This window comes from Clupea harengus, unplaced genomic scaffold (genome assembly GCF_900700415.2).
Source record: "Clupea harengus unplaced genomic scaffold, Ch_v2.0.2, whole genome shotgun sequence".
Taxonomy (NCBI): Eukaryota; Metazoa; Chordata; class Actinopteri; order Clupeiformes; family Clupeidae; genus Clupea; species Clupea harengus.
Window position 1 is genome coordinate 29,476 of NW_024879581.1, and position 72,089 is coordinate 101,564.

General features: G+C 41.3%; 3 protein-coding genes across 5 annotated transcripts; 2 read left to right on the forward strand and 1 right to left on the reverse strand.

Moving 5' to 3' along the window:
- Positions 1–1,713: 1,713 nt before the first annotated feature.
- Positions 1,714–5,835, forward strand: LOC122129037 (T-box transcription factor TBX5-like). Its single transcript, XM_042704059.1, has 8 exons — positions 1,714–1,815; positions 2,251–2,345; positions 2,649–2,768; positions 3,269–3,425; positions 4,049–4,201; positions 4,486–4,577; positions 5,305–5,449; positions 5,533–5,835. The coding sequence occupies exons 1-8, from the start codon at positions 1,714–1,716 to the stop codon at positions 5,833–5,835; spliced, it is 1,167 nt and encodes a 388-aa protein (XP_042559993.1).
- Positions 5,836–10,610: 4,775 nt separating this feature from the next.
- LOC122128534 (dynein regulatory complex protein 10-like) lies at positions 10,611–13,889 on the reverse strand. Its single transcript, XM_042704060.1, has 5 exons — positions 13,655–13,889; positions 12,089–12,774; positions 11,511–11,744; positions 11,191–11,262; positions 10,611–10,892 (listed from the first exon to the last, which is right to left on the reverse strand). Exons 2-5 carry the CDS (start codon positions 12,743–12,745, stop codon positions 10,611–10,613), a joined length of 1,245 nt encoding a protein of 414 aa, XP_042559994.1. The 5' UTR covers positions 12,746–12,774; positions 13,655–13,889.
- A 114-nt stretch (positions 13,890–14,003) lies between these two features.
- On the forward strand, positions 14,004–30,890 carry LOC122129035 (two pore calcium channel protein 1-like). Of its 3 annotated transcripts, none has more exons than XM_042704054.1 (27): positions 14,004–14,813; positions 18,123–18,253; positions 19,468–19,644; positions 20,711–20,824; positions 21,738–21,868; positions 22,145–22,233; positions 22,329–22,363; positions 22,777–22,835; positions 22,982–23,081; positions 23,409–23,525; positions 23,855–24,036; positions 24,131–24,179; positions 24,645–24,708; positions 24,862–24,906; positions 25,011–25,067; positions 25,304–25,357; positions 25,525–25,597; positions 25,743–25,850; positions 26,285–26,356; positions 26,474–26,563; positions 26,676–26,791; positions 27,032–27,078; positions 27,405–27,473; positions 27,780–27,882; positions 28,185–28,321; positions 28,495–28,575; positions 28,886–30,878. In XM_042704054.1, the coding sequence occupies exons 1-27, from the start codon at positions 14,714–14,716 to the stop codon at positions 28,985–28,987; spliced, it is 2,502 nt and encodes an 833-aa protein (XP_042559988.1). In that variant the 5' UTR covers positions 14,004–14,713; the 3' UTR covers positions 28,988–30,878. The 3 variants fall into 3 exon arrangements, with proteins under 3 accessions (XP_042559988.1, XP_042559989.1, XP_042559990.1); XM_042704055.1 differs by having other exon boundaries at positions 14,009–14,813; positions 23,912–24,036; positions 28,886–30,876; XM_042704056.1 differs by lacking the exons at positions 14,004–14,813; positions 18,123–18,253 and having other exon boundaries at positions 19,584–19,660; positions 28,886–30,890.
- Positions 30,891–72,089: the final 41,199 nt, after the last annotated feature.

The following is a 72,089-nucleotide window of genomic DNA, read 5'->3' on the forward strand; positions in this document are numbered from 1 at the left end:
TCAGGTTATCCATTTTGCCATTGCTTGTGTGATTCAGACATCAAGCGCACCATATATGATAATAATATACAACATATACTAACATATATATATTACATGTAAACCATGCAGCCCTTGTCTGGAAGTCTGTTTTCTTTATGTTTGCGATGAGAAGAGAAGAAGCCTGATGCCTTAAAGTGGAGAAGAGGGTGGGAAGGGTCTCTCGTCTCCATCGGTAGAATGTATGGAGAGCAGCTACGAGTGTAAATAAATCATCTCAACGTTTGAAACTGCTTTAATTAAAGTTTGTTTACTTCTCTGAAAGTTAATTTTCCTATTATTGCAAGCAGTTATAAAAATACTAGCGAAACATTGCTAGATGATGACATCCATTTTTCTCTTGCATCATCTTGCGTCATGATTTTGTAGACCTGGTGAAGACCACAATCTGCAGGACCAAAGCCAGTTGTCCAAGTAGGGCATTGGAGGATATTGACTGTCAAGAATGGGCACATATGATGAATCTGCATGACCCAGCAGAGGAGTTCAATTGAGATTGTCAGGGAATCAGTGATATTTTGAGTTCAGTTTTCACAAAAAGATATCTTTTCATATCTTTGGAACTTCTGATTATGTTTTTATGTGCAAATATATATTTTTCCCTTGTTTGAAATTGTAAAAAAAAAAGACTAATATCTCACAATACCACAAATACCCATTTCTGTAGCATCAGGGAAATAATCTTTCTGTTATGGGAGCCCTTAAACAGCACCACATTTGTCTAAAGTCTCAATCCCTTTTTAACAATAATAGGACAAAGCACACATTTCTGAAGTTAAAAGGCGTAAAATAAGTCGTGGTATAAGATGAAATGCATTCGAATTACTGACAATTCGCCCCCATGCCCGAGGTTGCGAGTGCGGGTCCGATACAGGACAGTGTTTGTCTACAACACAACTAAGGTTACTCAGGCGGCAACCACAGTGGAGACAGTATGCTGTTGATCCTTTCTAGACCTTTGGAACACCATCAAAGTCTCCCTCTCTCTTTCATCCTTTTGTAAAAGTTCTCCTAGCAGCGTGTAGGTTTCTCAAAGAAACTCCTTCGGGGTGTTACAGTTGACCTACGGTTATTTAGGTAGACTCTTGGGGTTTGGCTAACGTTACTTCAGCTCAAATTGGACCAACAATCGTTTCTCTTGGGAAAGCGACAAAAGGAGTGTAAACGGATCATTGGGATGTCGCAAGAGCAAATCAAGTTGCAGTAAGGTACAGTAAAAATTGAGGAATTGGTTTAATAGATAATTTTTTTTGGTTTGAATGTGACGAGACAGTTGCTGCCACTAGTTCTTGTCCTAGTGGAAGAGTAGCTCAACTGTCGCTCAATAACCGTCCTCACGTTTCATCTGATGACAGGTGCGCGTCTGCTCGTTTGGAACGATAACCTGCAGCACACCGTCCCCTTGCGGAGAAGATTAGATCACTAACTAAATGACATAGGGATTATTGTAGCATGACCTACTTATTAGTTTAATGTGCGTTAAACAAATAGCATGCGTGCAATTATCTTTTTAAATAAAGTTTAGTAATGTGCCCACTGGAACAGCTTTACCTTGCGGTTTTTAATGTCAAAAACGAGGAAAAGGCTTTCTAGACTTGCACTGATGATGTAGTTCCATTCCATTAGACGCCTATAGATTTTGTATTGCAGTGACCACCCTGTAACATTGCAAACATGGCATGTGGAGAGGGTGAACTTTCCAGTCTGGCTAAAGGGAATGTTGAACACCTGCGAGGTCATTTAAGTGACGACCCTGTGTCACTTACATCACATCAGGTAGGTAAAATCATGGGGAATATTCCGTGTCCTTTTCAGTATATGAAGTGTCTTCTGGTACTAAATGCTTTGTATTTATAAATGCAACATATTCTTTACATTACATGACTGTTCTAACAAGACGTACTTGGGGTCAGGATTAGAAGTATGTTTAGGTTTAGGGTTAAAATGTAATGAAAAGTATTTATATGAAAATGCCATTATATTATTTTATTACTTGCCTTACTACACTGTAATGAGGACTTATTTTTGTTTCACATCTGAATGGAATCCAGGGGATAGTAAACCATTCCATACTCTGGTTTAGGATTTTTCAGTAGGTCTCCTCCATAGTCCACGGTGTATGTCTTTCCAATGGCAAAAAACTATGTTTGTTTTATTAGACATTTAGTATGTCAGTGCCTGCTCCACTCCACTCTTTTCCCATTTACTCAGGGCATTGAGGGGATTCAGGTGTTTTTGCATGAGAAAGATTTGTGGACCAAGTTCCACACCGTCACAACAGAAATGATCATCACTAAAGCAGGGCGGTAAGTAGGACTACATTACTAGAGGAGAACTTCTGCTATGCAGTCTAATGCTTTTTCAAATAAAGCTGAAAGCTGTAGGCGAACATAGTCTTTTTATGTATGTATTCATGAGTCAGTGTAATATTTTGCTTACAGTTGTTATGTAGTGGGGTTAAATGTGTTTCCATAAATTCCTCTCTTAAGTAAACAGATAATTGTACTTACATACATTTTTGTATCTCATTTCTGAGATGAGGCTTTGATATTAGACTTGGTCTCAGTTCTTTTTTTTTTTTTTTTATTGTTGTGGTGTTCCACCAACAGACGGATGTTTCCCAGCTATAAAATTAGAGTGACTGGCCTGAACCCGAAGGCGAAGTATATTCTTTTGATGGATATCGTACCAGTTGATACTCACCGCTACAAATTTGCTGACAATAAATGGTAAGAAATGTAATGTGAATGAGTGTGGTCATTTGTCCCTGATCTGATCAATACCGTTTCCCAAGATGTCAAATGATGATCTGATCTTACACGCCAAAATAGCATAATGTTTGAATAGTCCTGGAGATCAAGTTAGATTGTCAGGCAAATGGACACACAGAAAGAGAAGCTAGCTGAGAGGATGGTATTATTCTGTAGACGAGTAAAAAATATTGGAATTTGTTTTTAGAGGTGGATGATCTATGATGCTCATTTCAGAGTGGTAATAAATGGCAAATGGTAAATGGTAATTGGTCATTGGTAATTCTAATTAAAGTTTTATGTGTGTGTGATCTGTGGCTCAGGTCTGTGAGTGGTACTAAATGGTTTGAAGTTTGTGTTTTATTTTTTTGTCTGTTGTGCAAGTCCGTGAGTGGTACGGTTGAGTTTTCAGTTGTACGTGAGTGTGGTCTGTGAGTGGTGTTAAATGGTTTGAAGTTTTACATGTCTGTGCTCTGCAGGTCTGTGAGTGGGAAAGCAGAAGCAGCCATCTTAGGCAGACTGTACATCCACCCCGATTCTCCTGGCACAGGACTCCACTGGATGAGGCAGCTGGTGTCTTTCCACAAACTCAAGCTCACCAATAACCACCTGGACCCTTTTGGACATGTAACTCATGTGCTCCTGTTTCAGGAACTACTTCTGAAATATATATACATCTTAACATAGTTATGATAAAAAAATTGCCACGATAGGTCAAATATTAAGGAAACAGAAACGTTTTTAAAGTAACATTATGCGACAATTTGACACTTTTTGAGGTATGGTTTTATAGGCAACTAGTTTTGGTACCATCCTCAAATTCATTTTGATAGCATATGGTCATGATAAGGACAGATAAACACCTCTGTCTTCCCCACTAGCCATCCAAGATATGCCCTATGTAGTTCTGTGTAACGGGCTGGAAGAAAATCTTTCACACGCATGACATTGCCAGCTATACTGCCAAAAGACACCAGTTAGTGTGTTAGCAAGCTTCTATCAGTGTCAGCTGGGCTGTTGGTGGTGTTTGCAAGGTTTTTGCATGCCTTTTAGGTAGTTAGCTTACTAGTTTTGGAACAGAACTCCGTATTGCTGCTTTAAATGTTGATCATTTCTTCTTCTCATGACCATTTCACATGAGCGGTAAATTGATCAAAATCAAATTCTAGACAACTCTGATTTGTGGTTACAACAGATATGGGGACAAGATACACATGTGTTGCAAGACTAGTGCATATGTTTATTTTTTGTTTATACAGATCATCTTGAATTCCATGCATAAATATCAGCCTCGACTTCACATCATCAAAGCTGATGAAAAGAGTGGGTTTGGATCATCAAACACAGCCTTCTACACACACTCCTTCCCAGAGACAGTCTTCATTGCTGTGACATCTTACCAAAATCATGCAGTAAGAAATGACTAAATTGATTCAGTCTACACCAAATGAGTCGTCTCTTGTGATATGTATATCTAGCCACCGGCAATGTGTCAAATGAAACCATTTTTGAGGCTGCTGTAAGTTGCATTTGACACATTCTATTGTATTCTATTGTCTATTGTAAGGGACGCATCTGTTTGTCCCTGAACACTATGGGGATTGCATCTAATGGGGTACAATTGTAGCACTAACCTAGTAGTGTGTGTGTGTGTGTGTGTGTGTATCTTTCTGGATCTTTACCTTTAACTTTCCAGATCACCCAACTAAAAATCGAGAACAACCCGTTTGCAAAAGGCTTCCGTGGCAATGAGGACCTAGAAATGCATCGCATATCCCAGATGCCAAGGTTTCCATACATTTATTCTATATATTAATTTGTTTTTGCATTGTGCACACACACACACACACACACACACAATCAATTAATACAATCACGTCTAAGCTACCTAAGAGATAAAGCCCAGTGTTAAAGACCAGTATGTACATCTTTGAAGTGAATGTGTGTATGTATATAAGTGCATGTGTGTGCGTGTGTGTGCATGCGCTCGTGTGTGTGTGTGTGTGTGTGTGTGTGTGTGTGTGTGTGTGTGTTGATTTGTGAGTGACAAGGACATGACAGTGGGGAAGATATCAACCGAACGGGTAGAGGCAGTTGGATTGATCTTTTCTAACTGTGTTTTGCAAATTCGATTAACATAGATTAGAGGCTGTCCATACAAGCCTGCAAATGCTGATTCACTCAACAGAGATAATAATAAATCCTCAGCCCCTACCCAATCAGATAAGTGCAGACCTGCCTTGCTTTTAGGCTTTTAAAGGCATTCGGCGTAGGCTGCCTAGATGATGCGCATGGTTTGGGTTTGGCTCGGTAGCTCTGGTAAATCCCACCACTGAGATCAGAGCTTGGTAGCTCTGGTAAATCCCACCACTGAGATCAGAGACCAATTAATTAATCGCAAAATATTATTCGATCTGATGAATTGGCAATCACCTCACAGTATAAGAAACGTGACCTTCCCCGATATGCAAAATATGCCTTTACTCATACCCTTCATGGCTTCTTTCTCTACAAGTAAAGAGTATGTGCTGGTACCACAAAACACTACCAGGCCAAGGCTGGTCTCCAGTGTCCAGTTTCCAAATCGGCTTCCCCACTCTGCACCCTACATGGCTGTCAGAGCCTCCACAGAAAAAGGACAGGGTAAAGATCTTTTCTCTGTATTCTTCCTACTCACATTCTGAATATGGGTCTATTTTAGAGTCTAAGGGAGTGTGGGTGTGTTCATCTGTCACACCTTCAGGGGATCGCTGTACGCTGTTTCTGTTTGACAGACGCAGATCTGAGTGGTGCTAGCGTGTTTCTCCAGCAACAGCAGCATGACGGACTCCCTCACTTCCTCTGCCCGACTCTCACCTGTGAGCGGAACCAGCCCTATGGGGCAGAGCCAGCCTGTCTGCAGCCCTGCATGTTCTCCAGCTCACGCGGGGACACTGATGAGACTGACTGGTCTTTCTATCCAGAGTGTCTACCCCAACAGAGATTCTCCACTGGCCAGCAAGTTAGTGGGAGCCTCAGCTACAGACCTGACTCTTTAGACTTCTAACCTACACACATATCAACATATAAGTAGCAGCTATGCATGTGCAATTGTTAATATCAGTATTATCAGAAAACAGAATCAGAGAGAGAGAGAGAGAGAGAGTGAGGGTTAGGGTTAGGGTTAGTGAGTGTGTGTGTGTGTGTGTGTGTGTGTGTGTGTGTGTGTGTGTTGTGTGTGTGTGTGTGTGTGTGTGTGTGTGTGTGTTTGTTTAAGTATACACGTAGTCAAAGGTGAACGAGAGGTGAATATATGTACACATTTGTCATCTCAGATTTAGGACAGGTAGATAACTAAACTACGTTTGTATTACATTACATGTATTTACTGCTAACACAAAGCATGTTTCCTGCCTATTTTAGTATTAGTATTTCAGTGAATGAGGCATGAAATATACTCTAGAGGTTTATAGTAAATATTAAATAAACAACAATAACAGATCACAAAATAACTTACACCAGTGAACGGGGGAAAGAAAGACCAAAGGGAGTTTTTTACAATAGTGTGTCTTAATGATATGTATTATCACAGCTGATGTATGTTGTTACTGTTCTTCATATTGTCATATTGCATCATCTTGCTGAAGAAAGTGCTGTCGAAATAACCTGTGGACTGTGAATATGACTTAGGCATTGAAACATCTAGCATTAAGGAGGAGGTGCACTAAACACTTTAAGCAATACAGTTACCGTTCACAACATGAAGAGCCGTTAAAACAGCCCCACACTGGATCCTATCACTCAGTTTGAGTCAGTTGTTGGTAATGTTCCTTCAAGTTGTTTTGATATAATGTATGAATTGTCATTGTAAGAGTATGGTTTGGCCATGGTTTTAATACAATGTATGAATTGTCATTGTAAGAGTATGGTTTGGCCATGGTTTTAATATAATGTATGAATTATCTTTGTAAGAGTATGATTTGGCCATGGTTTTAATATCATTGTAAGAGTATGGTTTGGCCATGGTTTTAATATCATTGTAAGAGTATGGTTTGGCCATGGTTTTAATACAGTGTAAGAGTATGGTTTGGCCATGGTTTTTATGTTCTGTGCTGCTGATCTCCATCTCATGAGGTCCAATAGGCAAATATTGGTCAGTTTAATGTCATGACAAATGAGATTGAGGTCTCCAAATAGCTCCCCAAAAATATTCAATTGGGTTTTTACACTTAAGGACTGATTGAAAAAAAAAATGCCTTTAAACCTAATTCGTTTCAAAGCACCCTAACTGTTTGATGGTAAGCATTAAACCAATATGTATTTTGACCCTGGGCAAATGTTCCAATAAACCATAGGCCCTCAATTAGATGCAATTAAGTAAGCAAGGAGGCCTTCCTTGAAGTCCTAATAGCACCATTTAACTCCTGCAAGGCAGAGTGCTTCTCGTCCGAGCACTTTGGGTCTATGAGAGTCCTCTTTAAAAACCTTACCTCATGCATATCACTGTTTAATAGTATTATACTGACCATGGCTACAGCAGTCATTTACCCAAAATTCAATTTCACAGCTATAGTTGTCAGGAGACTACCAGATACGCTGTAGATCTCTAGGCCAGGATGCAAACAGTCAAGGCAAGAGTGATTTGTTTCACCAGCCATTATACGGTTTGGATATTGTGGGTCCATGACTTATCATATCATATCCATTAATGCCACAATATGTATGTATGTATCGTTCTTGTTATTCAGTGGTTTTTGTTTCTGTAAATTGTTTTCCTTACAGGTAATATTCACATGTATATATATATATCATGAAATAAGAACTGGATGATACTGAAAGTCTCGGATATTACTTTGCAAGGAGGCTATGTAAGGTTGTTTTAAAATCTAACTACTGATACATGTCATTATGCTATGTCAACAATAGATGGCGCTACTTGGACTTCACTGTAAAGTGGAATATACTCCTGGGAAGGCCTCAGCTTGTGGTCCAGGCACGTGCACAGATAGGCCACTAGTGGTGTTCAAGCACCTGCCCTTTTGCCCTGGATGAGAAAAGTGCCCCTTCTGCTGGAGCCACATTTTTTCTTCATTCATCAATATTTAAGAATAAAAATTACTCTCTCTTCATTCCCCCCAAATGTGTTTTGATATATGACGGGGCATTTATTTGAGTTCTTGTGAGAATTTCGCCGCGACATGCTCTGCGGCGCTCACAAGCCCCACGCGCCCCTCCCTCCTCCTCCTCCTCCTCCTCTCAGCACATGCAGTGCTGAGTGCCAAGCCAAACGGCTGCAGCTTACTTCTTCTCTGACCCGCAGCATCAGACAAACAGGTAATGACGGTGTTTGTGCAATCCCCCGACGTTGTTTGGTGATAAATTAACCACAGCGCCGCTGAAAACATTACGTCGCAACTGGTCCGACTTTTCCTAAAAAAATAAACAAACACAAAACTCACGAAATCCGTGATTTCAAAGCCTTGTCCAGCGGTTTATTGACGTTTTGTCATGTTTAATGAAGAGGAAGAGGGAGAGATATAGGCTACAGGCAGACAGACAGACAGGCAGGCAGGCAGGCAGAGAATTTAAAGGCAGTTTTACGGTTCTACAAATTAGACAAGTTCAGTTTTGTTTCATTTAAAATCGTGATTACTGAAATGAAAGGTAGGTCTTAAGTTGAGCTACATGACTCTGGTGAGGTATATTGTGGTATATTGTTAGTGTAATGCTGCTTATGCTTCAACTCAGTCAGAATACAGTTTGATTATAATTTTATCAACAGTAATTCTGGATTGCCTCCACCAAACAAGTAAATAAGAAATAAGCAAATCAGCAGCGATTATTCCCAAACTCTGGAAAGCTGTTGCAATGGAGATTTACACGTTACTTTCAGTTTGAAGATAAGGTAGCAGATAGTGTTTGAAGAATAGGTTACTTGAAATTGGACGACTTTAAATTAATATATTAAAATTGAACAACATAAACACCTATACAGATAAAATAAATCACAAAGGATAGCAAAACCGATTGATAAAGCAGAATGAGAACGGCAGAAAAGCAGGCAGGACGTCAGACCAAGAGACAGATCAGTGACACAGCTGTTTCCCATCTTTCATGGGCCACTGGTAGAGTCCTCCTTTAGTTCTCATGGGAGATGTAATTGACACTAAAAGATCTAACTACACTAAAAGATCTAACATGAAGATCTCACCTTTGATGCAGTGCCGACTGTGAAATATCTGCTGAGGTCTAGGGGCAAGACTGGCATTGGCATGTTTAAAAGAGATGGGGCCAGTTGATAAAACTCTCTGCCAGAACATTAGGGCTGCAGGGAGGGACAAGGGACAAGACCGACAGAGGGACACGCAGGACAGAGGCAAGCAGAAGAGGCAGGCGGAGTATGGCTGCAGTAACTACATGTGAAAGTGCCGAGAAGGCCAAGACTACTGCTCTGGCCAAAGAGAGGCAGACACGTCTCAAACATGTTAAGAAAATGAATGCAGCCAGACGGAAGGCCCTTGATATGTTGCAGGAAATGGCCAGGAAGAAGAGGAAGAAGAATTTTCAGAATTTCATTTGAACTCTATGTGCCTATAGGGGTGGGCCGGGGATGTCGGGGGGTTGGTGGCAATGTAAGTATATGGATATTTGCCGCGGGGCGAGGGCTTCAATTACCTCTCTCTTTTTTGACCATACATGTGTTTGCATCCCTGGAAATGTATGTCCATTGAGTTCATGCCTTTGAGCTCATCTTTTGCTCAATATTCACAAGCCCCCCTCTGCAGATTACCTTCTTTATCTGTTAAAATATGGCATAGGCTTCATTTAATTTGATATTCTTTGCTAAAATGTCTGTCTTGGTAAAAATAAATGATTTCCTTGGACTTGGAAAAAGATGCTAAAATAAAACCCCTTTTTGCTCTAAAGAGGCTAAAAGCACATTTCAAGGGTATTTTTTGTTATCCATCTGAGGGCCGTTAGCTTTCCATAGAAGTTATGAGTAATGTTTTCCATTCTATTCTATTTCAGATACAAAGAGAGACATTGAAAGTCTGAGTATTGAAGTGTCTGTGGTGCAGTGCGCCACAGGACTGACAAAGACAGGTCTGTGGTGCAGTGTGCCACAGGACTGACAAAGACAGGTCTGTGGTGCAGTGTGCCATAGGACTGATAAAGACAGGTCTGTAGTGCAGTGTGCCACAGGACTGACAAAGACAGGTTTACTTGAAATACCGCAGAATGACTTATTCCTTTAACAGTGTTCAGCTCAATGTAAGCAAATCATTTCTCACACTCATCACTGCTGGTTCACTGCACTGACTCATTATTATAAACCTGACTTCACAACCATTTTTTATTATTCCACACTAGTGGAACATACAATTGAACTGAACATTGGTTCCAATAAAAGATTAAAATTAGCAATTGAATTTTTATGTATAACATTGCAGAATGCAGTATAAAAAATGTGTATGGATTCATTTGAATTATGAATATATACACTGAAACTCGACATATCTATGCCAACTGGAATAGCCGGGAATGAGATACAATAATTTTCTTGTTCATATGAATTCTGTGCATGTGAATCCATGTTTACCCTCTTTTATGCAAGACATTAACAGTGAAGCTGACAAACATGGCATACACTGACCTGGCCCTTCTCAAGTGCCGAGAAACATACAGGTGTCACAGAGGTGACCCCTAACGGCCATATTGAACAGCATTGCACTCAAATCCCATAAGTTCATGGTTTAATATTGAAACAGCTACCCAAAAAATGTGAACTCTTTCCACCATTGAGGTGAAAAGAAAAGGACGCCCTCAGTATTACTGCCCAGGTCATTTCCCCTTCTTGCCTTTCCCCTTCTTCCCTTTCTTGCCTTTGGCCTTGGCGCGCATGACCTTGCGCACATGGCAGCCCCTCCAGTAGGCCTGGATCACGGTGGCGGCACGCCCCATCACCTCCCTGACCCTCTCCTCCTCCTCCTGACGCTCCTGTGCCAGCCGCCGCTCCTCCATGACCTGTGTGTACTCCACCTCCAGCACGCCGTGGAGCTCCTCCAGCTCACGCAGCTCCTCCTTCTCCTCCTCAAACAGCTGTGTCATGTCCTCCAATTCCGTCTGAGGCAAGCAGACGGAGATGAATGGTCAGCACAAACTCTGAACAGTGGGACCATGCTTTGCGCTGCATGGCCCTGTGTAGGATGCAGCTCCACTACACATGGCAGATATGACGTAATGACACAAGGATAAGATGAGGATTCATGCAGGTTTCGTCTTTAGGGATTGCCGTTAGGATTAGGGTTCAGTGGATACTGAATTGATACAGAGTTTAAAAGTGCTGTTACATACTGATAAGTATGTTGCTCTACAATTTACAAATCACAAACCAAACATATTTCTGATAATTCACCCATACCTGTTTTTCACCCATATCAAAGTCGTACTTCTGAATCCAGTTCTCAATTTCTGTCTCCACTTTGTATTTCCTCTTCACACAGAAATTGCAGTGGTAGTCACAGTTAACAACAATGAAAAAAATGAAATTAAATACAAAAATAAATTCTAAATGAATAAAAAACATCAATATAGTACATTTACAGTGTGCACAATAGGTAAATCATTGTCAGGCATAAAACAAATCAAATGTCTATCACATATATCAAATTGGGGGATGATCTAGTGAACATTTCTGTCGACACATATACATCACATTCCTAAGAAGCGAAATCCTCTCACCTTGCGTAGGCCCAACTCGACCTCGCGGTTGTCTGCGATGAGGTTGTTGAGCTGCAGCCCCAGCAGGCTCACCTCCTGCTGCATGCGCTGCTGACGCCCGTCTGATGTCTTCTGGTCCGAATGGTTCTGCTTCTCTGCCTCCTGGCGGGTCCGTGCCACAAAGTCCTCCGAGATCTTCTCCATCTGGTGCAGCGAACTCTTCAGGTGGCGGATGGTCTGGTTCTTCTTGGAGATCTGGCAGGAGAACCAACAGTGACAGGTAACTAAGAAATATGTATCAACATTTCATTGAAACAACCTTAAAACATGGAGGTTAAATTAGCATGCAACAGGTCAGTCAAACATTTATCATATTTCTCAATGTTGCTTATCATTTCTCTAAACCTGGGATTTAACAGGATTAATAAGAAAGTATATGCCCAATACACCTTTACACACTTTCTCAATTGGTTTATAATCTAAAGATGTGTGAATGTTACAGTCATTCTTTATGGAAAATGATGGGTACTGAGTCGAAAAGCAGAATCCAAGGATGATAGATGTTACCTATTGTACCTTTTTGCTCCTTTGTCTCATACCTCCTCATCCCTGTCTTTGATGGCAGCAGCCACCTCTGCCTCCAAGGTGGCCACCAGGTCCAGGTTGCTGTGGTAACGCTGGGACATCTCCTGCATGCGGCAAATGCGCTCCCTCTCCTCAGCCGGAGTGGTCAGGAGACGCTCCAGCAGGACCAACCTCAGCTCACGCAGCCCCTCGACCAGCCTCTGAGGGCACTCATCCCTTTGCAACGTCAGGCTCCCCACGTTCGCAAAAGTGCTGCTCGCTGTGGAACAAGCTTGGATCTTCCGGAACATGTCCTTGAGGGAGCAGTGGACAACATGTTCTGCATCCGACATTTCCTTGGCCTCTGGCGTCTGCTCCTCTTGGCTCTCCCAAATGTGTCTCTGAGACTCGTATCTCTTGCCAACCTTCCAGTGGTCACCTATGGTTTCACTTAGCCCTGTCTCCATGCCAACAGTTAGCAGGCCTGGAGAAGCTATGACTATAGGAAGCAGGGCAATCATCTCTACTTTTCTGATGCATTCGTCTAGGATACCAGCTATGCGTTGGGTTTCCAAGGACACAAGTTTCTTTCTGGATGGGTCGACAATCTTAAGGGAGTCATCACGGGTGATTTTGATTTTGGATGGCGAACTGGAGACTGTTTTCTGTTGTTGTCGATCACAGGGAAGCATACTTGATGATTCTGTAGAAGGAAATGGACCTTCCATAAAGAACAGCCACACATTAAAATAATACTCCCTCATTGTTCACATTGTTCATATATGATGAAGATGAGGTTCAGCCTTCTATTCAAATTGGAGTAGGCAAATATCTTTCAGACCCCATAACTCCAAAGATGAAGTTATCAAGCTGTCACAAAGAGTGCAACGAGAAGAGAGATTGTCACCCAACCAGACTTAAGTCACTTTATGAACCAAGTCTAAGCATTCCTGTTTAGCCAGTAGCCAAAAGCTGGTAAATCAAAGTTCAATCGATGTAAATCAATCAAAGTGTGGGACTAAAATATTATGAAAAAGGATATTAGTTAAGACTGAATGAGCTACCTTTAAACATGTTCAATTACGTCAATAATGTATCAACTTTGCCTAGTGTTATAACTCGTGTGTACACATGCTTACAGTTGCAATAATGGATTTGTTCGCTGTAAAAAGTCCAAAGTTTACAATGATCTGAAAACATGACACATTACATGTAGACTTATTATAACTTGTTTCTAATATACGCCAGCTGCGTTGTACTTATCTTATTTATTTTATTTTTATTTATATATTGTATTCCTATTACCTTGCTGCTATTACACATGAATTTCCCTACGGGGATTAATACAAGTTTATCTTATCTTATCTTATCTTATTACTGTGCAAACTACATCCTTCATCTTTAATTTACCTATCAGACTTCCTTCATTTTGTACACACCCGTCACTTCTGGAATATGTAAGGTTGATTAATTAAACCATATTTATATCGATAAAAAACATCTTTGTTTAGCAGGTTTTTGATGGCTGGGGCGTTAATAGGTATCGTTACGATATTGATACCATATTCACCACATAAGCAAGTTATAGCTGACGAACTTACCTAGAATGTTGTCGAGTTTTGCTTATATTGGCTTACATTAAAGGCTGCCACTTCCTCTGACGTTCGCTTTCTCAGTGTGATTTAACTTTCTGTTATGTGTCACTTTTATAGTTGAACGTGTGCCTTAAAGACTGCTTAACTAGATACTACGTTATCTATTTTGTTCCCTGTCAGCTAACCATATGAGCAAAGTATCAACTTTGGTTGCTATGAGATTGGCATGGCAACGTAAACAGTCCCCATCCAACACTACAAAAGTAGCTAGTGCTCTCAGCGCTGATTTCGCATACGATGTTGTACAGCGTGAAACGTTCATTTTAAGTATTTCAACAATGTTTTCTAAATGTGTTGTGATTAATCGTCATGTTTTGTTTACTATTTTTTGCAAACCCGTGACAACTCTTACTTTGACAGCCTGTCATGTTTTGTTCGAAACGGTTGACGACATGTCGTGGTGAACATAAAAAAATCATGCACTCTTGGGATACCGTTACACCGTTAGCTGAATTTTAATGTGCTGATATTTCCGGTTATATTTAAAGAAACTTTGTTACAATGTATTTATGAATAACCCTCTTACATAAGAGAAGGTATACTCAAATTACATTTATATTTTATCGTGAAGTGGACACCTGGGTTAGAATTTAGCTAGCTCCTGCAAAGTGGTCTGGTAAGTTAGCTAGCTAGCAAATCTCAACATTAACGTGTTGATCTGGTTGTTTAAAAAAAAAAAAAAAACTTTACTAATCGAGTGCATTTAATGCAAATCAGAAAGGACATGGCTACGTCAATCTTAATGCTCTCCTATGGAGCAAGTATTAGCTAGCTCTCAGCCATCATTATAACTTGACACCTCAGGTTCACAACAAAGTCAAACTTCCCAAGTCAGCTAGCGTTAGCAAGGATAACGTGAAGTTAAAGGCATCAGTGGAGATAGGCGGATTAATTAACTTAGTTGGTTAGGTCTGGCTGTCTGTTAGAAATAATAGATGAGGTAATCAATACAGGGAGTTTTTAAAGTACGATCATCACGATTAAACGACTTTGATTAACGGTGAAATGGCTGACGGTGACGATGATGTCCCCTTAATTTTGACCTGGGACAACGACACAAACAGCGGTTTGCTGACGGACGACGCATCTGAAAGACTCGATGAAAGTAAGTTATACATTGTGATATCATTTATTTTACTGCTCGAGGTTATGATTAACACATTTAATCGTCTTATCTGAAGTTTTAAACATGTGAGCTCTCTGCATTTTATACCTTGACTGTTTTCCCCCCCGTTACTACGTATTCAGTAGACCACTTATTCAGGTGCAGGAAAGTTATAACGTTACTGCTTTGCGCTTTCTACATGTAAGTTACTCAAATAATTGTTAGCATAATGTACGCAGCTGCTTTACGATACTATTATGCTCTATTAATTGCTGATTTATGTGTTTTTGACATGTGCTAACCTCGTAAGTTAGCGTGACGTTGCGGTCATCTGATGTTCATTGTAATGAGCAAACATAAGCGTCTGTCAGACAGAGATAGTCCACATAGTTTACAGTAATCGTTGGTCATGTCACAGCAGCTCCTGATTATATCTGTGGTAATATTTACCTTCTCAAGGCGCATTTTGATGAGACTTACTACATCTGCCAAATGAGATGAAAACATTTGTCTGCAGTCCAGAAAAAATAGCCTACTTGTTGTCGAAGTAGGCTGATATATTGATCACACTTTATAAACAAATGCCTGCTTGTTGGTCATCCTTTTTGTTTGAAGCTGTTAGTTACTTTCCACCTTGAATCTGTGAATGCCTGCGTCACCAAACCTTGTTTACATGATGTTGGCAGTTGCCTATTGTGTTCATTCTAGAGATTACCAAAATGGGATGCTGCGCATAATGGATAGAAAGTTGTATAGGTAGGTAGGTAGATGGATGAACAGATAGATGCATACATATAGCTACACAGCTCGATGATTGATTGGTAGGAAAAGTTCAAATGAAACCAATATAATAGAACTGCACAGCCAAAACCAGTGTTAATGTGTTGGAGTTTGAACTGTCAGCTGGTCTTTGTATCACACACACACACAGAGAGAACCAGGAACTGACTCTACTGTGTCAGCATTTAAACAGAAACCTCGCTGTGTTCCATACATGTTATCCTACCCCCACTTCGCCTCTTGTCTGCGGTGGTGAGCTGTAGGGGGTGCGTTTTGATTTTTTTCCCTTTTCCTTTGTTTGTGTATCGGCAGCAGAGTAGCAATATGGATTTTGTGTCCTTTTGCATCCATAGATAACCATGTTTGTGCACAGCATCTGTTCTGAACCAGTAAGTGGTATTTATTGGAGTAGATAGCTGGGCCATTCAAAACTTACAATTCAATTTACAAGGCACCCCCAGAATATTGTTTCAGACCACATATCTTGAAGAAGGTGGAACTCCCAACATCCAGACACAGTTTTTGTATCAAGTCGAAACAGGCTGCTGGCTGAAGTGATGGGGACTATGGCTCTGCGTTATTGGTCATTGTTTAGTTGTGCTGTTGCGTTGAATGTGTCCCATACCCGTATTTGGTGGGTAGTGAGGGATAGCTACACAGACATTTAACTCAAGGCTGTGTCATCCTATTACACCTCTTCTCCCTCATGAACATGTGTTATTGGCCTGTTTCACCAGTGGTTCTGGAGGTATAGGAGTCGTTCAGCAATTGGAAGGTTGCTAGTTCGATCTTGACTCCTCCTTACTGTTCCTGAAGTGTCCTTGAGCACGACAGTGAACTTTTGTCATTTACCATTTGTTTTATACAAGGAACTAGTGCATGTTTTTCCCTCATTGTATGTCTGATGGTGAAGCCTGAAATGTAATGTTTGTCATGCACTACACTGCTTGCTTCATGTTAATATGCTGATATTTCTGCTTCTAAGAAGACAAACTTTGTTAGCTAGATCTTAATGGTTCAGACTATTCATAAAGTTGATAAGTTCATAAAGGCTCATAAAGTCAAATTGCAGTGAACCAGCCCTTCCTGTGTTAGCATTTAGCCTTCTAACTTTGTCCTTTTGGAGAGATCTTGTGCTTTTTGCCATGTCTTTCCAGCCTCTATGCCAGAATGAACCAAACTCAATTAAAGAAGACAGGCCCTTTGTTCCCTTTTTATCAGACCTCCTTATGATTTTTGGTTTCTAAATATGTCCAACAGGAAGAAATCAAAAACAAAGTTAGCTTGCGACTGCACTGGAATTTCACTTTCACATTTTGAACAGCAAAATAAAGAACAGGCCACTGTTTCTCCAGAGTCCAAGGGTGGGATGTGCCCACTGCAAAAAGGACCTAAATGAGGTGTGACCTTAAAGGCATGTAGCCTCATGTGTTTTCTGGAATTATTTTGAGTTGTGTACGGAGGAAAAAAGTGCTAATTCATAAGGTTAAATTACTGCTGGAGGACGGAAGGACAGGCACAAACATAAATATTGTAATGGTTTAGTCAGCTCACGTTTGTATTTCCTCAACAAAACACGACACATCTACGCTTCATGACTCTCTGGAGCTCTCTTGTTGAATTGCCTTCGCTTGTCTAATTTTGGTTTGAATGAAACTTTGGTATGAAATTACAGACAATGGTTGGAGCACGTCTGTTTGGAATGTAGGCTCTCTGGAGCTGAAGTTGTCTGTAAATTGTCATGCTTCTCTGAGGTGAGGGAGAACCAAATCTCTCTGAGGTGAGGGAGAACCGAGTCTCTCTGAGGGGAGGGAGTCTCTTAGGGAGTTAAGTCTCTTAATTCCCGCTGGGTTGTTACGTGTAGCCTCTCTGACTCTGAAAGAGAGTCGTACAGATTTAGGAAATTGTCGTGACACAAAATCTTTGAGCCTTTTGATGTCTGAAATGTAACAGAATTGGAAGAGGTTTAAAAAAAAATAAAAAATAAAAAAACATACTTGAAAGAACAAGTCAAATGTAATTATATGTTGTGTTGTATTCGGTAGAAGATGCATCCCAAAGATTATGAGATAAGTCTGAAAGACAACCTCCTAACTCCTGACATCAGGATGGGTGACAGGAGCTGCCTTGTCCAGAACGGATTGTACACTGTCCCTTGTGAATCATTAATCTGTAGTGTGACAGGCATGGTCAGACAGGGCACTACTTCTGTAAATGGCTAGTATCCTGGCTGCTGTCCGGCATGGAAAGTCAGACAAATGCTACTATGGAGACCAGTGGTGACCATGATATCAACAAGGGAACGGAAGAGTGGCCAGTTCACATTTCCTCTTTTGCTTGTGGTGGTATGTCAGTGTTTTAGAACAGTCGTCTGTCAATCTCTTTAGTTCAGTGCTTTTTTTTTGTGCTAAATACGCATCGCAAGCCATCTGGATCTTGAAAGTTACATTGAGATGTGGATTTTTCACAGGCACAGTAAGTTTATTTGTGTGTTAAACGTCATACTCCTTGATCTTTGCCACTCTGCAGATGGAGGTGGTGGGTACGATATCATGAATAACACCACCATGCCGAACCCAGGACTACCAGATCCAAGCACCCAGGCTTCTATGCAACAGAGCTGGGAGATGAACTATCAAGAAGCAGCAATTTACCTGCAGGTAAATCATACAGTCAATATCTCTACCTCATTACATCAAACTTGATGTTTGTTTACATGCTTTTACTATCGTCACAAGAACCATATGGGTCTTAAGTATTCAATTCAATTCAATTCAATTTTATTTATATAGCGCCATAACAATACAATTGTCTCTAGGCGCTTTACAGAGCCCAGAGCCTGAAACCCCCTTAGTGCAAGCACAATGGCAACACGGGCAAGAAAAAACTCCCTGTTAGTCAGGAAGGAACCTTAAGCAGAACCACGGCACATAAGGGGGAACCCATCTGCTTGAGGTCGGCCGGGTGGAGATAATATATATGCAGACATCCAGTGGTAAATACATGATACAGACAAGACCAGTTTAGTGGATATACACTGTGCTGATAGGGTTACTATTACAGGGGTAAGGGGAGTAGGAACAGAGAAACATGTCGATGGTGGCAATAATATATATTGTATATAAATGCTAGCATAGGGTATGAGGTAGAGTAAGTGTACGGCAGTGCGGTGGCGGTGGGTGCAATTGGTCGAGGGTTTCTGCAGGTAGACCGGGTAGAGAGACTACAGCAGCGTCCCATGGCGAAGATAGTCTAGATTAGGAGAGAAAGAAAAAGAACAGAGTGAGTGGGTTATTATAGGCATTAGCAATGTGATAAGAAAGGAGAGGGAGAGGGAGAGAGAGAGAGAGAGAGAGGCTGCCTGGCTGGGTGTATGGGGATTTTATTTAGTATTTAGTTGGCTGGTGACAGTCGCAATACGCGCCGTGTGCTGTACCCGGGATCTTCCGCACTCCTTCACGGTACAACATACGCTGTCTGTAGCCCAGTTATGTTGATTAGGGGGGTATTGCATGTGTTTTAGATGTGTTTAGCTATTCTGGCATTTAGCATTTAGTTTGGTTTGGCATTTAGTTTGGTTTAGCATTAGTTATGCTGCCATTTAGCAATTAGTTTGGTTTGGTACATATGGAGATTTTAGTCGTAAGCTTTGTTAGGGTTGCAGGGTACAACATACGCTGTCTGTAGAGACATTTATAAATGATGTGTCCTTAAATTGAAGGCTTTCTTGTCAGAACAAAAACACTTTTTTACCATTAATTTTAAGAAATGCAATAGCCACGTGCTTATTAATCAATGCACTAGCACACGGCCACTAATGTAATCACTACCCTTCACTCTCTTTTTCCTTGTTTGTTTGTTTGTTTTAACCCAGGAGGGCGAGAACAACGACAAATTCTTCACCCACCCGCAGAACCCACGGGCACTGAGTGCATACCTGTTCGCCCACAACCACCTGTTCTACTTGATGGAGCTGGTGACGGGGCTCCTCCTCATGATGCTGTCCCTGTCTGAGGCCCCCGCTGTGCCCTCCCTGCGTCTGGACGTATATGTATGCACCTGATTGTGTGGGTGTTGGATAGATAGGACAGCCCAGCCAATCAAATGGCTCCTACAACATGCTAAAGTTTATTTAGGTCTGCCAGTTGTCATATGCATGGATAAGCCAGTATATATAAATTTGTTTTTAAATGTGAGGATATGGACAAATGGGAAAGATAGTTAAATGAATAGTGCATATTGTGTGGTTGGTAGATTGATAGGTCATTCAAATGAACCCAAAAATGCCATTTGAATGCTGATACGCCTTCTACACTGTATAAACTTTTTTTTGTCAGTGAGGCTGTCTATTTTGTAATTGGTGGGTACTTACTGCCATAAATAAGACAGACTAAATGACAGAGTAAATGTGTAATGAGTGGGTAAAGTGGTTATTAAGCCACTCCATGTCCATCCTTACCGATACAAGAAACATTTGAATGGCATGTTTGTGAAATCCTTTATATTATGTGACAACTCACTGTAAACACAAGGTCATTCATCTCATCAGTATCTCTCACTGCCATTGTGGTTTCTTTAGTCACCATAGAATCATGAATGCCTATCATGTCTTACTTATCCTGTGGACCGGCTATTTAAGACTGCCTATGTAAGAAGTGTTTTCTTTCAAAGTGCACGTCTTCCGTACCCAGTGCATGTGACAGCCATAATGTAAGACAGTGTTTGTTTGCTTTAGCAGAGACTCGTAAAAACTGATGTTGACTTTGCTCAGTGGGTTACAGAGTCATTCTGATTTAGTACAAGTAGGTGAACTGCACTGATGTGATGACTTGATTAACTGTAACTTTATTCTCTGACGTCACAACATCTAACCCTTTGAGGAGTACGATCGCAAATATGTGATTAGAATGAAGGTTCCATTTGATGGTGTAATAATGAAGTCAAACGACCGTTATGAATGGCAGTTAATGTAAATTCTAGTCTGTACGGTATAAATCGGGAAGGAATCTCACTCCTCAAAGGGCTAATGGCCATCCCACTCAGCTGCTGTGGGGATCTACCCTGTGGGGATCTACCCTGTGATCCTCTCTCTGACTGGGCATCCATTTCTCCTTCAGGTGCATGCAACTCTGGAGCTGCTCGCCCTTGTCATGGTGGCGTTTGAGCTGTGCATGAAGCTACGGTGGCTGGGCTTAAACACCTTCATTCGGCACAAAAGGACCATGGTTAAGGTAAGAATATGGTTACAGGACTATGGTTAAAGTAAGGATACAGTAACAGGACCGTGGTTAAGGTATGGGGACGATTATAGGACCGCGGTTAAGGTATGGGGACGATTATAGGACCGCGGTTAAGGTATGGGGACGATAGGACCACGGTTAAGGTATGGGGACGATTATAGGACCGCGGTTAAGGTATGAGGCCGGTTATAGGACGGCGGTTAAGGTATGGGGACGGTTACAGGACCGCGGTTAAGGTATGGGGACGGTTACAGGACCGCGGTTAAGGTATGGGGACGGTTATTGGACCGAGGTTAAGGTATGGTGATGAATATAGGACCGCGGTTAAGGTATGGGGACGGTTACAGGACTGCGGTTAAGGTATGAGGACGGTTATAGGACCGCGGTTAAGGTATAGGGACAGTTACAGGACCGCGGTAAAGGTATGAGGACGGTTACAGGACCGCGGTTAAGGTATGAAGACGGTTATAGGACCGCGGTTAAGGTATGGGGACGGTTACAGGACGCGGTTAAGGTATGGGGACGGTTACATGACCGCGGTTAAGGTATGAGGACTGTTATAGGACCGCGGTTAAGGTATGGGGATGATTATAGGACCGCGGTTAAGGTATGGTGATGAATATAGGACCGCGGTTAAGGTATGGGGATGATTATAGGACCGCGGTTAAGGTATGGGGATGATTATAGGACCGCGGTTAAGGTATGGGGACAGTTACAGGCCTGCGGTTAAGATATGAGGACGGTTACAGGACCGCGGTTAAGGTATGGGGACGATTATAGGACCGAGGTTAAGGTATGGGGATGATTATAGGACCGTGGTTGTTCGCTGTTGTTTAGGACATCCTCTGTTGTTGTTTGATATGTTTTTCTCATGTCTTGTTGTTTTCCTCTCTGATGTGGCCAGACGTGTGTGCTGTTCATCCAGTTCATTGAGGCTATAGTGGTTCTGGTCCGACAGACGTCTCACCTCAGGGTGACCCGGGCCCTCAGGCCCATATTCCTGGTGGACTGTCGGTACTGCGGAGCTGTGCGCAGGTGAGAGTGAGAGCTGTGCGCCGGTGAGAGTGAGAGAGCAGGTGAGAGTAAGAGAGCTGTGAGCAGGTGAGAGTGAGAGAGCAGGTGAGAGTGAGAGAGCAGGTGGAATGAGTGATATGGGTGATGTGGGCTCTACTTTGGGAAGACTTTGGGATTAACTATTCCTGCATCACAGCACAACATATTAATGACTGAAAATGTACCTTTGTTCTAATTATTGTGTGAATTTTGTTTTCTCCTTCATTTCTCTTCCTCTCTCACTTCCTGTTCCTCCAGAAACCTGCGGCAGATATTCCAGTCTCTTCCTCCTTTTATTGATATTTTGGTGCTCCTTCTGTTCTTCATGGTCATCTTCGCCATTCTTGGTAATCTAGGGCTTCCTTGTTTCCCTCTTTTAGACCTAGTTATATTACACCTGCTGTTACCACTGCAATTCTGATGTTGTTGTAACCTTCCACAGGTTTCTTTCTGTTCTCGTCTAATCCAGCGGATCTAGTAAGACTCACTCTTGTTCCCTTAACACAACAGATTTTTGTTGTTGTGGTCGAAACACACATAAATTAAGAAAATAAAGTGAAAAACGTATGTGAAAAACGTATGCTTACAAGAATAAGAACTATTAGTGAAAGCTTAGTTGAATGAGCTCTGTTTTTGGCTATGTTGTAAAACAGTAAAAGGTTATACAGTGGTGGTAATGTGTCAGTACTGACCATATGTCACTGAACTGAAATTGAAACTGAACTTAAAGTGGCCTTCTCCAGTTCAATCGGACTGCTAACCTGTTGGCAAGCTTTTATTGAAACGCATTCTTTTTGAAAAACATGAAAAATGACTTGTACATTGTTGTGATTTGCTCTCAAAGATGGCTGTTTTGATGATCGATCCCATTCTCTGTGTTTCCCCTCCAGTATTTTAACACCTTAGAGAACAGCATTGTGAGTTTATTCGTCTTACTCACAACTGCCAAGTAAGATTCCTTATATTATTGCATCAAAATACTTTTTTTTCATATTTCTCACTGCACTTCAGCACGTGTGTATATCCAGAATATGAGATAAATTCATCCTTTCAGGTGCTGTATTGTATGAATTTGTGTGTGTGTTTGTCCCCCAGTTTCCCAGATGTCATGATGCCCTCTTATTCACGGAATCGCTGGTCTTGTGTGTTCTTCATAGTGTATCTCTCCATTGAGCTGTACTTCATCATGAACTTGGTGAGTAGAAATCTTGTGGCTTTCTTCTTCTTTTTCTAATTACAATGGATGCGGGTTGCAGGCCTAGCACTGATTTCTGTTGACCAAATGGAATGGCGACCACCGCAAAGAATCTGTGTGTAGCCCACCATCATATTTAAGTGTTTAAGTGCTCAATTCAAAAGAAAATGAAAGCTGAACGTGTTGGGCTGTATTCTGTGTCCAGCGCTGGCTTCAACGGCAGTTGGGAGATGTGAAACATTCACATTTCAAATATTAAAAAAAAAGAATTATTTTAAATGGATTTATTATCTCTATCTCTCCACACCCTGTCCCATACCCCGAAAGCTCCTGGCTGTGGTCTTTGACACGTTCAACGGTGTTGAGAAGATGAAGTTCAAATCCCTGCTCCTCCACAAGAGGTCTGCTATTGACCATGCCTTCCAGCTCCTCGTGCGTCGACAGGTAGGTTTAGGGCAACACCAACCAATCCCTTGCAGAAGATGTTTAGATAGAACTGTGTGTAAGTCGCTTTGGGTAACAAAGGTCTGCTAAATAAATACCTTAAACTTCATATTCCCCTCAGAGAGATATATATATATCTACTGGTAGAGCAAGGTGCTAACGACACCCAGTTCATGGGTGTGATACCAAGGGAATGCATATGCTGATAAAATGCATATTTTGATAAAATGCATATCTGTACACTTCTGTAGGTCTTCTAAATGCATGTGTTTAAAAGTTATTAATTTATCCACACAAAAAACCCAAATACTGATATTGTGATCCCACAGAGACCGGATGGAGTGACTCTGAAGCAGTTTGATGATACTGATATTGTGATCCCACAGAGACCGGATGGAGTGACTCTGAAGCAGTTTGATGGACTCATGCGCCACTATCGCCCTCGGATGAGTGCCCGGGACCGCTTCCTGACGTACAAAGCTCTCAACCAATCAGTAACTGACATGTTGAGGTAACATCAGCGAATCGTGCAGTTTGTATTTACATGGTGACCATGATGACCCGTTTTAAAATCTGTATGTTATTACTATTTTTTTTCTTTTCAGTTTGCAAGACTTTTATAAGTTCTACGAAGTGATTGGTCTTAAATGGAAGGTATGGTTTCATAGTCATCATTTAATACTCATTATGACCAAATTTAAACTACAATTTATATGCAAACTGTTGAGTATTTAGATTAGTCCACATCACATAGTTGCATGTCCTAGCTCACCAAATGCCATATTGTGTCTTCCCTTGTACAATGTGTCTTTCTGTCCTTTGTCTTGTTTCATTTGGGAGATTTTATTGCTGTTTGCTGGTTGATTTAACTACACTGATGATTTGGTTTTATTAGATCATGCTGGTGTGATCACAGTTAAAAATACTGACCCCATTCCTGTTTCATGGGATTGTGTGTGTGCATCCATGTGTGTGTGTGTGTGTGTGTGTGTGTGTGTGTGTGTGTGTGTGTGTGTGTGTGTGTGTGTGTGTGTGTGTGTGTGTGTGTGTGTGTGTGTGCATGCATGTGTTTGTGTGTGTGTGTGTGTATGCATGCATGTGTGTGTGCTTCTGTCATAGGCTCGACGGAGTGGGGAGCATTGGTTTGATGATCTACCACACACTGCTTTCCTCATTTTTAAAGGTAACATCGCCATCCATAATGTTTGTCTGTTTGTTTGTTTGTTTGTGTGTGTGTATGTCTGTTTTTGATGTGTCGATGTTTCCAAATCTGTTAAGAGTTGTTGAAGTAAGCCTTAGAAATGTTATGGCTGTAATTTTATGTTTTTCCCCACAGGGATAAACCTCCTGGTAAAATCCAAGACTTTCCAATATGCCATGTGTAAGTCCATTTTCTGTTGGTTTCCCTTCCTTTGTTTACTGTATGCCTAAAGGATGTCATTAAGTTCAAATACATTTGTTATTTCATGTTTATTTATTTGACAGACATCGTTGTTGCTGTTAATGGGATATGGATACTGGTCGAGACTACAGTATGGAACAGTAGGTTTTTTCTTTTTTCTTTTTTCTTTTAATTTACACAAATAAATACAGTGAACAAAAGCTATGTTTGTTGATGCATGACCAAGTAATAAATTAGCTGGTTTCTCAGTATGTATATACATGAACCACCGCACACAGACTACACGTACATGCAGGATATATAATTTACAGTAACTACTGAATCTCTGTATAAGATAGGCCTTACTTTATATCAAATGTATTTTGTGTGAGCACAGGTGACGTGTCATGGTCCAGATTTGTCCCGTGGAGTTATGTTGTCTTCCTTACAAGTAAGTTTTTCTGCAACCTTTAGCATACATACATACATGCATACATTATGCCTTTACCATACATACATACATGCATGCATTATGCCTTACAACCTTTACCATACATGCATACATACATGCATTATGCCTTATACGTGTGTAATAAAGCCCTCCCTTGTCTGGTCCAGTCTACGGCGTGGAGGTGATGTTGAAGATCACAGGTCTTGGACCACTGGCTTACTTCAGCTCAGGATGGAACTTGTACGTTTTACCCTCAGATAACATACCCACACATAGAACAGTACACGACTCAACATTACATATCTAACACACAGTCAACACATACTACACATGCCTAACGTTACCCACATATGTATGAACTTAACTGCTCTATTACTGTTGTCAGGTTTGATTTCTCAGTAACTGTGTTGGCATTTCTGGGCTTGATTGCTCTGGCCTTCAACATGGAGCCCTTCTACTTCATTGTGGTTCTCAGGCCTCTTCAGCTTCTGAGGTATGTGCTTCGGCCTGCTTATACCAGACTACCCATAGACATTTATATGTCATTTGAACTTTGACCCATGACTTATGAATATGTCATCTGAGTTGCTCTTGTGTAGTATAGTGCGTTCAGAAACTGTTCAGACCTCTTCACTTTTTCCACATTTTGTTATGTTGCAGCCTTATGCTAAAATCTTTTGAATTAACAAATGTGTGTGTGTGTGTGTGTGTGTGTGTGTGTGTGTGGTGCTCGTGCGTGTGTGCTCAATTACTCCTTTGACCAGGAATCTTGCGTGCGCACGGTTTCACACATCTGAATTTGTTTGTGCGTATGCAGCTTTCCAGCTTTGTGTGTATGCTACATTTCTGTATGAATGCTACGAAAGGCTTTGAACATGAGTCCCCTAATTATTCACACATTTCCTATTTTTTTTTTTTCCCTGTCAGATTATTCAAAATCAAACAGAGGTATCGCAATGTTTTGGATACCATGTTTGAGCTTTTTCCACGTATGGCAAGGTAAAATACCACAAACTGAGTTTCTACATCCTTAAATTCTCATATCTACTCTATCTGCCAAACATGTACTCCTTACTGTCAGTGCTAAACTCTCTATCCACCACTCCTTGTCTGTAGTCTTGGCCTCACCCTCATCATTTTCTACTACTCGTTTGCTATTGTTGGGATGGAGTTTTTTGCCGACGTGGTCTACCCTAACTGCTGCAAGTAGGTCAAAGGTTCCATTCTATAGTGTTGTTTTTTGGTTTGGCTTGAACCATTTAAGCGCAAAGTTCAGAAGACTGACACTAGCATTGTGCCCTAACCCTGTCCTATCCAGCACCAGTACTGTGGCTGATGCCTATCGCCAAATCAACGTCACCATTGGCAACAGGACAGTCCTGCAGGAGGGATACTATTATCTCAACAACTTCAACAATATTTTGAGTAGCTTTGGTATGCATGAGTAAAATGTGTATACATCCTTGTAAGTCGCTTTGGATAAAAGCGTCTGCTAAATGACTAAATGTAAAATGTAAATGCATGCATTATTTCTCACAGACCTCTTCTAGTTGCAAAGAATATATTTGAATTATTTGTATTTATTTATTATAATACGAAGGTACAATCATAAATCATAAGTCTGGATTCATGGGATCTCTGAGAAATATCTCCAGCTCTCTCTGTTTTCTTTAGTGACACTGTTTGAATTGACCGTTGTCAACAACTGGTACATCACCATGGTGAGTGTTCTGACGTGCTGGGACGCCTAAAGAAAAAGACTCTTTGTGTTGTTGTTTACGCCCCATTGAAATCTCTGTGATAAGCCCTGTGTATTCACAATATGTAATAAGTCATTTTTTAAGTTAAGGTGTTCTTACTTACGTTGGTCATATTGCAGCCATTTAGTTGTACCATGATTAGCCATAAACATACATGCTGGATAAATCGGCCATGTCATCCATTTAAAATTTCTACAAAGATCTCCACATCATCTGGAAGTGCATCAATATTTGCATGACACACTCTAACATTATATTTTTGATGTTTTCTTTTTTCTTTTTTTCAGGAAGGAGTGACCTCTCAAACAACCCACTGGAGTAGACTCTTCTTCATGACATTCTACATCGTCACCATGGTAAGAGAATTTTGTTTGATAACTGTCATTGAGCACAGAACAGTTCTTTATGGCCAGCTCACCGAGGTTAGCTGTAATTTCGTTTTTTTAAAACAAGCATGATCAGCCATGGAACTAATGTGAGAGTATGGGATGCTCTTTTAAAAACTCAAAGAGTGTGTAAACAGATCACAGGTGTTCAACTGCCCTGCCACTAAACTAAAGATGTTCGGTAATCATCTGCGTAGGCACACTGCTTCTTTACATCGTCCATTACTGATAATTACCATCACTTATAACTGTTTCTTGTCTTTTTGGCCTATATAGGTTGTGATGACGATTATTGTGGCCTTTATACTCGACGCATTTGTCTTCAGAATGAATTACAGTCGCAAGAACAAACAGGAAGAGGCCCTCGAGGACCCAGAAGGTTCTAAGCTTTCATGTTTTTTATTTTTTATTTGTATTTATTTTTGCACAGTGTGGAGCGTAGACCCTTTCACATTTCACTACATTTGTTGTATGTGACAAATTAAATACTTGAACTTGAACTTGAACTTAATGTGCAAAAATATTTGCATGAACTAGTTCTTTAGCAGATTAACACATTGTTTAATTACACATTTATATAGTGCAGTGTGTAAAGCTGATGACATTTGATGTTACAGGTTTTTTTATTTTGTTATTTAATTTTTGAATAAGAGTCCCCTTTCTTCCTTCCTTTTTTGCCAGGTGAGAAGGGGATCGTGTTTGAGGCGGAGGTGAGCCGCGCAGAGGCTCTGCAGACCCTGGAGTTCTACAAACACACTCCGGCCAACTCCAGCCTCAGCTCCCTGCACCAGGTGTGTGTGCTCATGGAGCGCAGCGGGGTAAGTGTCTCGACACATCAAACTTTGAGTACCTGAACTATTTTGTGATTCAGTATGTTGGCCATGGCATGGACACGCCTATTTGAATTGTTAAATGTATTAAATACTTTGTGATAGATGAATTATTTATTTATTTATGTTTGCGTTGCTTCATCAAATGTTATGTGCTACAGCATTCCTCTATAGTTTTCCTTGGACGACGGTCACGCACCAAGAGTGATCTCAGTATGAAGATGTACCAGGAAGAGATTGAGGTGAGTTTTCTGAGACTGATTTGGGTGTCAGAAACTTTTTTTCTCTTCATCATAGGACCATTTTGGACTTTTATTTGTAAATGTCGGAGCTAAACTCAAACAAATGTTTTCCTGCAGTAACAAGATATAAATTGTCGTTATACAGGCAAGCGTAGAACACAACCTATGTTGAGTTGAGGTGGAATACTTAAATCTTGTTTAAAATACTGTGAATAAGGATCAAAATGATGAAATCCAAATGAATCCCTGGTTGCAGTAAAAAAGCTATTGTATGGTATGGATTGAGACCGATGTGTTTGCTGTGTTGTAGGAATGGTATGCAGAGTACTCCAGAGGCAATCTACCTCATCTGGGTGAATCCCCAGAGAGTGACCTGGACTGTCCCGTTATCACCCAGCACAGCACCAACTAGCCATGCCTTCAGCTCACACCAACACCTTTTACCAAACGGAGCACTCCATGGACCAGGAGACAGAGTGTTATCACACCATATTCAATGGATATTTACAAATCACTCAATACCATCCTGTTGACAGAGTTACACCCCCCCCCCCCCCGCCCCTCACTCTCTAAGGCGTTGGAAGGACCAGGAGAGCTCAGAGACCGATCGTGTGGTTGCACATTTCAGGAACCTATTTCAAAAACTAGTTTATGAATCCAACAGTGCTGCAGGAATGGCGAGAGCGAAGATTTGGATCACAAATCCAGTTGGCTTCCCAGATGGGCTGTAAAGCTATCAAAGCTAGGGTGTCTCCTTGCCTTCTCTATGTGTTTTAGCATCATAGCTCTGTCCCTGTTGCCAGCAACTACGGTGTCATGTCTCATGAAAGCATATGAAAGTACGTTCTTAAAAGCAACTACAGGACCTTGGCTGCGACCACTCTGCTGCTGCGGCAGTGGTACAGAACAGTGTATCAAGCAAAGTCGTGCTTCCTGACATTTATTTTGTCATACTCCTCCTTACCCTCATTTACCAGACTACCACTTGCTCCTTGTTTTAATCAAACCTCTATTGAGGTGCCATAGCTTTATGATCCTATGGGATCATGTTAATGTGTGTAATGTTGTGTTTGGATGCCCTTAAATGTATTTGCCTGAGGATTAGTAGGCATCCGGCCAGTATGGGGTTTGTGAGTGTAAGACGGTCTTCTACACCACATTGCACTGTAATACTAGACTGTGCTCTTATTCTCGCATGGACTATTCTGAATGTCTTGCATTTAATTTCTTCCCTCGGTTCAACACTACTTGTGACAATCATGCTTCACTAGCTCAAAGCATTTTTACTTTTCCCCCTCTCAATCTTAGATTCTGTTAAATGAATCATTGGTTTGTTGCATCATTAAAACTTCAACCCCAAGACATATTGCAGAGCATATGGGCAGACAGTGTAAACACAGGTTACATATTTGTAGATTTCTATATTCTTTTCTATCTCTATTTTTTTCAGTCATTTTAACAAGCTGAAATGTTTTAGAAAGACATTTTAAAGTCAGTCCTTATGGCATTATTGTGTTACACTCTAGTATCATACACAGCAGTCCTGAAAAAACTTCTATTTTTGGATGAAATTTAACTCAACACTAGGTTATGCACAGAGCAGTCGTAATTCTTAATACATAGGCTGTTACTTGAACCTCAAAAAATACAAAATATAAATATATTAATTTAAAGCCAGCTACAAATGTAAACTACCCAGTTTCTTCTATGCCGTTTCAGAAAAGCCTTTAATATTTTTTCTTTGGTCTAAAGCAATTCCAAGTTATAATTATACAGGTCAGTTTTCATAGTCAGTGGCTGCTTTAGGAGCACTTAGGTTAATACAGTAAACCATCATGGATGGTTTTTGCTTGGGTATGAAGAGGCTGTTCCAAAGCACAGGATCTCCCCCTTGCCTCTGAGTGTCCGTAATTCCTCATCATGGGGGTGTGGCCTGTGTATGATGCACATTGAGGGTGGGAATGGGAGTGGCTGTGGGAGCACATGTGTGATGTCACAATGCAATGGGAGTTCCATGTGACTGTGATGGAGTGTGATGGTCTGATTGTGAAGTCTAATGTTTTCATATAAATCACTGGGCCTCATTCCTGAAACACAACAATTTTATATATATTATTGTTCATTTAATTTTATTTTACATCAGGATATAATTTAATTCGCCTTCTGCAGATATGCTGATTTCACCAACAACTGTATTCATCAACATAAACAAGTTCGCAGCGATTTGGTGTTTACACAGTGTAGATCAGGGGTACTCAATTATAAACCCAAAAGGTCCACTCGCCAAATTTCCATTCAGTCCAGGGTCCGGAACAGTGACGGTCAAAATCCCAAAACATAAGTCCAACAAAAACGTTCGAACTATGCACAAAAGGTGATGTGGTCTGGCCTTATTTGTGTGAAAGGTGACAGCTTTTTTGTGCTTTAAACTTAGGCATAAAAGGTGTGAAGGCCAGGCGGAGGCACGGATGTAAGTGTTCATTACTGAGTGTGCTCCTGTATTTGTTTTCACCATATTCATGGTTGAAAAGGCAGACTCACAACAGTATGTTGAGGTCTGCACTCTCTTGTTGTGTGGTTGATCTAACTATTACACTGCATGTTGCTTGGTATGATGATTGCAGTTGGTTTATTTTTCTGGCCCTTAACTCAGAGTTCTGGGGGTAATTTTGTTCAAAGTGTGCATGCTTTGTTTCACAGTGACGTTTCACGTTACCACTTTTGAAAGGGCAACCATCTTGTTGCAGATTAAACACATCGGTTTTGTGCTCCCCACAGGTAGCACAAATGCATACTTGTCAGTCCACTCTGTCTTAAATTCGCGATTTTTGGAATCAACTTTTCGTTTTTTGTCGGGTTTATAGCACGCCATGATTTTCGTTTGCTGAGAAACAGATACGTTCACAAATCAATCTGCCCCCGTTGTTGCCATTGACACACACAACCTGCCTGACCCACAGAGCTCGCGGCTAACATTGAGTGAGTGAGTTAGTTGTCATAGTGATGTTGTTTTTACAGCTGCTGATTGGACCTCTGGATTGGACACGGAAGATAGAAACCACATCGAGTAGGAAAACAAATATATAGCGCGAAATTACACACCAATGAAAACTGGATCCGGATCCGGACCGGAGTCCGCCTATTGAGTACCCCTGGTGTAGATGAATCCAGCAGTAAGACCTTGAAATGGATGTGACAAATAGCCATCCATTTAACTCATACTCTTATATTATAATCTTACATTTACGAAGGTTTCATCAATGGGGCCAGTGTGTTTAACATGAACCACATCCTGTCTCAGTGCAATGTCTTAACTAGCTCTGGTTAGTGCTGCTTCACACCCAACATGGGATGATGCACCTGTTGAAATTGTTTGTCAGTGTTTAACCCATAACATGTGCATTACATTTGTTTGTGTAATTGTGTTCTTTTTTATGAAATGTATTTAGACAATACAAATTATATACTTCTATTTACCTGTGAGTGAGTGTGGAGTTTAATAATAATATTCTCCCCACATGTGGCTTTCTGATCCCGAACCATTTCAGTCTCCTGATTCTCCACCTACCCCAAATACATCTGAGGCAAGTGGAAAACTGGTGTGAATAAAATATATCTCTCTGAAATTACAGTGGAACACAATATAAGATCACCAGCATTTCGATCATGGTCAAGGTCATCCGAGGCCAAATGATAATTAAGACATGCCAGACCAGCAAGTGGACAGATCCCCCCCCCCCTCTAAATTAATGAATTTTATTTTTGCGATCAAATGTTTTAAAAAAAAATAATTAACAATGAGTTCATATAAAACACAGGTATACCATGATATGGCAATCTTTCCATATACAGACAAAACTGTCAAGACAGGAACGTGTCCTAGGATACAGCATCAATGGGAGAGGAAAAAAGCAAAACAGAACAAACAAAAAACATGCGAATGGGAAGTCCATAGAACTGGCCAGAAAGACAAGCTGGGGAGAAAATGAAAAACATGATAAAAATACACCAGTATATGGAGGACTGAAAAGACACAATAAACAGACATACATGGCATACACACATAGAGACATAGACAAACGGAAGGGACTTCCGAAGGGACATCTTTGGCTAGAGTAGGAAGTCTTGAGGCTTAGGTTTACACCATTTATTTCAAAGAATCAGCAGTACTGTGCCACGCATCAGAATCAGAATCATCAGAATCAGGTTTTATTGGCCAAGTAAGTTTGCACAAACAAGGAATTTGTCTTGGTACAGTGGCTCTCAGTGTGCTTACACATATTACACAAAACAATACAACAGTGCAAAACAATACAACAGTGCAATGGCCTAACAGTCCAAGAAGTCTAAAAAAGTATATACAAGGAGGAATAGTGCAAAGAAAATGAGAGTCCAGAAAGTATATAAGTAAAAGTAAATACGGTATGAGTATGACAGTTAAGGGTGAAATAAATAAATAGGCTTGAGGGAGTAATTGTACATTGGTTATTACGATGATCCAGGGTTATTTCACAGTGCCACAATGTGTTAGCTGTTCAGTAAAGAGATGGAGAGAGGGAAGAAACTGTTTTTGTGTCTGGAGGTTTTGGTGAACAGAGATTTGTAGCGCCTACCAGAGGGAAGGAGTTGGAATAGATTGTGTCCAGGGTGTGAGGGGTCTGCAGTGATTTTTCCTGCCCGTTTCCTGACTCTGGAGGTGAACAGCATCTATAGTTTTCTCCGAAGCACCATTAATTCGAGCTGTTGAGAGTTCCAGGTATATTACGTCCAAAAAGGAAAGGGACAAGGACTTGATAGACATAGAGTGAGGTGGCTTCCAACAAGTTGCAATCATTTTCTTGGCAGCAGTCAGTCCAGCAAAAACTGCACGCTTTTGGATTTTAGACAGGCACTGTAACATCAGTCAAGGTAGATAATTTGGATGCAACATTGTTCCAACATTACCTGACAGGAGGGCAGTCCCATGTCATATGAAGATATGTGCCCTGCACCTTCAGTGAACATAAGGTACACAGGGGTACACATTGACAAACTTCATGTGGTGCAATCTGACAGGAGTTAGATACGTCCTATGTATAACGTTGTAATGGATTTGCTGGTGATCTGGATTGCGTGACACTTGAGAGATGTCAGACCACACATCATGCCAATCAAATTTTTCGTCTAATTCTGGGCAGTCTCTTTCCAGGACCCGTTCCACAGGAAGTTAAAAGCGGTCAGGTATCACTAAAAACTGATAGAGTTTGGAGACCATACCTTTGGTTTTCGAATAGGGTGAGTGGGTAAACGGTTTTGCCAAGGGACACCGTACACCTTGAGCGCTGATCTTAACTGTAGGTAAAAGAAAAATAAAGAACCTGGCAGATTGAATGCATTTTTTATATCAGAGAAAGAAAGTAGTCCATAATTATTAAAAATATCTTTTAGACAGTGAACTCCCCCCTGTTCCCACTGTGGAGCTAATCTAGGTCTCCCACAAATCAGAAGCACTTTATTATTGAATATTGGAGAAAGGGAATGCCAAATGTATGAAATATGACAGTGTTTCTCAACCATTCTCCACATTCTCATTAGATGAGAAATGATGGGGCCAAAGCGCAGTTGGCATTGTTTATTACAGATATTGACAAAAAGCACATCATGGAGAGTCCATGGCTCTATCATGCTGCTCTCTAAAGAGCGCCAGGAAACTGAGATGGATGGGTTAAACCAGGTGAGCAGAGGCCTTAGGACGGATGACAAGAAGTAAAGTTTGAAATTGGGAACAGAGAGACCGCCGTCCTCCCTCCTTCTCTGCAGAGTGGACATTTTCAAGTGCGGCCGCTTTCTTTTCCATATAAATTTAGAGACTACAGATTGAAGCTTACTCCAATAATCAGATGGAGGGGGAAGAGGGACCATGGAACTGACAAAATGTATCCTTGGCAAACCATTCATTTTTATGATAGAAATACGGGCTTGAATAGACATGGGTAGACTAATCCATCTGTCCATATCCTTCAAAACATTAGTAAATGCCAGTGAATAGTTGTGCTTGACAATCTGGTTTAAGGATGGAAACACCTCAATTCCTAAATATTTTAACTGCCCAACTAGTGGTATATTAACAGGGGTGACTGATTTCCTGGCATTATCGTTTAAGTGCATAAGTGCAGACTTGGACCAGTTCATTTTGAACCCTGATAACTTCCGAAACTCCTCACAGATGGATAAAAAGTGGGGTAAAGACTGGGTGGGATGTTCAAGAAACACTATCACATCATCTGCAAATAATGAAAGTTTGTGTTGTGTATCACAAATACATATAGGTAAGACCAGGTTTGATAGACGAACAGCCTGGGCCAAAGGCTCAAGAGAGAGGACAAATAATGCAGGGCTCAATGGACATCCCTGGCGTGAGGACCTACTGACTGGAAACAACGAGGAGAAAGTTTGACCTGTTAACACTCGCGCTGAGGGGTTTGAGTATAGAACTTTCACCATTCCAATGAAAGTGGAGATAAAGCCCATTGCCTCGAGGACAGACCATAAAAATGACCATTCCAATCTGTCAAAGGCTTTCATTGCATCAAGTGATAAAACTGACATTGGTGTCTCACAGCCTGGTGCAGCAGCAATGATATGCAAGAGACGCCTGATATTATCTGCTGCCGTCCTTGATTTTATGAAGCCTGTTTGATCAGAACTGACTAATTCTGGCATGTGGGGCTCCAGACGAAGTGGAAGGAGCTTTGCAAAGATCTTTACGTCAGAGTTTAAGAGACTAAGAGGGCGGTAGCTAGAACAATCAGTGGGGTTCTTGTCTTTTTTCATAAGTAAAGAAATCAAGGCAGTGTTAACATCCCTTAAGAATCCACCCTTTTCAATAGAAAAATTGATCATGTGAAGAAAGAAAGGACTCAACTGTTCCCAAAAAGCCACATAAAACTCCGGCGGGATCCCATTGATGCCTGCCGCTCTACCTCTCTGCATGCTTTGCACTGCCCCTCTCAACTCCTCTACAGCGATTGATTTATCTAGGTTAGTTGAATCCCCTCCAGAAAGCTGGGGCAGGTCTAGCTGGTTTAACCATGCATCACATAGCTTTTTGCCTGGAGTGACTTCAGATTGATACAGGTCAAAATAAAAGTTTTTAAATGTTTTGTTTATTTCTTTAGGCTCAGTAGTGATATCACCGTCCTCAGTTTTTGGTCAGATAAAGAAATTGGAATTAACACTGCCCTATTGATACTACGAAAAAGTTGAGGGGATGCAAAAAGAAAGTCAATTCTAGAAAAAGATTTGTGTCTACCTGAAAAAAAAGTAAAATCTTTAGAGGATGGATTAACTGATCGCCAGATGTCTTTAAGTCCCAAACTATCAGCCCATGATTTAAGAGCGTTAGTGGCCTGGCCCTGCTCCCTTGAGGCAGCTGCGTTAGATCTATCAACAACTGGGTCCCACACGGCATTGAAATCTGCGCCAACAATAAAAGGATAATCCGTTAATTCTAACATTTCAGTTGTGAGGGTATTGTAGAAAGCACTATCAAAAGTATTTGGAGCATATGCTGAGATAAGTGCAATTTTCCTAGCATGAAATTCTACTTTAGTGATCACAATCCTGCCTGCATCGTCTGCCCAAGATGATAACACCTTGAGGGGGAGATTCCGTTTAGCTACTATGGCCACACCCTTCGTTTTAGAGGTGGCAGCAGAAAATGCTATGGTATGATAAAATCTATTTGCTAGACGCCCGGCATCTGCGCGTAATAGGTGTGTTTCCTGTAGCAAGGCTATGTCAACTTTCTTATTTTTTTAGTAAACTCAAGGTGCTTGCACGTTTATGTGGAGCATTCAATCCTCCACAGTTCCATACTAAAAACGTAAGTTCACCCATTATCAAAAACAGTTAGTTCAGAGTTTTGGCACTTTACTGAAAACATATCACGATTGCCTTCCGTATCCTTAAAAAACAACAATATTGCATCCAAAGTTAAGTCCCTAGTTACACAAAACATATAAGACGTAGACACACAATAACACAGAGAACACAGAGAAATAAAAATTAGGGGGGACGGGAGGGGAAATAACATTAATCTAAACATAGGTCTGTGATCAAGGTTGGATATTAGGCCGCAATGTGAAGCATGAAAAGTCCTTTAGAAAACGAATCCCGCTCCACAGTCGCGCATCTACACAATCTTTAGCTCATAAAAAAGAACGAGTCGTGCTTAGCTACCAAAAAAAAGTTCGTCGCTGACTTTCCAGTCAATTTTTGGTGCGTCTATGTTTTATGCCGAACTAGTTTCTTCAGAGTGCACAAGGATCTTGGTCGCGAGTGCTGGCACTTTTCGACACGTGATCATGCTACACCAATAAGGTAGCTGCTTTTTGTCAACAGAGTTGCAAGATGGCGTCCACCATGCCTTCGTCGAGCAGTACGGAAGACGAAGAAAATACACCGGAATGTCTTAATAAAGACCACTACCACTTTCACCACTACACGATGGAATACATACAGGACAAGCCTACAAACGTGGCTCGGGTTGGAGGGTGAGTCTCGAGACATGGCTGAGAACTTCAAACACTGTGTTGATGTGGAGTTTGAAAATATTCCCGAGGATGCTGGTTTCCATCACACATGCTACCGTAGATTTACGGACAAAAAATCCATCGCAAAGGTGGAAAGATGTCTCGCACGTGAGAGACAAGAAGCGACGGAAGACCACGAGGCCATTCCATCGACTTCTGGGGCCACGAGTCTAACAAAGAAACTGCGATCCAGGTCAGGGCTGCCAATCGCAGGCTCTGGCCTCGTTCTTCCTGCCCTGTGCATAATTTGCCAAAAAAAGGAGAAGTTCATCAACCGAGCAGGCAAACGACAAAGGGATCCTCTGTCAAAGGCTGAAACATTAACAGTAGGTAAACACACACACACACACACTGTGGTTGAGTGACTGAAAGGTACAATTATGTGTGAGAACTCATTGAGTTATCCTTTTTGTTTTGTTAAGGCCAATTGCAGAAAGCTGCAGAGTTGAAGGATGACCAAAGTATTCTTTTGCATATAAAAGACAAAGACTGTGTGGCTCTGGAGGTGCAGTACCACAAAGGCTGTTATAATCAGTACACCAGGTTTATGACGAGGCCTGAAAAACCAGAGAAAGAACAGTACGTTATTTATTATATTGCATTTCAAGGAGCTACTAACTTAACAATATATAGGTAAACATTCAATCTGCATTCTGTTGTATGTGCACACAATCACAACACTTATTCATTTCTTTCCTTCTCATTCATATGTGTTCTAGGAATGAGCCCACGTTTGATGTCGGCTATAAGATATTATGTGAGAGGATCATTCGCCAAAGGCTGCTTGTCAACCAAGAGGTGCTGAGAATGGGCCAGCTGAGGATGGCCTTCATTGAACTGGTGAAAGCAAATGAAGGTCTTGATGCTTCAAACTACAGGTAACTGCAATGCATTTTTCTCTCAAGTCTTATTATTTGTCATGTGCAAGTCCAGCTTTACACAACATGTGTGTGACAGGCCTGAGAAACTGTTTTTAAGTCTTGCTGTTTGCACAGACATGTACCAGTTGGCAACAAGGAGCATAGCTGGTGTGTGTGTGTGTGTGTGTGTGTGTGTGTGTGTGTGTGTGTGTGTGTGTGTGTGTGTGTGTGTGTGTGTGTGGTGTGGTTAGTGATGTTGTGTGCCTTTCTTGGGCATCTTTGGTGTTAAATGTGCTGTATGGCAGATAGGTTCTAGCCTGTAATGTCTTGTACCACCTCCACCACTCTCTGCTTTTCATGATACTCCTGTGACTCTTAATTGTCACTGTTTTGTTGTGTTGCAGACAGGATATGTTGAAGAAGAGGCTGACTCGTGATTTCCCCCATCAGTATCAAAAACCTAGAACGATCACGTAGAGCTGATGCAGGGTCACAACGCATACAAATCTTTGACCCGGATCAGAGGACCCCAACCCAATGGAAAAAGTTTCTCTCAGAAGGAACAAAAAAGGAAGCACTTGCCGAATTCCTGTATGTTGCATGGAAAAATGCAGACCTTACAATAGTGGGCAAAAACCTCTGCTTGTACATCGCACATACAAATCAATGTCATTGTGTGACTGTTAAGGAGGGTGTACAGTCTGTTCGTGTTGTTGAAGACCTGTTGTTGTTTTTACATGCACAACATGCTGCACGGGAGCATAAAGCTGTCATTATCAAGAGCTCTGACACTGATGTGGCAGTCATTGCTGTAAGTGTGCAGACAGATTTGCCATGCAGTTTATATGTTTTCACAGGGACTGGCAACAGGACACGTATCATTGACATTACCAAGGTGTCATCAGCAAACAAAATATAAGTGCTCCATCACCTGCTGAATGTGGTTGGCAAATAGAGGATGGGACCTTGCACCTGGATGACCAGAAATCCGGCCCCTGACAGTGTTTTGAATGTGATACACTGCGGCTGCAAAGGTGCCTGTGAGACAGGAAGATGTTCCTGTTTTTCTGCAGGACTGTGTTACACAGACTTATGTCGTTGCTGTAATTGTGCCAACACAAAAGAAACTGAGGAACTGGAAGATAACTCTCCTGACACTGACAGTGAGGACTGAGTGTCCTTAATCTGTTATTTCTTATTTAGTTTTGTACAGTTTTATATATCATATTTCATATTTTTCATAAAGATTGTTTTTATGGTTCATCAGTGTTGTTTTCATTTGTGGAAGAATGAATGAATGAATGAATGAATGAACGAACGAACAAATGGTCATTGGTATAAGTACAATTACTGCCTTTTATTGATACAAGGAAGGAGGTTTATTTGTCACATACATAGAAATACTAACGTAAAGCATGTAGTCATTGTGTGTGTTCAGGATACGGAATGCTTGAGGAAAGAAGCTCCTCCTCAGTCACTGTGTTCTCGTCTTGTAGCAGCAGAGACGTTTGCCTGACCTCAGTGTTTTGAAAAGTCCATGGTCAGGATGTTAGGAGTCCTTTACAATACTTTGGGCCCTGGTACGTAGTCTTCTCTTGTAGGTCTCCTGCAGAATAGGGAGAGGTGCTCTGATGATGCGGCACTGCAGTCACAGGCTGTACAGTTCCCATACCAAGTGATGATGCTGTCAGGACACACAGCTGATGGGTGCTGATGCTCTGAACTTCCTCAGCTGACGTAGGAAGTACAGTCTTTGCCTTGATTTCTTCAATGTGTGCTGGGTGTTCACAGTCCATGTTAGATCGTCAGTAAGGTGTATTCCCAGGTATGTCAAACTTGATCTAAATGACTTAACATAAGCATAACATTATCGTATATTTGCCTCATTGTTCTTATGGGACGCGGCTATGTATACAGCACTATTTAGAATCCATTTAGCCCACTTTTGAGGATGTTCAGGTGTTTTCCTCTTTATCGGTAACGTTGAATCTAACCACGGGAGCCGCCATCTTGCCATTCTGTTGACAAAAAGCAGCTACCTCATTGGTGTAGAACGATCACGTGTCGAAAAGTGCCAGCACTCGCGACCAAGATCCTTGTGCGCTCTGAAGAAACTAGTTCGGCATAAAACATAGACGCACCAAAAATTGACTGGAAAGTCAGCGACGAACTTTTTTTTGGTAGCTAAGCACGACTCGTTCTTTTTTATGAGCTAAAGATTGTGTAGATGCGCGACTGTGGAGCGGGTTGAAACGAAAACAGTGTTCACATTGCGGCCTATATTGGGCAGCTAAAGGCACTAGCCCAAAATAGCACTAGCAAACACAGTAACTAGTTTCGGTTTACAGCGGATCAGTTAACAAAAGTATTAAGAACACAATGACTTGAACCTATAGGCCTATATATTAAGCAAATCACAAACAGATAGGCCGTGAACATTCATTCAACAACAGCACCGTAAATATAGGAACAAGCTTCAGGCATGAAAATGGGTCAGGGGTGAAAAAGGTGAGAAGGATATTACCCCTCTAGGGGGGTCCGGGGGCATGCTCCCCCGTAAGAACATTTTTAATATTCCATATTTTAAAGCATCAATCTGATGCATTTAGAGATGCTTTTTTTTGCCAACCTGGGGAGAGCTGGAGAAACTTAACTTCAGCCATGAGTCCAAAATTATTATGGCCTCCTTACTAAGTATTATGCACTGATGTCACTGGATCTAACATACAGTATAAGAGGCACAATGTGGTAAGGGCACCACAAATGGGTTAATGCATAGCCCCCACAAGAGATGGTGGACATGCTGTAACTTAACTTGTCTACTCTTCCATCATGATTGACAGCCAGTACAATGTTATGTAATTCAGATTTTAATTTGGGCTGTCAATAGATACAAAAAAATTAACTAATTAATCTCACATTTTGAAATGCATTAATCTAAATTAATCGTAAGACTAAATCTTATAAATTAACGAGTAATCACTTTCAGACAGCGTGTATTTTAGACACTGTTGTTTAATTGTATTTTTTTTTTTTTACATAAAACTACACGCAGAACTGTGTTTTCAAAGAGGCTCAGGCCTATAACTCATACCTATAAAGTGCCAGCCAGGTACAGACTGTGTGCCGCGCAGGGTAGATGTTAAAATGGAAGTAGCCTAGCAGCTGCCAACATAATAAGGGCACTATCAGTGCCTAAAGTGGTCAGTTTGCCATTTATCTCCCATCTGTTTGAGACGTCGATGAATTCCTCTGCACAGTCCTCCGCTGTATGTCGCGAATGTTTTTTTTTTTTTTTACTTCCAATGCAAAACATCTCAATTTCCATACATTGTCAATAAAATGAGCTGTGACACCCAGGTAATTGTCATTTCTGACTGACGTCCAGTTGTCACCAGTAAGGGCGACGCTGGCAGCTTGTTCGAGGAGCTGAATTTTTCGTGCTCTCTCGCCGTCATACAAGGAATGTATGCGACGGTAAATCGTAAGAATTGTCCCCTGAAGCAATTCGAATCACCTCAGACAGCCCACCGTCCTCAACTATGTTGATGGGCCGACAGTCACCGGCAACCTAAACTGCGTAAGCGTTGGTAACCTTTTCACGGACTGGTCTAGTTATTTTAGTGAAGTCGTGGAGTGTGGGTTGGCGACCAAACCTGGGACTGCTTTCTGTCGGGTGCTTTGCATTAAGGTGATAACTTAAAGACGAGCTGCTTCTGTGATAGCTAAATTCAGCTTGACAAATGCTACATACAACTTTAGTTTTGTCGGTTGTTCCGTCATTTTTACTCTTAAACAGAAACTTTCCATCCAGCAATCCCTCTGCTCTCTCCATCTTCAACTACCGTCTCGGTCTCTCCTATTCCTGACTGCAGGCACGCGGCGGTTTCGTGTCATGTGTCAATGCACATCGGAAGTAAACAAAGTTGCGTTAACTGCCTTAAAATATTTTATCGCATTAATCTCGGCCACAATAATCTCATAGATTAACGCGTTAACTTTGACAGCCCTAAATTTTATTGGCAAAGATAACAATTTACATTACAGTTCGTAATACTCTCAGAACCAGATCATTTTTTCTTCTTTGCCTGAACCACCAGTGTCTTCATGGCCCGCTTTCGCTGTTTTGCCACGTCTCAGCCTCGCCCCTTTCTCTTCTTCAGCAGGCGTGCTTTTAGCTTCTGATGGTGGTCTGCACTGGTGATGCAAGGCAACTTCGCGTTAATATTTCCATGCACTCGTGCTCCCTTCTGGCACGCGCACCTGTTCGCAATTCACTGAATCTCGCGCTCCCTTCTGGCATGCGTACCTGTTCGCAGTTCACTGAATATGAATACCTACACCCCCCCCCCCCCCCCCCACCCCAAAAAAAACATTTCTCATCGAATCTACACGATTCACGTAGGTCACCTATTTTGGTTTCAAACCGGCGAATTTCGCGGAAAGGTGAGGGATTTTCATGCCTGAAGCTTACCGCAACATCTTAATCAAACGGATTAGCCGTTTAATTTAGTAGGTCCAAGCAAGATGAAATTGAGTTTGATCGAAAGCAAGTAAAAACAGAGAAAAACAGTGTGGAAGGCTATGGAGAGCAAACCAGTGGGCCACAATGGCAGAGGATCCAAGCTCCACAGGTAGTTATTGCGGGGAAGCGCTGTCATCATGCTCCCAACGGATCTCTGACCTTGAGGGATCCACTTAATGGCCGCTGTAGGGGTTATCTGACGTGTTGGCGGGGACTGGCTGGGGTCGCAGCATGGTTGGAAGCAGCAGAATTCACGTAATCCTCAGCCTCCTTTGGCGAGGTGAATGATCTGTACTGTGCGCCCTCCTTGATTTTCAAGGTTGCTGGATAAAGTAGGAAAAAGTCCAGACATTTGTTCCGGGCTGCATCCTTAGCTTGGTGGAAGGCTTGACAGCGCTTGACCGTGAAGTTGCTGTAGTCCGGAGAGAAACGGACTTTCCGGTCATCAACAGAAAGCGGGTCTTTTTTAGCAGCACGCAAAATGGCCTGTCTTGTTGTGTAGCGGAGGACATTGAAAATCAGAGTACGATTGTCACCCCGTTTAGCGTCACTGTAGATTCGATGAGCACTCATTACTTCAACAGGCACGTCTGCAAGAGCTGGGAACCATTTAGGGAGGGAGTGTGTGAGGTATTGGATAGCATTGAATCCCTCGAGCCTCTCCTTCAGTCCAATGACACGAATGTTGCATCTACGACTTCTATCCTCCATATCTGCCATTTTCAGCTCTAGTTCCCCAAAAGCTTGGTCATGTCCATCAATAGCGCTGAAGTTGTTCTCCACCTTACATTTAAGTTTATCCACATCTGATTTCACAGTGCTTATGCTAGCAGTCAACAATGCTAGCTCAGCATGGATAGCACTTAGCTTCTGGACGTTCTCCATTCCCACCTGTTGGATCTGGGCAAGGCGTGGCTCGAAGTAGCTTTTTTGTTTCTTCATTAAAGATTCGACGATAGAATCAATGTCCTGTTTAGAAACTTTGTTCTTCGAAGACATAGTGGATTAATTGACTTTGTTAAGCACAAATGAGTGAAATTCTGATACTAGTTACTATAATAATTCAATAATTCGGCAAGGCTGGGCTAGGAGCTAAGGACTTAGGCTGCCATCTTGTCCAGCTGATCACGTGACTCCAAGTTGGCACAGTCTTCAATGTCCAGAACAAAATCAAAGCTGCACGCCTCAAGATGGAATTGTGGTGTGGCCGTCTCGATCGCCAGGAATATGACAGTTTTCCGACGCTCGCAGATTTTCTTCTCACCACCGAAGAGAAGCTGGATGGCGACACTGTTGCAGCCTTTAAGGAATATCTGCAAGGCCTTCACTCACATTTGGGAAGATATTTCCCAGAGTTAGATGCAGGCCATGAGTGGATCAGAAGTCCATTTGGAGACAACGAACACATCAAACATATCTGCTCCATGCGTCCACCCAGAGAGGCTGACAGCCTTGTGGAAATCACATCTGATGGGACTTTGAAGACGACTTTCAGAGAGAAATGTTTGACAGACTTTTGGGTCCATGTCCAACCTGAGCATCCTGAGCTGGCTGGCTCGGCTCTTAAAGTGTTGATGCCGTTTCCAACCACCTACAACTGTGAAGCTGGGTTTTCCACACTTCTTGGTCTGAAAACAAAGTAGCGCAACCGGATCAACGTGGAGCCAAATATGAGACTGAAACTCTCCAGTCTGGAGCCAGACATCACTCGGCTCATGTCTCAGCAGAAGCAGTGCCATTCTTCCCACTAAGTCAGAGGATGATGGGTGAGTAAGCTGTGCTATATAAAACTTGCTGCAATTTTTATGATTGTGGGGGACATGGAGTGGTGATGTTCTAAATGTCTTATAACCTGTGTGTGTTTGTTCCCTCGGGTGCAGTGAAGGACGGTGGAATGCGGTTACAGTGGGTTTTGCGGACAAGGGAGACCCAAAGGGTTGAGTCGGAAACACGCTGCAGCACTTTATTATTATTATTTGGGACTTGGGAATACCGGCACAACTGGTGGGGGTGTGCGTGAGGTTGGATTTAAGTTTTTTTCTAATAACGTTATTTATTTTATTATTAAATACCCTGTAATAAAAGGGTGGATCCCAAACTGCAACCTGTGTGTTGACTCTGTGCCCTACATATACATTTTTCTATATAGGCTATATATTAGTGCTGGACAAGTTAACGCGTTATTATTGCGTTAACTCATCAATTATTTTAACGCCAACAATTATTTTACTGCGCATTAACGCAGGTTTTATTATTTATTTTATTATTGTAAAAGTCTGTTGCTCACAGGCTTTTATTTTGTAAAAGTCTGCTGCTGACTGCTGCGGAACCGGAAAATAAAAGAATGGGCGGATAAACAAACATGGAGAAGGGCATAGACATACATACATAGACGCCCCATTGACTGCTTCAGAACGTTGCTGCGATTTGCCAACTCGCCGCCATCTTGGGGAGGTGAAGACTGGACTGTAAACAAATGCAAGTGAACGCAAGTTTCTGGATAAAAAGCACTATAGCGTTTACATTTCTCAACCGATTTCATTGAGTCATTTGTATATTCAAGGGTTTATGATCTACGTGGAGTACCAAACAAAGTTTTGTCTCCATGTTACTTAGAATCTCGATAGTTAGGCTAAAATCGCCGTAGACATATATACATACATGTGATAATCGCTGCTAGACGCTCACTTTTCTGGTGATCCCACAGCTCATTCCCTTTGAAATACTGAAAATAAATCTAATCTATCGAAATAGACCTCCAGTCTAAAATATCACCTAAATGCAAAACACACAGTTGATACCAGCAAATCATTCAACGAAACAGACAGTGGAGCGTGGCTTCGGCAGACTACGTACAGCACAGTAACTGCCAGCAGTGAACTTTTTGGTGCTTCACCACACTCTAACATTAATGCCCTGGCAGTGGCAATAAGCTTTAGTTTTGTGTTTGTTTTGATAACATTGTTTAAGTTGAGATTTACACAAAGTATTTATTTTATTTAACTGCCGCTATATAAAAATGCTGATGTTAAGTGTTTGCACAACAAATGTTCTGCCACTTTAGTTCATATGGCAGTACATTTAAAATAACAGTGTCAGGTTCTAGGAATTGACAAACTGCACTGAAAGTGTTTTCTGGTTTCTCACTCTAACAGGGACATTTGGTACTGAATATAGACTGGTTATGCTGCTCCCTGATGAAAGTTAAATGTTTTTGCTGTTACCTCAGAAATTGCCTGTTTTAATGATATGATTTTGGCTCAGGATTTTGTGGCCAGTTTTTTTTCTTTTTCATAACGAACAGGATAATATTAATGCGTGTAGAAGTGTAGAAGAATGGATTACTTGAAATTGGACAACTTTAATATACTATTAATATAAATAAAATAAATCAACAAGGATAGCAAAACAGATTGATAAGCATATAATGAGAATGGCAGAAACGCAGGCAGGACGTCAGGCGACGAAACAGATCACAGTGACACAGGCTGTTTTTTTTTTTTTTTTCGTTTTATGTGAAGGCTGAGATATTCACATTTTATTCAGTCTTACTTGTGGTCCTTTTGTAATACCTCAAAAGTACCTCAAAATTCCTCAAAATGAAAAAGAGGGCATTCAAAGAAGGGGACCAGGCAGAGCGGAAGCGCGTACAGGGAAAGCTGAAGACCATGCTGAGAGAGGCAAAGGACTCATACAGAAGGAAGGTGGAGCAGAAGCTGCAGGAGAACAACATGAGAGAGGTGTGGGATGGCATGAAAACCATCACAGGCTGCAAGAAGAGCAGCAGCACTGTTGAGGGGGATGTGGTGAGGGCAAACCAGTTTAACCACTTCTACAACAGGTTTCACAACCCAGCTCCAGATGGTAATGACTGTCTAAAGGGCGAGTTACACCTCTGCAACTACAACTAAAACTGGCCGCGCAGTTGCATCGTTTTGGTTTATAGTAGGTTCCCCAAGGGTTGTGCGTGTTGCAAAGCGATTCAACGCCAGAACAATAGGTGGAGTAACGTTTTTTTGCCTACCCCATGACGTCTTTGTGTGTGGAAGTCGTTTATTTATTTACCTGGGGCGCGAATGGACAGATGAACAGGAGATTTTTCCATTGCAATGCCTTCCTTTATAGACAATAACGATCATACACCACCATTGCAAATATTGTATTGTTAGTCTATTAAGTATTGTAGGCTATTTTATTAATTAGCCTGTCGTTAACCTTTCCTGCTAAACGCAGTCTGAGATTACAGAGGAGACTTTTGTTTACTGCTCCAGAGCTGAAGTGATCTATATTCTTAACTCCGGGGTTATCTCCCTTTCCCTTCTGTCTGCGGTTGATGAGCAAATAAATGGCAACTTGATTTGGCCCGAGGATTTATTCTCCACACTGGTTGCACAGAGTTCAACATTACAGTAACATAACTTTGCTCAGGTCACTACATCTGATCTATCGTTGTCTCTCCTGCTCGCTCACTCTCTCAAATTCAAATTCAAATTCAAATTCAAAAGAAGCTTTATTGGCATGACCATAACGTTCTTCAGTATTGCCAAAGCATTTGGTTTGAACTCATGAGAGGTGTGAACTTGCACAACACTGCCTGGAACCATAGTGCAAAAATGTTGAGTGAAGTAAGCGTATTTATTGCAGCGGGACAAAGGAAAAAATACTTTTACCGGAGCATGAAAGTGTAGTGGGCGAAAGGCTTATATTTGACGTTATGAATACATTTGTTACACGAAATACAAAGGTTGGCAATTCAGTACCAATGGCGAAAAAGACAGATCACATGATGCAGAAGTTCGTTTATTGACAATTTTTTTAAGGACGGCCACAGCGCTTTAAAACAACGTGTTTATAAGTTACATTATTGAAAGGTGAAAGATAAAAGGCGAGAGAATCGCCAGGTGTACCTTATCATCATGAGTGTATGTTGTCAGTATTTGTAATACAATGGTGTTGGCTGCAAGTTAACTCCACTTCACGTTAATGATAACTTTTGTATATAAGCAGACCGGGCTCACGCTTGCCTCACGGGTGCAATAACATATGTCGTTTAATCATATTTGGTAGAATGAAGGACAAATTAGTTGTGAATACTATTACCGAGTTTGAAAGGTATTGGTCAGGTAATAGCCGAGTGACAGCTGATTTTCTTTCTGATTTGACAGTAGCCTACATCTGTGTGTTATAAGCAAATAAAATGTGGAATAGGCTATTTACCAACCGGCACCTGCTATCTTGGATTATACAGTAAATAAGTTGTGAAATGAAACAAACACATCACAGTTAAAGTTGTATTAGTATTGATTGATTCACATCGATATGAATGGATGACATGACTAACAAATGGCGAAAAATTGATATGAAAGTATTTGTTCGCTGAATTAGCACGTTCTCTCCAAACAGACGCAGTCCACATAACTATCAATTATACAACTATATAATATATCAGAGCAGTATCTTTTATCGCGTTTGACAAATATGCTCAGATTGCTGTTGCTGATTTCTCCTGTGAGAATGGGATAGTAGCCTATTCTCTCCATGAATTTGCGGTCATTTGAGCGTCCTTATAAGTGTTTAAAGAGGGTTTGTAAAGATGCTCATATCTTTGGACCTCTTCTATTATGTTTGTTCATAATCAACAAGAAGAGGCTTGTGAGACGGTCTGCAGGCTATTCATGATTCAAAAACATTCTAGTCTTGCCTTGGCCTTTAAAAATGGCGGTATTATGCTATGAAACTGGAAATCTGAGACTCCTGAAAGGATGTGGTTAGCAGGCAAATTTTGGCGGACGCACTTACGTGTTACGTCACCTACTTAAAAGAGCTTACAACTGCGTTTATGTAACTTACGTGCTTACGTTTCTACGTAAAAAGCGAGTATAAATTCCACTTAACACCTATTCCTGCATCCCCCCCATCAGCTGCTGCTAACTGCTCACTGCATGCCACAACCACCCCACTCCTCCCCCCTGCTCTGACCACAGCCAGTGTGGCCCCACTCCCTCCAGCTTCCAGCCCTCTGCCACGCTCCACAGCTGCACCCCTCCCCCAGGCGACCACACAGAGCCCCCCCCCCCCGCCCCCATCATCACGGCGGATCAGGTCACAGGAGAGCTGAGGAGACAGCGCCCCAGGAAAGCAGCCGGCCCTGATGGAGTCTGTCCAAGACTCCTCAAGGCATGCGCGGTGGAACTGGGTGAGCCTCTGCAGCATCTCTTCAACCTGAGCCTCCAACTGGGGAAGGTGCCTGCTCTGTGGAAAACATCCTGCCTCATCCCCATCCCGAAGAAGCCGCACCCCAGTGAGCTGAATGACTTCAGGCCAGTCGCTCTTACATCACACATATCTAAGACCATGGAACGACTGCTGCTTCACAACCTCAGACCTCAGGTACGCCATGCACTTGACCCGCTGCAGTTTGCCTACCAGGGGAAGGTGGGCATGGAAGATGCCATCGCCTACCTAATGCACAGGCCACACTCTTATCTGGACAAGGGGAAAGGTGCTGTGAGAATCATGTTCTTTGATTTCTCCAGTGCCTTTAACACCATCTAGCCCCTCCGACTGACTGACAAGCTTGTGCAGATAGGTGTGAACGTCCACCTGGTATCCTGGATCACCGACTACCTGACGGAGAGGCCACAGTTTGTCAGGACTGTGTATCTGAGACTGTGTTGTGCAGCTCCGGCGCTCCACAGGAGACTGTGCTCTCACCTGTCCTGTTCACCTTGTACACATCGGACTTCACCTACAACACGGAGTCATGCAACATCCAGAAGTTCTCTGATGACTCTGCTGTTGTGGGATGTATCAGGGATGGACAGGAGGGTGAGTACAGGAGCCTGGTGGACAACTTTGTGCAGTGGTGCAGGAACAACCACCTGCAGCTGAACACCTCTAAGACCAAGGAGATGGTGGTGGACTTTAGGAGGTCTCAGCCTCCTCTGCTACCAGTCTCCATCGAGGGGGTCAGTGTGGAGGTGGTCAACACTTACAAATACCTAGGATTGCATCTGGACAATAAACTGGACTGGTCAGCCAACATTGATGCAATCTACAAGAAGGGTCAGAGCCGGCTCTACTTCCTGAGGAGGTTGAGGTCTTTCAATGTCTGCAACAAACTCCTGCGCATGTTTTACCAGTCTGTGGTTGCCAGCGTCCTCTTTTATGCTGTGGTGTGCTGGGGAGGCAGCATAAAGAAATGGGATGCGGGGCGACTGGACAGACTGGTGAGGAAGGCAGGAGCTGTTGTGGGCACCGAACTGGACTGCCTCACAACGGTGGCGGAGAGAAGGACCCTGAGTAGGTTGCTGACTATCTTGGACAATGTCCACCACCCACTACACATTACTCTCAACAGACAGAAGAGCATATTCAGTGGCAGACTCCTGTCACTGTCATGCTCATCAGACAGGCTGAGGAAGTCCTTTGTCCCCAGGGCCATTCAGCCCTTTTTTTGCACTATCCACACCAGCAGCACAAGATCACTTTCCTCCTGGACACCGACACTGTCAAAATCATTGCACTCTGTACAATAGGGTCAGACCCTTTCCTGCATCTGGAAACACTCTGTGTGAATATGTTCTCCCTATGTGTATGTATATGTGATTGTATGTATGTCGGTGAGGTGTATAAGTGTATATGTGTATAAGCTACTGGATGACCTAAATTTCCCTCGGGATTAATAAAGTATCCATCTATCTATACCAACAGGTGCACTTCGTTGTGGATAAGTAAATCATATGTACTGTTCTCCCCTGTCGCTACCGGATGGTAGTCCTCTACCGGATGGTAGTCGCGCATGCGCACTACCCGATCAGTCGCTACCCGATGGTAGTCGCGCACATCGCGCATGCGCCAATTCGCGACACTAGACAGCGGAATACAATCGCTGTTTAAAGCTGATGGAAGTTCGCGAAAGACGGTATACTTTAAGAAGTTTGATCATTGTATACAGCTGTAAGTTCTTAACGTTTGTATAATAAAGAAGTTAAAGATACTGGATATCTTTTTGGTTCTCCCTGTCAAGTTCTATTGGCTAGCACATCAATGCTATATTTTCTCCCTTCTTCATAATACAAACTATTTGCCTTATACCCTTACTCCGTCTCCGCACTTTTAGTAATTAATTATTACATTAAATATACTCACATTATGCGTTAAGACAACCCCATATGTTGACGTTGAGCCTTCTGCCGTAAACAGTTTGTGTCTGAGCATGCGCGATGTGCGTGACTACCATCCGGTAGCGACACCCCCTACGTGTTTAGCATAACATAGCATAACAACCGATAGCTATGTTTCTAGATAACTGTCTAACAGCTGTTGCCATTCCTACGAGACGAACATTTGAATGATGTCAAAGTAAAAGTCCTATACTATACTGTGTTCGTTTCCATAACAACAATAAAAGCAATATACATTTTCTGACCTAAATAAGCAGAGGGCAGAACAGCCTATTATGCTACATTTTTGTAGTCCTGGTAATCTTTTGTTTGGCATGTTGGTAAGGTTATTTAGAGGACCATTTCTCAACGGTTTTGTTCTTTAAAGAATGTTTGTTTATTAATTATTTATTTAACAAATAGATAAATTATAATTACAAAGAGGGAAATTCGAAACTTTTTATTGCAACTTTCACTTGCTCCCCCAATTTCATCGCAACAAACACCTAAAAAACACAGCAACTTTCACCGCAACTTTTTGGAAAAGCCCCCGCGAAATCAGTAATTTTAGGTTGCAACTATCACAAAAAAGGCCCGTAAAATCCTGGGGGGACTGTGTATTAAAATGCTGATGTTAAAAGTGTTTGCACAACAAATGTTATGGCACTTTCGTTCCAATGGCAGAACATTTAAAATAAAAGTGCGCTATACACTACTTTTATATATATATCTTGAGCTCCGCGCAGTTTTGGCCAACTAGAAACTCGTCATATCTATAACTAGCCTACCGGAGTGCCCACCCGCGAAAATCATGTGCCGCTAACAATTGTATGGCGCCACGTCTGGGTAGGAGGCCTGTTGTTCCGGGGATATACTATTTAGTTAGATGGTCCGCAAGTTTTTTTTTATTGGCTAAGTTGTCCTTTGTCTGAAAAAGTTTGAGAAACACTGGCCTAGTGCTAGTTGTAGGTAAATAGCTGGTTTTTCTAGCTATAATCATAATGTTTGCAGAAGGATCTTAAGTGACTTAATGCTATTATAACCAGAGAATGTCTCATAAGGGTGCTTGGCCACTAAAGGGAAAACTTGGGCAACTCTGACTTACTTTCCTCTTCCTCGAAAAAAACCTCCTTATGTTCATCTCGTCTGTGGAACAGTCGATGACTGATACCAAGTGCTAGCTGCTAGCGTGACGCTTCGATCAAAGAGTATGGGAGTTGAATCTGCGTGCGTGATGAGGCTGTATGTGTAGGAAACCAGGAAAACGCGGAGTGGATTTCTATTGCTATGGGTATTCCCCCTACTGATAAAGTGGAACGGATTTGATTGTGAAGCAATGGAAAGAACGCTGGACTAGTAGACCAGTCATGCACTAATATTTTGATGGCAAATGTGGGGGGGTCCAAACGACTTTCTTTTTTTTTTAAGTGAGGGGGACGTGACCACCCCCCCACCCCCCAAATTATATTGTGGCGACGCAATAGAGTACTTTGAACTTGAACTTATGCACACCAATTACTGTTCACTATCTTCTTTTTTAAGACACATCCATTATTTTATTTTAAATGGTGTGGATAAGTTCAAGTTCAAAGTACTTTATTTGTTATGGTTTGTTTATTTATTGTTCTTCTGTATTATGTAGCCTCAATCAGGGCATTGCTACAAAAAAGCCCTGTGCTCAGTCTGAATAAATAATGATGATGATGGTGAGTTGTGCCGGAGCAACCCTGATGACGTAGGCTTTCCCGCCAAAATAAACGGTCAATCTGCGTCACACAACTAGTTATTCCCTAACATAAAGTGACAGACCATTTGCTGTAATTTATTTTCCAGTCCTTTTTGCTTTTTATTTATAAAACCTCAGAACAGGGCTTTAACTCATTTGCTGAGAGAAATGTCATGATTGCAGGATCTCAGGAGGGCCTACAGATTGTTCATACAGACTCCTCCTGGCGGAAAGTCTGACGCATGTGATTGAGCTATCCACAGAAGACAAAAGAGTTTGATGTGGATGCTAGCAAGATTGGTGTAACTAACATCAATAGAGACATCAACACCACAAGGTATGGATAAATAACATTACTTCAAACTTTTCCATCGATAACTGGATAAATACTTATAATGGAGTTCGATTATTCACTGTTATAGCATATATATATAACTAGTGTTTTTATGCAGCCTAGGGCTTACTTGATAGGTCTTGTTACATTTAACATAAGTTAGCTAGCTAGCGAACTAACTAACATTAGCTGGGTATGGTAATGTTGATATGTCAATATCTTCAGCTTAGCCTAGCTATCACTAAGAAGCCTATTTCTAGGTTGCGTGCTATTACGTTTCCGTGACTGTTTAAACTTTCTAGAAAACCAAATTAAGATGTCAAGGGACTCGAGCTCAATTAAATAGTATGAGTGAATTTAATTGTATTACTAATGTTAGCTTGCTAGCTGTCTGCTAAACTTGACGGTATCACTGAAAAGTCATTAGTATTTTATCAGTTAACAGTTATCATCACTGTTAATCCTTTGACTCCTTAGGATTCTTTTTTTCCTGTTGTATATATTATCATTTATGTATTCAGAATATTAATTGTTTACTTCAAGATGTAGCTTCCTATGAACTACTTAACCTGTACCTATTCCCCCCCCCCCCCCCAGAAATGCATTTCAGCCTAGTGCTCCCAATTCTGAGCTTTATGTTTGGGGCAACAAAAGCAGGGGAAGAACGATGCAAGTGGGCTGTGATGTTGTGTAACCTGGGGGACCCAGCAACGTCTTCGTCGGTGTGCCATTTTGACAGCCCTCGCCAGACCCTCTCTGGTGGAATAGAGAAGCAAGAACTCAGCAGCAAAGTGCACTCGATCATTAAGTCACTAATCGACCAGCCTGTCAACACAGAAAACATTGTGAGAATGAAATAGTGTATAAAAACTGAAAAAAAATTATATTGATGTAACTAGTATTTAGCATAGAGGATAAATCATGTCAGTCTCTTCTCTTCTACAGAATTACTATGGATTCCCCTACTATCTCAGAATAGACCTGGACTGTGGGTCAAAGGTAAAAAACCTTGGTAGCTCAAGGTCATTTTCACACAGATTTGGCACACGAGGGACAGTTTCCGAGGGTGTGCAAATACCTTTGCAAAGTCAGATATGTACTGTGTTCAGACTGGCTAAGGAGATTTGCGATCACTTGTGAAATGTGATCACCACACACTTTTCGTCTGCACTTTACCCATCTCCGGATGGACATAAAGAAATTGAACTGACCCAAGAATAGACATGTATACATATATCAACTGCTGTCTACCTGCTGTCAGCAAAATGTTTATGTAAACATTCAGTGTATTTATATTGCTCTTATGTATCTGTGTGTTTATGATTGTTTGTGTGTATGTTTATGGCTGTGTGTTGTTTGCGTGATTAGGAGGAATCCAGGAAAACCATGCAGGAGGCCTTGTTCACTGGTCTGAGCCCGTCGGTAACCCTGATCGTTCAGGAGCCAGTGCATCCAACCCGCCTCAAACCCCAGAGGCTTGACGTCATCATGAGCCCAGGACCTCTCCACGACAACGGTATGTAATTGGTGTCGTCAATTTCTGTATATATGTGTGTGTGCTGTAGTGGCAGTTGGGTGTGTTGTGTTTATGAGTGTGTGTTATATGTTGTATGTTGTGTGTATTTGTCTGTGTGTGTTGTGTGTGTTTTTGTGGGGGGGGGGGTGTCTCCCGTCTAGAGATGTCTGTATGTTTTCCTGCAGTGCAGTGCAATCGTGACCTCTGTCAGCTGGGTGTGTTGTTTGTGTGTGTATGGTGTGCTTGAGTGTCTGTGTGTGTATGGTGTGCTTGAGTGTCTGTGTGTGTATGTGTTTGTGTTTGTGTGTGCTGTGTGTGTATGCTGTGTTGTGTATGTGTTTCTGTGTGCGTGTGCATGTCTGTGTGACCACGTCCTGCCCTGAGTTGTCACTGTTTTTGCAGTTCAGTGTAATAGCGACCTCTGCCCGTTTGGTTGGTATACTCCCATGCCCTTCCTAAATGGATCAGTGGTCTACAGGATAAAAGTCATGTCCAATGGTCAGGGCAAGGATGTTCCAGAGAAAAGGTAAAACATTTAAAAAAAAAAAAGTGTGATCCGACTATTCGTCAGTAAATAATGCTCCATACCTTTTTTACAAAACTAACCGAAATGTGACTTTTATTTGTTTTGGGTAGTTTCTCACAGTACAAGATTTTTGAAGATTAGTACAATAGTTGTCAGAATAATTATCCATGGGTGGCCCAATTTTCCCTGATATGTATCCAGTCTGTCACTCTTCTCTTTGTCACTCTGTCAGCATGTCAACTGTCTGTTACCAATCCATTGATACCAGGTTGTATGGTTTGTGTGTGCACAGCTTTGCTGTAAATGTTAACGGCTTCATGGAAACAACAACATGGGGGGAGCCAGATATTGCTTTTGGCACTAAGGTGAGACACGCAGGTTGTCAGATGCAGTGAGAGATGTGTCTTGTGTGTGATTGCTCTGAGCACAATGTAGAGAAGCCCCACACACTGTACAAAGCAATGGAGAGATCAATTGATGTGTCAACACATTTAAAAACACTGATGAAGGTCGGCAAAACAAAAATAAATGAAATAAAATAAGCAATGTAAATAAGTATAAAATAAAATCCCATTAAATGATCGCTTCATTGCCTTGTGGTGTTGTACAGCAGTGTGCAGGTCCTTTCTACATTGAACTCCTTCACGCCTACATTCAACCAATTGACCTGCTTGCATTTGATTCTCCTCTCGCTCTTCCCGTGTTGGCTCTGACATGCTTCTGCCTGTGCTGTGTTTGTAGATGATAGCATTTGAGAAAATGATGAACCGTTTGAACGGGTCTGCACCTGTGTGGGCCACATCTGAGCGAGCTCCAGTGATGGTGCTTGCGAGAATCCCTAACTTCAAAGCCATCCTCCTGACATCAACCGAGTTCGATCACAGCACTCTTGTTGAGGTAACCAGTGACTCGAGACACCATGATGGTGCATTGCCGTGTGCCATCAACATTAATTTGAGAATGTTATTAAAACTATCTACCTACAAAACTATACCTTTAAACTGTAAAAGCCTTCTTGTTGTTCCCTTAAATAAGCACTTGTTTGCTATCATTTGTCAGAGGACTGTTGCTACCCTGCTACTGTAAGAGCCTCACTATTACAGAATACAGAATATACTGTATATACCAGAGGAAGACTACATTGACATGGGCTGATGTCAGAGTCCTTGAAGAGCATAGTATTTACTTAAGTCTGCACTTTAAGCGCCAACAGTGACCTTTAAATTCATTATTGTGCATTTCCACATAAAATTCTGAACAGGTGTGTGTAGAAGCACACATATTCCTGAAACATTTTACTCACTCATTTGCCCTTGTCGAAAATCTTTGTTTTATTGCACAATTGTTGTTCTGACAAATCTCTGAGATATTAAGTTGGCTTTGTATGCAGTATGTGTAAAGAGAATGACTATTTTATAGTGTCCATACTGTGTTTGATCAGCAAACAACTTCAAGTTCTTGCCGCCATCGCATCTTGCATGTGTTCTTAGAAAGTGCACCCCCATCCCGGGACGGTTATAGGGTTTAGGAAGGTTTGCGAGGATCATGGGCCTGTTATGCATTTTGCGCTATCTGCCTGTATTCAGGGCCCCATGATAAGATATAAGACTCTTGGAAGGGGGATATTTGAAGGTTTACAAATGCTTGTGCAAAGCATCAGGCCCACATGCTCACTAATATAGTTGGCTAAGGGGACTTGAAAATCTGATCACCACACACTTTTCGATATCAGTTTCTCATCACTTTCAGGTGGGCATCAAAAGTTGCTGGGGCGGCTCGCTCGGCTGCCCTCAGTACAATTTTGATCCAATGATCCAGGAGGTCATCGCCACAGAGAGCACTCTGTTCATCAGACAAAGCCAGCTGGTGCATCGATTCATTGGAAACTACTCTCTCCTCTCACTTCAAGCCAGATCCTCGGGTAACTGCCTAAACAGCCACAACAGCAATAATGTTTGGCAATAGACAATTGACTCCCTTTCCCTTTTGACACGGAATAAATTATATCTATGTTGTAGCATGATTCACAGTTAGGTCCGGAAATATTTGAACAGTGACACAATTTTCATAATTTTGGCCCTGTACGCTACCGCAATGGATTTGAAATGAAATAATCGAGATGCAATTTAAGTGCAGACCTTCAGCTTTAATGGGTTAAATGGTTTAGGAATTGCAACAATTTTCATACATATGTATAAATATTTCTGGACTTTACTGTATTTCATTCTTCATGCACAGCAACAGTACCGTAAATCAGAAGTATTTTTAATACATTCCAAATTAGTATTCATCCTTATGATTTTAAGATGTTGAATTGTAATTCATCAGCAAGTATGCTGTATGCCTACTGTAAAATAGGATAATTCAACCAGGTAAAAATAAAAGTTTTTTCAACGTGAATTTCTGTCTGGTTCCTCACTCACATGCCTGGGCCTTACAATTATACTCTAATATTTTAGCTCTATTGCAGGAAAAACTTTTTTTTAAAGTTTGAGCTTTAATGACCTCCAATGTTACAATTTTGTAACTTGTAAAATTGGATCATTCAGTCATGTAAAAGGTAAAATAGCATTATTTTGTCTAATGAAGCAGACAAATACAAACTTTGACGTGAATTTCTGCCTGTTCCTCCCTTTCAGATGCTTGGGAACAAGTATTGCGCTCAGTGTGTGTGTTCAAGATGGTGCCGGTGGCCACACCTAATGGGGGTAGGGAATTCTTCTACGTCTTAGCTGGAGGTTCTCAGCAGGGGACTCTGTATAGAGCCGACAATCAAGGTCAGGTCACCAGCCGAAGCCACATATATTTCCACCCAATGAAAGAGTGAAAGTTGTTTTTAAAACCCTTTATTTACAGGATAACTGTTTCGCACAACATTTTAAGTATTATTGTACCTTCTGTTTTCTAGATGGTGAGATTACATTTTTAGAGTTAAAAAACTCGTTGGGTCAAACAGGTTGCCAATTTATGAGCCAACATTACGATTGTGAGTATTCTCATTGGTCACTAACTATCGCTGATCGCATGTTTGTGTGCATCTTGGATTCTGGATGACTTTAAATTATTAATATCTAACTAATTAAACTTCTGGATATATACTCTTTTTGTTAACTTTTGTATTGCAGTCTACTGTTTTTAATCTTTTACTTGTTTATGTTCTCTTAACTGATTTAATGCACCCTTCCTTTTTTATTGTACATTTTTTCAACATTCTTTTAACAGTTTTAATGCACTTTACCCATTTAATCTCTTATTTTTCAATGTTCTTTTAACAATTTTTATGCATTTCACCCATTTAATCTCTTATTTTTCAATGTATATTTTATCTACTCATTTGTAAAGTATTATGAATCATCATTACCAATGTATATGAATTAAGCAAACTTGCCTTGTCTTGTCTTGTCTCTTACAGTTGATAATTGTGCGATAAAAGCGGTGACGAACAGGTTAGATGAAGATGAGACCAACATTGTTCTGATAGAGCTCAGTAAAAATAACGGGCCCTGGATTTACCATGTCGTAATTCATGGTAATGATGCACAAAGCAAGATTCTGTTGATGACTACAATCCTCTATAAGTTATTGAGAAAGAGACAGGAGAGAAGATTATTTTCTTACGTTTCAAATAATGACAAACGATAAGACTGGAGAAAATATAGTCACACACACGCATGTTTTTACACACATTTTTTTTAATTTTTTTTACCATTCCGTGATGTAAAAGTTCATGACATATTTAAAGTGTATGGATCTTGTCCATTGAGCAAATTACCATGTTGGAAAATATAAAAATGACTTTTCTTGTTCGTGTGCACTGGACTTTTTATCGTTATGGATAAAACAGATTTATGTTGTATTTGCAGATAAGGATTTCCATAAACGTGGCCAGTTGCCACATCGGGTCCCAAAGGGTAAGGACAAAATCTGTAGAATTGTATATTTTTTGGATAGCTGTTTCTCTCTTTGTGCACCAGGTTAGTATCTACAGCTCTACTGCTAGAGCAAAGTGCTAACAGCACCAAGGTTTTGGCTTTGATATTTAAATGAAAAGTATGTGCTAAATGAATAAGTCGGGAAAATGTCAATGTGGCTTGTGTTTACTGAATGGGTTAGTGAGAGAGATGAGATTGAGATATAAGACACCTGTGTGTGTGTGCTCCTTACGTTGAATGTTTTAAATCTAGGCTAAATACACTTATTTTATTTTATTATTTGTAGTGCTGTCAGTTTAACGCGTTATTAACGGCATTAACGCAAACCCATTTTAACGCCGTTCCTTTTTTTATCGCGAGATTAACACAAGTTTTTTTTTTTTGGCCTCGCAAACTGTGTAGTAGGTTAACGTTACGGTTTGAGTGAATGGTGAGCACGATACGGCAAATGGATGATAAAAAGCTTCTGAATGGAAAGTTTACTTTAAAAAAAGTTGTGTTGTGCAAAAGAAGCGAGCTTCACTGTTGTCTGAAAATGTCAACAGGCAGCTGGCTGAAGAAGTAGTAGGCTTACCTTTTATTGATAACCTAACTGTTACGGTTCAATGTTTCTGAAATAAGAGGCCTGACTGCTATGTTCCCAGCAAATTTGAAAAAGAGAAAATATTAAGCCATGGTTTAACTGCACTATAGGCTGAGTCCTTGTTTACCTGAAATGTGCACTTTATAATTTTATTTTGTACCACCCTGTTTGGCAATATTGTTTTTCAATAAAATAAAACATTTGCATAAAGCAAACCAATCAACTTTTCCATGTTGATAAGGGCATTAAAATTAAAATAAAACGATGGAAAAAATAAATAAACGAAGGGACATTTAGAATAGATGAAAATTTGCGATTAATCGCGATTCATTTTGAGTTAACTATGACATAAATGCAATTAATCGTGATTAAATATTTTAATCGTTTGACAGCACTAATTATTTTACTTATTGGCTTTTTTGTTGTGTGTTTTTGTTGTTCCATTGCTTGCCTCCTTCTTGCTATAAATACATTTAACTTGACCTGATTTTGTGTTTTGTCCGTAGAGTCTGGGACCTCGTTCATAGTTGTAGACGGTACGAGGCATACAACAGGGACAGTGATCATGAAAGGGATTGTCTACAACCCCACCAGTGCCATTCTGTACTTCTGGGGCAGCTGCCTCATCATTTCGTATGTTTCCCTTTTCTCCAGCTCATTCTCAGATTACTTTGTGAAATTTTACTCGTTAGCCCTCTCATTCTGTTCAAATAATGTGATGAAAGGGTTTGTCATAACAACAATTTTTTTTACAAGCGGGTCAAGTTTAACTCAGCTTGTGTAAACTTGAGTACATTTCTATTCAGTGCTTATCTGTAGGTATCTCAGCAAACATTTGTCTTTGAATTAATATACAGAACAATGGGTTTCTGGTTATCAATTACTACTGTGCTTTGAACAATCTGGGTGTTTGCATGGAAATTGTTACATAGTGTTGAATCTGCCCAACAGATGTGTGACAACATGGGATAGAAATTACATTCATTCTCATTTGCAACATGTCGTTGAATTGATTAATCTGTTTCTGTCATCTCCAGTTTCGATGAAGGAGAGACTTTCCTATTTGTCCGAGGGCTTCCAATCTTAATAGAAATGGAAATCAAGTACTTTAGTCTGTCCTACCATGGAGAGTATGCCTTCGTCACAACACAAGAGCAGGTCGGACTTCTTTGGAGATTAATAACATGAACAAAGTCAATTAAGTTTCTATCAGCTCTAACATACAAATATATCTATGGAAACTGTGGTGTTTATTAGTGTATGTATTAAGACATTGGTTTTGGCCTTCAGACATAGTTTTGGTGCTTCTCTATATTTGGTTTTCTGAATGTTTTTGCATGTTTGTGTGAATGTGTTTTTGTGTGTGCATGCATGCTTTTGTGAGTGTGTGTGTGTACATGCTTGTGCGTGTGTGTGTTTTCAGGTTTTTTGGGGGAATGAGGGTACAGACACAGTACAAAAGCTTCAGATTTCTCTGGGATGGTTGGTATTTTCCCGTCTGCAGAGCCTCAAGGGTGACTCATCATATGAAAAAAAACACGAGCTGCTTACAGTGTTTTGGGACTCCAACAAACAGCTGCAAGAGGTATACTCAACACACGTTATTTTATAAGGTATTGAAACATTTATTGCATACAGTCAGAATGCATATGTGGAAGTTATCTTGCAATCAAAACATCATAAATGGACTATTCAGGTTGTTGCGTATCCAATATTGTAACAGGAAATGTGTTACTTGTACTGTAATTTATGTTATCCTGTTTGTTTGTTTGTGTGTGTGTGTGTGTATTTCTGTACAGATCATATACATTGTGGAAAATGGCACAGGCAAAGTGGTGAAGAGGAAAATACCTGTAGCAGAAATTTCGGCCTATAATGTCTTTGTAACACCAATCTATAAAACTAAATACTATGAGTAAGACATAAGTGTTACAGTGTGTTACACCACATACAGTAAAAAACATCAGAGGAGTTGTTTGAGATATAAATTCAATTGAATTACATGCAGGTGGCCAATCAGTGTACCTGGTCTCCTTGTAGCAATTACAGCATCTTCGACGAGTCCCGCTCCTGCCCCTTCGTCTGGATGCAGTTTGAGAATCTGCCCCAGCCTGAGCCGTACAACCGCATCCAGCGCTACCTCACCAGGCCCCCGCTGGTCACCATCTCCTCCGGGCTCCACACTGTGGCCTCCCTGGCCACCTACCAGAGCCTCTTAAGCCATCTTTTGAAACTGCACTCAGAATACATACAGGTGATAATTATAGGGGATTTAGGTGGGTTCGTTTTCACACATCTTGTGAAATATTCTCTGTAGGACTGTTAGGGCAAATTAGGGAAAGAAATTAAGACTGCAAATCGGGAACCAAACGGCAAGGTGATATATTTGTGTATTTGACATAATTTATATTCTATATTCCTGAATGCAACAATCAGTCTTTCCCACTCATAGACTTTAAGAATCATTTTTGTGCCAGTAGGTAATGCCTGCCTTTTCCGCCGACCACCACCACAAGTACAATTCAGACCTGTGGGAAACACTGAACAATGAATGTCTTCCTGATAGCATGACAGGGTGCCCACTCACCATTTCTCTTTGCAGGACATCGGTGACCCAGCACAAAATCCATTATCTCGCTTGTGGGCGGGGAAAATGGTGTATGAGGTAAGGTGTACATGAAACTTCATATGGAAATGGGAGAGCTATCTTCTTGGTTGGATGCAAACTTCTTGTGTGCTTATAAATATTAAAGGTAGAGTCCACTATTCAGTGCTGTTGTTTACTGTAACCCGAGCGAACATCGAGAATTTGCCACGCCCTTTTAGCGCGCGTCCAGCGCATCTGTATCTCAGCTTCTGAAGGTCATAGACAATTGAATTTGGTCTCAAAATGACCGGAATATGCATGTTTATATATTAATCTGTTGATTAAACCGTTACTTTTAGAGATATTCAAGAAAAAACTATCTTTTTAAAGTTGCATGGGGCCGTGGCAAAATCTCGATGTTCGCTCGGGTTACAGTAAACAACAGCACTCTAGTTTTGTTCCTCAGGGTCAAATTAGCCAGAAACCGTTGAGAAAAGTCATGCCGCTCATACTTCATACTCAACCTATGGGCTGCTACTGGAGTATCAGCTGGATAACTAGCTATCATTTAATGCAAATTGAACTCTTCCATTTAAATAGCAACCAGAAATCACAACTTTAGCTGCAGTTTAAGTTTAATTTCTCAAAATCAGCTCACCAATAAAAAGCAGTCTTGGGTTCAAAGTGATCACAACCACTTGTGTGATGTTAAATTGCTTCACATTAAAAACTCCAGGTTCCAAACATTTTCAAAGCAATTTGGCTTTGAATGTGAGCAGTCAATCGAGTTATCTTCTGTCCCGTCGTTTGAAGCAAACCTTTTAGCTCTGGCATTGGTCTCCCATTATGTATTTATCTCTTCACTGGATTGGAAGTCCATTTTCCAGGCTCTCACACGCCCCCTTCATTGAGGCAGAGGTTAGGTTTGCCTCCCCTATGTGCTTTTTCACTGTGGTTTTATGACAGATCATCAAGACTAAATAGCTTCCACACATATGTGAAATACATTACCCATTCTATGGATACAAACGACATAATAAAAGTGTCTACAAATATTTCAGTGATGACAAACAATGAGAAAGCAAAAGGCATGCGCTTAACCCAGTTTGTGAGGGATTGCACAATCTGAGATGAGGCGCAGCTCGTCGCTGCCTCACCTCGCGAGTTGCCTCTGTTTGAACAGAACATGCTCAAATTCAGCGATTTTGATTATAAAAATGATTGGAATCATACAAAAATTACATTTATAGCACAGATCAGTAGATACATATTAATATTTATTTTATTTTACCAGTATTTGTTTTTTACTATTCATGAGGCTCTGCCTCCCTGACCGCACGTCCCTATGTGTTTGTAATCTGAAGCACTGACCCGTTTTCTACTGCCGGGCGCTTCACTGCAACTGAACAAACTTACCACTCTCCTACTTCAGTTTGGTTTCAGAATGAGAGAATTTTAGGAGCAGGATGCCATTACTCTGGCTCAACTTGAGGCAGGAGTCAGGTGCAAATGGGCCTTGTCCTGACAAGCTAGACTCAAAGAGTAATGTAAAGGGAAAAGAATATGTGTTCCCACTGTCACAGTTTTTCAAGAACATGGAGAAGCTAGGCCATGCCCGATGCAGCCTCTGTTGATTTTCTGTTCCAATAGTTGGCCCTTTTTTTTGCTTAATACCTGATGGAGATCTGTGACGTAATGTGCTCTGGTGAAGTGGACTGGAGTCGGTGGTCGGGACGGTATTGGGGTGGGTGGTTGGATTGGCCTGTGCCCGTGCAACATTCAACAGAGTAATGTTTATGATTAAACTGATACCAGAGCACAAAATTGTTTACAACAGCACAATGTTCTTCATAGATCTTGAATTTTGCTGTCAAAGTGCACCAGATTGATGCATTGAATTTTAAAATGTGCAAAATGTTCTTATATATAATATATATTCCCCGGGGAGCATGCCCCGGACCCTCCTAGGGGGTTCGCATCGTTGTCACCTTTTTCATCCCTGATGAGTTTGCACCCCTGCAATCAAATTACACTCCTCTCCTCTGTGCTCCACTGTGTTGATTGGCTGGGGTTATTTATTGATCTCCCACAGGAACTTTCAGTTATTACCATATTTTTTAACTGCACCGTATATAAACCGCATTTAAGTATGTTATGCAATTTTATAAAACAAGCCAGTGTATTGACCATACCCATGTATTAACCGCAGTTTATTGAACGTTACGTCATGCCATGTAGTTGTACACTCCCTCCCCGCACACGCACAAATACCCCATTCCCACTCAAACCATTTCTTGAGCATTTATTTAGTGTTATTGTGTAGAGTGGGAATGGATGCTAAACGTCTAATGGTTAATTGATCCCCTGTTGACTAGTACCACAAACGATAATCTTCAGACATGCTTGCAGTGGGTATTGAAGCTATTAAATTAACATGTTCGAGAAGGGCAAGGGGGAGGGGGGACTTCTCCCCTCTCATTCACTAACACTACATATCAGATTATGTCCTTCCTCCACTGATGTCCCATTATTTCTCTCAGAATTGTTTAATGTCTATGTGAAGCCATTTAACATCATCCCATCAGACCCTTTCACGCTTTATCTGGCAGAGTTACTGTGCTTGTTACTATCTACATTACTACCAGGCGGGGGAAATGCATTTCTGTGTATAGGACACACCTGCAGAAATTTAGCAAAATCAATGTATAAAGCGTGGTCAATAGTCTGGAAGTTACGGTAAATGCATTACTTTTATGCCTCTGACACAGGACTATTTCTTCTACATGGCCAGCAATGGAGTATCTTCTTCTGGATTCTATGTTGAGATGGACGGTTATTCACGGATGTACAAGAATCCAGAGATCTCCTTTCCAGATAAAGTGTACCTGGATCTAGGAGGATCTTTTAGTTTTTCATTGTATATCAACGCTGGATCCCCCAATGAAGTTTCTCGAGGTGGGTAATGTACAGGGGTTTCATGAGCCTAAACGTCTCGATGATTAAGTTATTATATGAGCATGGAGACGCAGTAACTGTCCAAGGTTGTGAATTAGTATCAAATTAGTGGGTAAATTAGTTTGACCATTGAGGAGATGGGAAGGGGGTGTTCATTAGTTTGATACCCAGGTAACACACATACTTATACAAATGTATATCTTCACTGTCCTGTACGCCAATTTGGTATGGTCAATGATAAAACTCAAATGTATGTATTTGTGTTTTTTTTAGCTGCCATCAAGAACATATGGCTTTCATCAGAGGTTTCAGACGATACGTTTGTGTATGTAGCCGTTGTCAGGCACGAGTTCTACAATCGCGCAGCCATACTTCACAAGGTAGCTCACACATTTACAGGCATCACATTTTTTTGTTGCTCATGCTGTCTGATATTTTTGATGAACTATGTACATTATCTCTTTGTTTTCTTAGTCGGTGCAGCCAAAGAATTAGTCTGCTTGATACTTAAATTTTAAGGGGATAGTCAGTGTTTTTTTGTTGTTGTTGTTGTGAAAAAGATCTACATGAATTACATATACTGTATCTGAAGCATAATAGTTGACAATTGTTCCTGTGTAGGTTGTGTGTGTTTTTTAGTTTTTCACAATAAGAGCTACTAAGTGCACCGTTAACCATCAGATCATGCTTGGAGTGACACACCCATGCTTCTCCCGTTTGTCCAGGTGACAGTGTCTGAGAGAGGGGCGTTCCCTGGACAGTCCCTGGCTGGAGAGGGACTACTGCCCTTCACCGTGGTCTTGAAGGTGACGTACCTACAGAACATTCAATTCAATTTTATTTACTGTATATAGCGCCAAAACAATAAAATGTACAGAGCCCAGGGTCTGAACCCCCCTAGAGCAAGCACAATGACAACAGGGGCAAGAAACAACTCCCTGTCAATCAGGAAGAAACCTTAAGCAGAACCGTGGCACATAAGGGGGGACCCATCTGCTTGAAGCCGATAAGGGACAGCATAACAACATAACATGCTGCTCTCTTGGGGCACCCTGGTTTGGTGGACTAATTATATACCTAAATATGACAAATCACAAGATACATGTACATATATGAGGTGTACATATACAGTATACATGGGTATATATAGGGCAGACATGGTTAATGTTGTAAATGATAATTACTGCTGGAAATGGCTAATTCCGAAAGGAATATCTACATAGGTTTAAAAGGCCCATTTTCTGGCATTTTCACTCCTGTGTTTCATTGGCACATTATGTTAGCTAATACTAAATTTGCATGTTTAAAATCATAACTCGTTAAAAAACCCTTTTCAAATTACGTGTGTGTGGCGGAAGACTGTTTTGCTGTTTAAGGATAAAACAATAAAACAGTTTTTCTTTGGGATTCTTGAGTACCTGGAGCACAAACGCTTGTGCAATTGATTATGGTCTAAAAATGGTCAGGAAGAAAGAGCTTTCTTCAGAAACGCATCAGTCTAGCATTGTTCTTAGAAACTAATGCTATTTCAGGACAGACATTGGGGAGAAACTGAAGGCCGTAACCAAGATACGGAAAGAAGCGGGAAACACAACCGTGCAGGTGGATAAGAACATCAGAATCTCTAGCTTGAGAAACTGATACTTTGCCGGTTCACAGCGGGCAGCTTTATTAAATAGTACCCATTAATGACCAGTCTCATTGTGAGCAGTGAATAGGCTCAGGAAGGCTAGCTTTCGATGTTAAGAACATGCAGGAATGCTGCATGGTGGGTGGAAGATGATTGAAAATATGTACGTATAAGTTGAGGTGATGGATCACAGAGAAGACATTTCGTGAGGAGCACAAGAAATGAAAAGATTGGATTCCTTTGAAAGAATGGGGGGGGGGAAATGCTACCTCCATTGCCCATATGCACACACCTGTGCTTGTGTGAGAGAAATCGTGTTTGTGCAATTTCAGGTGAGCAACTCGGACATGAAGTGTTTCCAGCACACCAACCTTGGGATTATTTCTCAGGTGAGTGTTCTCGCCTAACTTTTTCCCGTAGAGATTTGAGGTGAAGTGTGAAGTTTGGACCTACAAGCAATTTATTTTACTTACATATGCTGAACAAAAATAAAAACACAACATGGGACAATCTGAAAAATCTCACTGAGTTACAGTTCATATAAAAAAAATCGAATTAGTGGATTCTGCATGGCTACGGAGCTTCTACACAGAATGTGAGAGAAATGCACACAGAGAATGGTCAGTGGTGAGCATGGAGAAATGCACACAGAGAATGGTCAGTGGTGAGCATGGAGAAATGCACACAGAGAATGGTCAGTGGTGAGAATGGAGAAATGACAGGATCCTGTGTTTGAGTCATCGCTGTTTAAAGATATGTTACGAGGGACTCTAAAGTCTGGGATGTGTACACTCATGGACATTTCTGGAGGAGATAAATCAATGATATATTGCAGGTGCCTTGTTGTTCAGATGTACTTGAACAACAAATAAAACTGCAATCTGTTCAGCTTTGGGTTAGTTTCATATCCAAGGGATTGGTGCAACCTTGTACTTACTGTTTAAACACAAACATAACGATATATACAAACATAATTTCCTCATGACAGTCATCTCCTCGTCCACTCCCCACAGGGTGTGAAGAGAATGACTGTCTATATGGGCTGTCCTCCTGGTAAGCGGTTGGCCTTGGACATCACTAAAACACTGGAGGAGTGTACCCGTCTCAACAAGCGCTACTTCAGCTGCCCTTACCCCAACTCTGACATCCCCTGCTTCTACTATCAAGACTGTGAGTCCTGCACTTACAGAGTTTAGATAAATGAGATTAAGAGAGTTAGAATGGCAAAAGTGCAAATGCAATGTATGCGTGAAATACACGAGATGATATGAGATGATATAATTGCTTGCTGTAGGGTGTTCAAGCTCAAGGCTCTCTAAAGTGTTTTTAGACAGTTCCCGTTATTTGTGCAACATAATTAAATAAAACTGAACTGAATAGATTAGGAGGTATGCGGGCTGCAATGACACATCCGAGATGTATGCTAGTAATTAGCATTCAACTATTCAGGGTATTGCAGGTTTTTCCCCCATACTTTTTCAGTATATATGCTATTTATGCAAATGTACACAATGTATCATCTCTCTTTCTCTCTCTCTCTTTGCACAGTGTTTTATCCCTTCTTCCTCATCCAGGACATGGTGTCTGGGGAATCTGGGCCATTCCTGGGCAGGTATGATGATGACTAGATGTGCTGGTATGTTGTGTATATATACTGTGTATGTGTATGTGATCTTTTCAGTGGGATTGATCTGTTATTTCTGTGACTCCTCAGCTATACCTTCAATGTAGTGGGGGGTGGTGCGTACTCCAGGAACAATATTCGCTACTATAGTCCCGAAGAAGTATCAAAGTATAACAGTAACAACCACAGGTAAGCGATCTACCAGGAACAACTACTCATGGTGACATGGCTGTTACAACCAGAGCTGCCAACATACATGATTTTGGCATAGCAGATACGATTTCCAGGCCCCAATTGCGCTGCTACGCTTGACTTAAATATCCTACGCATTACCCAACAAATCGATATCATTCATCTAGCAGGCAGCCACGTGCATGTGTTGACATCTAACCAGCCCTAAAGCTCACATATAAGCCATATAATGATTTGTCCATTGCGTAGGCAAAGAGCCAATAGGAACGGCCGTACTGCCGTCACTACTTTTTGTTAAACTCACAGAAAGCACTGTGTTCCCTTAACTCAATTTAATGGTCAAACGGTACAATGTTCACCGGTACAACTCACACAGTAACTACACCGTTACAACATCCGGTCCCTATCAAAGTAAAAGTATCAGAACCGGAAATACATAGTTAACACTTTTACCAGGATGCTATGCTATTTTGTAGTTTAAGGATTCCCGTTGTTGATGAGGAATTCTATACATGTAGACCAGCGTGGCTGGTGAGGCACTGACTCTTTCAGAGTCCGATTTACAAATATATGAACCCAATAGAGTAGCTTAAATCACCATTCAATTTGCAGCTTGACTACTGGTTGTTTGTCAAGTCAAGTGTTTATTGTCGCATGCACCAAATTGCTTCAGCGCAGCTAAATTCTTAAGACTTGGCCAGCAACATCTACGCAGTAGACAGCATACAGATAACAAAGTAACATATACCAAAAAAAACATATAACACTATAACATTAACAAGTAACAACAATTTAAGTACAAGAAGGGCTAGCAGCAGTTTAAAGTGTGAAGCAGTGAGGAATATTAAATTAAATAAAAAATTGTGCAAATATATGTAGGAAGTGTAGTTGTATGAGTGGGGGAGCAGAAAGTAAATGGTGATGGTGACTGTTCAGTGGATCACTGTTGCTGATTCAGAAGCCTTACAGCCTGGGGGGAAAAGCTGTTTGTAAGTCTGGTAGTCCGTGTTCGGATGCTCTGGTAGCGTCTACCAGACGGCAGCAATGTGAATATTCCATAGCCTGGATGGCTGTGGTCCTTTACAATGTTCTGTGCTTTTTTCAGGCATCTAGTGTTATAGATGCCTTGCACGGAGGGGAGATGGCTGCCGGTGATACGCTCCGCTGTCTTCACCACCCTCTGCAGGGCCTTGCGATCGGCAGCGGAGCAGCTACCATACCAGGCAGTGATGCAGCCTGAGAGGATGCTCTCGATGGTGCATCTATAGAAGTTTTTTAGAGTTTTAGCAGACATGCCAAACTTCTTGAGTCTCCTCAAGAAGTATAGCCGCTTTTGGGCAGTTTTGACTGCCGAGCCTGCTGGTCCTCCTTGATGTACACACCGAGGAATTTGAAGTTGGAGACTCTCCACTGCAGCTCCCTCGATGTGTATGGGGTCGTGACCCCCCCCCTCTGCAGCTTCCTGAAATCCACGATCCTCTCCTTGGTTTTGCAGACGTTGAGAGACAGGTTGTTGTCTTGGCACCATGCTACCAAGCCCCTTAGAACGATGAGACTTGTAGGTATTATTATTCTTGTACCATGGGAGTCAATGGCAGCCCCTAGAACCGTATGGTAACTTTTTCTGAAATTTGGCACACTCATTAAGGACAGTCCCTTCTTTACTCACACCAAGTTTCATGTCTCCCACTAGACCACACTAGCGCCACCAACGGGTCAAAGTTGGACTTTTGTTAACACTGTAACTTTTGAACCGTTTGACCGATTTTCAAAAATGAGGTACCATTGGATTCCTTGGATCAAGACGAATCCAACGTTCAATGGCGCCAATTTTCAGTTGTATAGATTTTCTGTTATTCCATAGGTCTCATCGTTGTTAGAGGTGAGACCCAGGATGGTAGTGTCGTCTGCAAACTTCAGGATGATGTTAGATCTGTGTGTCGCCACACAGTCCTGCGTGTACAGGGCGTACAGGAGGGGACTGAGTACGCAGCCCTGGGGGGCCCCGGTACTCAGGGTCAGTGAGGAGGAGGTGTGGTTGTCCATTCTCACCATCTGGGGTCTGCTCGTCAGGAAGTCCAGGATCCAGTTGCACAGGGGTGTTTTAAGACCCAGGCTCCTGAGCTTCGGGACGAGCTTGGCAGGCACAATAGTGTTGAATGCTGAGCTGTAATCCACGAACAGCATCCTCACATATGTGTTGCCCTTTTCCAGGTGGGAGAGGGTGGTGTGCGTTGTTAGTAGGGATGTCACGAGAACCGATACTTACGGTACCTTTCGGTACTAAAATAACAAAACACTGACGATGCCCATTTTTTTTGAAGTACCGTAAGCACCGTGAGCACCGATACCAGCTGTTTTTCACATGCAGATGTCATTTACTATTGTAAACGATGAAACTAGTGGAGGCGGCCAGGTGCGCAGTGTTGCCAGACTGGAAATGGCATATCGTATCAAAGGCTCAGTTTGGAGGATAATTATCATATCTGGCAACACTGGGAAGGCGGTTCACCAATGACAGTCCTCTCTACAGTCAGAGCTCGCGCAAAAAGGTGGAATGTAAGGGAGATACCCTTTCCAAAACTACGTAATAACTAGTTTGTGAAAGACCCAGAGAAACACAAATATCCGACGAGGCAAAATCCCGGACGCTTTTGGAATCCCTGCCGGACGCATTTTTTAGGTCTCGAAAAGAGGACATGTCCGGGTAAAAGAGGACGTCTGGTCACCCTACTTATGCAAACAATGCTACCGGGTTCTTCAGACCAAAGGAGGTAATACTTCCAATTTAGCAAAGCACCTGAAAGACCGTCATCCGGATTTGTTTAAAGAATTCAAGGAGAGTTTTGATTCATATTAACAACATCCAAAGAATGCACTTTTTCAGTTTTTTTAATCTGTCATACTGAAATACACGTTACATGATGTTTAAGATGGTGGGCACGTGTGTTAAGCCATTGTATGTTATGTACGTAGTTTAGGTTAGCTATGCTGTAGTTTTAACGTTAGCCTTTAGCCTACCTTGGTTAGAAGGAGAGAGAGAGAGAGAGAAAGAGTGCATGTATCTTGCAAGTATCATGTCAAAACTAGCGAAATTCACTGAATGTCCTAGTTTAATATAGTTACAACTGAATATGCAATTGGTTTGAAAAAACACGATTACCCAATTTATTTATTGTTTTCAATGCCATAGACTCAATGTAGCCTAAAAGACGATTTGCGAACATTGATTTATTTTGTATTTAATATGTCCTTTAAGAAGCTTTAGTCTTTAGGGGTGTGAAATGCTGTGAAAAATTATGCAATTTTGCCCAAAATCATGTTTATCTTGTTAGCTGAATGGCTGTACTGTTATATCCACTGTTTTGTTTTGCACTGTTGTTGTTTTTGCACAGTACCCTATGAAAAGATGCCTGGAAGTCTGGAATGTGTCTGGGGACACTAGTTGTTGCACTATGACAATGAATTGCACTTTATTATGTTGTGATATGCTCTATTGCACATGTTTTGTATGTCTTATGACATTATGCTATCAAATATTTTAGTAAAGAAGTTCATGTTTTAAGTTCAAGTACATGGAATCATGGAAAATCCTTTTTTTTTTTTTTACCGTGGTATCGAAATTGGCATCGAGAATCGTGTTATTTTACTGGTATTGGTACCGACTACTGAATTTTTGGTATCGTGACACCCCTAGTTGTTAGGGCAATGGCATCATGTGTTGATCTGTTTGGGCGGTATGCAAACTGAAAGGGGTCCAGGGTGTTCGGAAGGGTAGAGCAGATG

Coding starts and splice junctions, on each gene's coding strand:
- LOC122129037 (XM_042704059.1), top strand. CDS start 1,714: ATGGCATGTGGAGAGGGTGAACTTTCCAGTCTGGCTAAAGGGAATGTT. Junction 1,816..2,250: donor TGTCACTTACATCACATCAG/GTAGGTAAAATC, acceptor CCATTTACTCAG/GGCATTGAGGGGATTCAGGT. Junction 5,450..5,532: donor AGGGTAAAGATCTTTTCTCT/GTATTCTTCCTA, acceptor TCACACCTTCAG/GGGATCGCTGTACGCTGTTT.
- LOC122128534 (XM_042704060.1), bottom strand. CDS start 12,745: ATGCTTCCCTGTGATCGACAACAACAGAAAACAGTCTCCAGTTCGCCA. Junction 11,745..12,088: donor TCAAAGACAGGGATGAGGAG/GTATGAGACAAA, acceptor TTCTCCTGCCAG/ATCTCCAAGAAGAACCAGAC. Junction 10,893..11,190: donor TTGATATGGGTGAAAAACAG/GTATGGGTGAAT, acceptor TGCTTGCCTCAG/ACGGAATTGGAGGACATGAC.
- LOC122129035 (XM_042704054.1), top strand. CDS start 14,714: ATGGCTGACGGTGACGATGATGTCCCCTTAATTTTGACCTGGGACAAC. Junction 18,254..19,467: donor AAGCAGCAATTTACCTGCAG/GTAAATCATACA, acceptor GTTTTAACCCAG/GAGGGCGAGAACAACGACAA. Junction 24,037..24,130: donor TCAGTAACTGACATGTTGAG/GTAACATCAGCG, acceptor TTTTCTTTTCAG/TTTGCAAGACTTTTATAAGT.